The sequence below is a fragment of the Lytechinus pictus genome, chromosome 12 (genome assembly GCF_037042905.1).
Source record: "Lytechinus pictus isolate F3 Inbred chromosome 12, Lp3.0, whole genome shotgun sequence".
NCBI lineage: Eukaryota > Metazoa > Echinodermata > Echinoidea > Temnopleuroida > Toxopneustidae > Lytechinus > Lytechinus pictus.
This window is the reverse complement of record NC_087256.1, coordinates 18,506,168-18,578,256: the sequence shown is the minus strand read 5'-3', so window position 1 is coordinate 18,578,256 and position 72,089 is coordinate 18,506,168. Positions and strand designations below refer to the sequence as shown.

The 72,089-nt window shown below is 37.3% G+C and overlaps 1 protein-coding gene and 1 long non-coding RNA gene across 2 annotated transcripts; both read left to right on the top strand.

Moving 5' to 3' along the window:
* Positions 1 to 20,807: 20,807 nt before the first annotated feature.
* LOC129272503 (acid-sensing ion channel 1-like) lies at positions 20,808 to 36,973 on the top strand. The gene is made up of 11 exons (XM_054909643.2): positions 20,808 to 20,958; positions 22,109 to 22,429; positions 24,362 to 24,529; positions 24,909 to 25,070; positions 25,403 to 25,527; positions 29,021 to 29,208; positions 29,719 to 29,863; positions 31,024 to 31,080; positions 32,149 to 32,305; positions 34,318 to 34,409; positions 35,002 to 36,973. Exons 2-11 carry the CDS (start codon positions 22,182 to 22,184, stop codon positions 35,118 to 35,120), a joined length of 1,461 nt encoding a protein of 486 aa, XP_054765618.2. The 5' UTR covers positions 20,808 to 20,958; positions 22,109 to 22,181; the 3' UTR covers positions 35,121 to 36,973.
* Positions 36,974 to 40,739: 3,766 nt separating this feature from the next.
* On the top strand, positions 40,740 to 66,603 carry LOC129272999 (uncharacterized). The gene is made up of 6 exons (XR_010295285.1): positions 40,740 to 40,827; positions 50,444 to 50,578; positions 54,314 to 54,633; positions 56,221 to 56,402; positions 59,368 to 59,506; positions 60,729 to 66,603. It is a non-coding gene; the product is annotated as an uncharacterized LOC129272999 (long non-coding RNA).
* Positions 66,604 to 72,089: the final 5,486 nt, after the last annotated feature.

The following is a 72,089-nucleotide window of genomic DNA, read 5'->3' as shown; positions in this document are numbered from 1 at the left end:
ATCCGATCAACCTAAACTCATCAAAAATTGCCATCACATGTTACTCCGTAGAGATATGCTGTTGACATTTTTCGTTCATGTTCAACACAGCGAACGAATATCCAGAGACGGTATCAGAATAATTTGATTGGGAGAAAGAGTCCAAATGTCCCCAAAGTCAAGATTTTTTATTCATAAAAAGTTTTTGTTAAACAACCGGTCCTCATTTCAAACCTTATTTTTTTGTTCAGTCTCAATTGTTTACTTGTTACCTGTTTTACTACTCCCTTTAAATACCAACAAAAGTGGTCCTTTACCCCCCCCCCACCTCCCCATCGTGCAGACCCTGCCCCTATCCGATGAACAAAACATCATCAAGTATCGTATTCATCCATCAGAAAAAGAACAGGTGTCACAAATACAACCCTCGTGTTTCCATGGCTATGATGAAGTATATATATACACATTTACGTACAGCGGCCACAGAAAAAAAGAAAATAATGAAACTGAGAATTAGCAATGATTCATTTAAACTTCATCACTTCAACACGTCCAGTTATTCTACAAAGATTCGTTACAATTTGTATTCAAAAGGCAAAAGAAAAGCGAAGCAAAATAATAAAAAATTGTCTAAAGGGGTACTCCATGTTGAAAATAATATGGTTTTAACAGATAGAGTAAAATAAGACAAACAAAATAACAATTTTTTTTTCGATGAAACAGATCTATTAATGTCCTCATGAAAATGCAATGAGTAAACAAGTGATGTCATATCTTCATTTATTTATTTTTTGTATTTTATTGCATAAAATTATATTTTGTTCTCTTCAAATTTTGACCACCAAGAATAAACATGAATTGATTGACAACCGATTTAATGGCAGGACAGAATACGAGATAATGAATCGTTAGAAACGTCTAACCCATTCTTCTCTGTTTCTATTTACATTTAAATTCTTCCTTCCGTTACAACATCCACTCTCTCTTTTCATAGGGTATCACCCTCAATATGTATTTTAGTCAGCTCTCATCATTTCCGCGCAACCACATTGCTTGGTCAAGTGAACGGTGAACCTTCAAGACCTTCTGTAGCCTCTTGTCGAGGCCCTGACGGCTGCTTCCCGAGCGAAGCGAGGGATTTCCTAATTCGCGAAGCGAATTAGGCCTGGCGCGAGTCAGGGCCTCTTGACATCTGAGCTGAATTATATATTCATGAGGATCGTCTTCCTAATGAATATACATGGGTCATGATATTACCGGTCACCTAGTAAACCAATGAAATGTCAAAGCTGTTTCGTCCGGGGTTCGGAATACTATAGTAGTCCACTATTCTACAGGGGATTCATTTAATTGCGGGACACTAAAGGGGATATAAACAGCAAAATGCTACAAGTAGTGGTACTACTACTACTAGTAGTAGTACTGGCCGTAACAGACCCATCACCGCCCCCAAACTCCCGGGAGATACTGGTCAGCCGCTGGTCAGACTCAAGTCAAGGGGAAGCAACTCCACTCCAGAACTCAATCACTGCACAGCGGAGATCGATAATCGACGCATAGTGGAATCGCATGAAATATTAAATTTTTTTTCATATCCTGTGGGTAGATTTACAAAAAAATCTCGTCCTTTCATTAATTTCATCGACTTGCAAATCCTTAAGTCGGTCAATATTCAGCATTTTAGAGGCATATTCAATACTTCGTCGTCACTCTTCGCCAAGAATCCACGGGTCGCCATTCAAGATGAGCTCATGAATATTCAATATGACGTCATAGCAGCCCGCGCTCTCATTGGATGATTTTCACCGACCTGTTTTTGGTCGGAATATTGGTAAAAACAATAAAAAACTAGATTTTAATTCGTCATGCGGACGAATTAGGTGGTCTGTCATGATTCTTCATTCATTGTCGGCTAATGTTCTATAAAATGAATCCTGGGAATAAATCATTCAGATATGATTGATAATCTTGATCATAGATATCAAAGGAATACATTTTGACAATTGCTAAATTTGATTATAAATGTACTGATGATTATAATGATGGTGGTGATAATGCAATATGTTAAATACAAAATAAAGTTAGGAGCACGTAAAATGCCTTAAAAACTCAAAAATCTCCAGACGATTTTACTGAAATTGGATTTCCAAAATTGCGCAATGAAAGGCGCTTTAATTTTCACAGCAGCTAATTTTTAATCGACAGTTTGATATTTTTTATGCAAAATCTTTGTAAAAATTCTTTGTTTTTTGAGCATTTTTTTTTTTTAAGATTTCACCCACTGACATTTCACAATGTCAGTGGGTATTAATTTCACAGAATACTTGAAAATTTATTGGTGATACTTTTTGAAAACTAAAATATCTTAAATATTATTTTTTGTTCAAATTTTCTGCTACATTTTAATAGATTTTAATGAGAAGTTTCACTATGCTATAATTTCACAGCATTCACATCAAAACTCATCAGTGATGTATTTGATAAAAGAACCAAGTAGAATTTTTTTTGTAAATGTTTGCCAAATTTCTGCAAATTTCTAAACATTTCAAATAATATTTTCCGTCAAGAATTTTCAATATCTTTTTATTCATTGTGTATGACTTTGACATTTACTTGAAAATTCTTTCTTGATGATTTTTACTGAAAAAAGTCAGGTAAAAGATTCAAATACTGGCGATTTTCCCGCAAAATTTCGGGAACATGTGTAATTAACTAAATTGCACAATTTTTTTCATTTCACAGAAGGTACCTGGAAATTTGTTATACGTTATATTTAGTAAAAATGAACAAACAGAAAAAAAATCCAGGAATTTCCGCAAAATGTTCGGAATAAAAATTTTCAACCCAATAGCGTTTAAATATTGCAGCGTTTACTACAAAAATACATAAATGATGTTTTACAATGTTAAAATTGCCCCTCAAAAAGTTCCGGCAAAATTACAAAATATGTCCTACATAAGTAACCGCAAAGCAGGTGGGCTTAAAATTTTCAGCAAGACCGTACAATTGATTAATGAAGCATTTTCTTAAACAAATTCTCAAAAATAAGGTCCAGAAAAAAATAGCAAAAACTTAAACAAGTCATAACACACTGATGCTGTGGTCAAAAGTGAAAATTAGTCCACGTTATTTGTAGAGAATTGTCTTCAATACATCATATCAAAATTTGGGAGAAAATCGACCACTAATAACGAAGATACAGCCAAATATAAATAAATACTAAATAAATAAAAAATTGATGAATTGCCGAAAAAATGTTTTTTTACTTCGAATGGGATTTTGATGTCATCACAAAATCTCCAAACGAGATATTGACTATATCCAAGAGTGAGGAAAAATTGGGGGTTCCCGTTCGTTCTGAAGAGCTACAGTGAATTTTTAATAGGCATGTTTTTGCCCATATATGGCCTATAGTAAGAGCTCGCGCGCACACGTGCTGCAAACTTTAACGGGTGTTAATTTCGTTATTTATGGTCGTAGAAGGTTGATCAAGGTATCAAATTGCTCAGAATTATATTACCAATGCAATGATATAAAAAACGGCGTTTCTGCGTTGCGTTGAAGGCGTTACGCGCGGAAACGCGCGCGCATACGTGTGCGCGCGCAAATTTTTGAAATGCTTGAAATGACCTGATTCGTACTTTACTTTGGTCAAAAAGTGATTTTGAGCATTTTAAAATTTTGACGCGCGCGTACGCGCACGTCGTGACCTTTTATGTGACCTTTGATGACATGACCTGTTGACCCTTGATTTGAAGTATATGTGATATGAATATGAATGACCTTTGATTGCACATCATGAAGATATGATTGATAATGTGATTTCACAAAATGGCGCCTGGATGACGTCACGATGACCTGATGACCTTGAAAAAGTGGATTTTACTTGAAATCATAGGGCTTGATGACTGACAGAAATTTGAAGGAAATTGACCATGTCGATTTCGAGTGAACGTGTGTACAAAAAAGTGTACGGAAGAAATAAAAATTCTGGCGAAATCAATAGGTGATCTGTCGTTGACAGACCACCTAATAAAGAAGAAAGAATTGAGCTAGAATATTTCCCATAGACTTTACACGTAAGGAAAATACGAGAATATCCAATCCAATTTTGCAAGTGAAATCCGGGCATGATCCCGGCATCTGATCGAAAAAATAGGTTGACCATTTCGACAGCTTAGAATCTCAGCTACAATATACTAAAAGCTCAGGAAAAACTGACAAGAAGAAATGGAGATATGGCTCACGAAATAGAGGAATGTCGAATCTAGTTTTGAGAAAAAGTCATGTCCCATAGAGATTACACGCAAAATGAGGAAAAATGACATGTCTTTATTATTTGCAATTTTTGAGGATGATCCGTTTATTAAAATGAAAATTAAAGGCAATAATTCAGAAAGAGTAAGACTTGAGCTACAACATATCAAAAAATGGGCGAAAATTGACCAATATTCAGGGAGTTAGAGCCTAATTTGCATAATTGTTATGACGTCATAACAAGGAAAATGGATATTTTAACTTCCGACGCCATTTTGATGATGTCATGATCGAATTGAGGGACAATGGTGACATGAAATCAAATCTACAACTCATACTCTATCGATATATGAAAAAAAAATGGGGGTCAACGGACTATTTAAAGAACTACAGTGAATTTTTAATAGGCATGTTTTTGCCCATATATGGCCTATAGTAAGAGCTCGCGCGCACACGTGCTGCAAACTTTAACGGGTGTTAATTTCGTTATTAATGGTCGTAGAAGGTTGATCAAGGTATCAAATTGCTCAGAATTATATTACCAATGCAATGATATAAAAAAACGGCGTTTCTGCGTTGCGTTGAAGGCGTTACGCGCGGAAACGCGCGCGCATACGTGTGCGCGCGCAAATTTTTGAAATGCTTGAAATGACCTGATTCGTACTTTACTTTGGTCAAAAAGTGATTTTGAGCATTTTAAAATTTTGACGCGCGCGTACGCGCACGTCGTGACCTTTTATGTGACCTTTGATGACATGACCTGTTGACCCTTGATTTGAAGTATATGCGATATGAATATGAATGACCTTTGATTGCACATCATGAAGATATGATTGATAATGTGATTTCACAAAATGGCGCCTGGATGACGTCACGATGACCTGATGACCTTGAAAAAGTGGATTTTACTTGAAATCATAGGGCTTGATGACTGACAGAAATTTGAAGGAAATTGACCATGTCGATTTCGAGTGAACGTGTGTACAAAAAAGTGTACGGAAGAAATAAAAATTCTGGCGAAATCAATAGGTTATCTGTCGTTGACAGACCACCTAAAAACTGAAGAAAGTCGGTGAAATTCGGCTCAGATGTCAAGAGGCCCTGTCTCGCGGTGCTCTGCTTCGCTATATCCCTTGCTTCGCCATGTTCGCTCGGAAAGCAGCCGACAGGGCCTCGACAAGAGGCTAGACCTTCCGTTGTGCTATGACATGCAACATACGACCATTATTAATATCTTATCACTCCACACTTGAATATGTCAATCATTAGTGTTTGTTATCAAACATGTCTGATGTCATTCAAATTCGAAAGAAAAAATAAAACGGAGTCAACATGGTTAAAGTTACAAATACCAAGGCTGCTAAGGAAAATGTTAATTTTAAAGGTACATTTATGATGTGACTTTAATTAAAAAATAGAATCATATATGGTATAAAAATTGCAGAAATTTACACGTAATGCAATTCAAAATATATTATCGTTTGCACTTTATTTCGATCGAATGATCTACTCTTTACTTCGCATTTGTTTTATTTGTTGTTTGCACAATTACCTTTAATTTCGCATCCATCGGTTGTTTCATGCAATGACTTTCTATGTCGTTGTTCCTGTATCCAAATATTCTGTCCCCTTTTCCTGTTCTCAAATTCTGACGAGCCCATAAAATGCAAGCCTTTGCTTTTCAGTGGGCCTTTCCTTTTCACAAAATATGAATCTATTTATTTAGTGTCATACTTCTTTGGTTTAAACTGATCGAATATTCGTATAATACGATTAATTTCAAGTGTAAATTGAAATAAATTGAATGAAATGGATGAAATGATATTATAAAGACAGGCAACATCTAAAGAAACTCCATCTTCCATCCCTATACATTGTATGAGATGAAGGCCATAAATGAATTTATTTTAACACATAAGAATTAAGGTAAAACTACCTCAATTTTTGCAGGATTCTCTTTGGTCACGTTTGGCTTGTCGTAGTTAATAGGAGGAAAATCGCACTCCATAATGAAAGTTTAAGTTCATTCCTGCTGGAAAGAACACCCTTTTTACAGAGTGTGTTTGCAGTGTGTTAACAAAATATTCATAGTGTATCCATCCACAGTGTGTACACAGTGTGTTCACAGTGCGTTTGCAGTGTGTTCACAGTGCGTTTGCAATGTGTTTGCAGTGTGTTTGCAGTGTGTTCACAATGTATCCACAGTGTGTTTGCAGTGTGTTCACAGTGCGTTTGCAGTGTGTTTGCAGTGTATTTGCAGTGTGTGCACACCGTGTTTGCAGCGTGTGCACAGTGTGTTTGCAGTGTGTTCACAGTGTGTTTGCAGTGTGTTTGCCGTGTGTTTGCAGTGTGTTTTATTAGAACGCCAAGTTTTTTATAATTTTGTAAATGGTTTAACTTCTAACACTTTCCTTCATGTTCACACTGTGGCACACTGTGGAACACACTGTGTAAAACTGTGTTATTTCCAGTTGGGATATAGGCCTAAAACAAGTTAGCTTGTAAAGCAGTCTGTGTCATGATGAGACTATGGTAAAATAGAATGAATAAATAAGAAGAGAACAATAAATATTCAGGAATTTGAAGTTAGGCAAAATAGCAATGTTCCAGTATTTTGAAGTATTGCGCTATTACAGGGGATTTGCAGTTGGTTTGCTGGGGATAATGTCGTCTGAAGAAAGTTCAAATCATAAACATATAGTTGAGTAGATATTAATGAAGAATCAAAATACAGCAGGCGATAGAAACAAATATTCAGAAATATAATAGTTGATGTTTGTTTGTTTGTTTGTTTTTATTTCCGAATCAGATAAAAAAATACACAATATACAAGAGAGATACATACAATAACGGAGGATCACCCAATTCAGCTGTATTTTCAAAATACTGCTGTTCTTCCTTGGGGTCCTAATGTTTAAACTTAAAGTCTTGAAGTCAGTCAGTCTATCTGGATGAGTGTGGGTCTAGTATATACAGTGAATGAGCATCTAGTCTGTCTCTAATAATCAAGAAGTCTTATTTAAGACTAACTTCAAGGAACAAATATTCAGAAGTATAATAGGTGATGTTAGTTCTGTAAATTTAAACGTAAACTTAGTTCTGAAGTCAGTCAGTCTATCTGGATGAGTGTGGGTCGTTTTATTTATATCATTAGTTTTGGGGGTGTAACAATTTAAGGTGGGAGCGATCTAAACTTGCTCTGATTAGTGTACATGTAACTGTCTATCAAGCCTTCTCTGGTATAAGGGGTGTGGTGATGCTCTGTACAGAGGCTGGGGCTGGTAATGTGAGTTATAATTCTTCTTAGAACCTTTTGTTCCTTGAAGTTAGCTTACGTCACTGAGGGTTGGTCTTTTATGGTCAGGGTTTGGGAGTTAAATGGTATTGGGGGTTTTGGAATTTTCAGATGACATTGGGAGAATTTGTAAACAAGGGAAGGTGAATGACTGAAAGGATTACAGGAAATTAATCTACATACTACATAACAATAACATAAGCTTGCTTTAAATGATTACTCATAAGTTTACATATATGTTTGGAAAGAATTTCCTTTTGTAACAATATTGAGGATCATTAACAATCCCACATGATTCTTGTGGAAATGTCTGGGAATCTACAATACAGACCCAAAATTGGCCAGTAACCAATACCTTACCTATTTTATACAGGATCCAGGACTGATTGTACCTACAAGCTATGAGAAACTGCAGTAATCAATTTCTTCGATTTCGCGCGGGAAAACCTAGATATGGTAGATTAATTTCTCAAATTACATTGGCCGCAAGATTCCCTAAAGGTTTCATGCCAACAGATTGTGAGATAACGCGTGACTATCCTGGACTATTAAAGATTAAATTCATCGGAAATAGCACGTGCCCATGATTAATTTTGATGATTTTTGTTTTATTCTTACGAAATGACTTTAATTTCGGAATCATTTTATTTTCTTCCAGTGGGCAGTCGTATCGTTAGAATGGTGTGATGTTTGATGGTGGTGGTATCATATTGGTAGTGTTTTGGATTGGCGATGTGGACATCGATTTGGACGATGATTAATAATGAAAATAATGATGAAAACAATGACCAAGCCTTGACGTACTTGTTACCTGTTAAAAAATCATTCTCATCGACAAAATGGTCGACCAAGAAAGTAGAACGGGTTGTCATTACCTTCATAGAAAAAAGGAGAGATAGAGAGAAGAATGTTATAAACCCCCAAATCGATCGACAGTTTCCTATTTTTGGGTTGGGGTGTGTAGGGGGGTGGTGGTTAGCGCTCATCCCGCGAACCCCTATTCGAATCTTAAACTTTATGCGAGAGCCACACTAGGAAACCCGTCTCTTAACAGACAAAAAGCTTTACATTATTTACCCATGATGACGAAACATCGGCCTATTTTGCGCGGGTTTCGTCTCGTGGTATGAATGTAGCATAATAATGGTTGATGGCTATGGCAAGCCATTTGTGTCATAAAGGCGATAAACTCAGTTTATCGCCGAAAAACCTAGTTTTTCGCCGATAAACTAAGTTTATCACTTGAAAAACTAAGTTTATCGAGAAAAACTAAGTTTATCGCCGAAAAACTTAGTTTTTCGATTGGTTTTTCTTGATAAACTTAGTTTATCAATTGAAAAACTAAGTTTTTCAATGAAAAACTAGGTTTTTCAAAGAACGCCATTTGTCCCATAGAGGCGACAAACTAGGTTTTTCGATTTCGATAAACTAGGTTTTTCGATTCGATAAACTAGGTTTTTCGAAATTGAAAAACTAAGTTTATCACTTGAAAAACTTAGTTTATCGAATAACTCTGTTTATCAAATGAAAAACTCAGTTTATCGCTTGAAAAACTAAGTTTATCAAGAAAAACTAAGTTTATCACTCGAAAAACCTAGTTTTTCATTGAAAAACTTAGTTTTTCGTTGATAAACTCAGTTTTTCGCCGATAAACTTAGTTTTCAATTGAAAAACTAAGTTTATAAAAAAAAACTATTTATCAAATGAAAAACTTAGTTATTCGGCGATAAACTTAGTTTTTCTTGATAAACTTAGTTTTTCAAGTGATAAACTTAGTTTATCGGCGAAAAAACTAAGTTTATCGGCGAAAAACTTAGTTTTTCGATTGAAAAACTAGGTTTTTCGATAGATAAACTAGGTTTTTCGGCGATAAACTGAGTTTATCGCCTTTATGACACAAATGGCTTGCCATAGATGGCAGTGAGCAGAATGATCTGGCTGGGAAACTAGGTCTATTGGACGATCAATCCTGACTTCATCGTCTACTATGACACTTCTTCACATTTAGGACGTGCCATCTTCTCTAAATTATTCGTTCACTGTTTACCAATTGGGCTATAGTGTTTCATTGCCCAGGAACCGGACTAGTCCCACTGCCGGGCTTTTTTTTTTGCATTGAAAGATATCGGCAACGCAACCGCACCATCTTTCTGATGCAGAAACGCAAAAGTGAGACGCAAAGAGACAGACAAAGACTAACGGCCCTTACACACGGTAAAAGAAAAATCGTAATTTGAATGATAATTCCAGTGAAAAATAAGGCTAATGACGAATTCTTAGCACGTGTGAAACGAAACTAGAACATGATTAGAATCACGAACGCCTGCAATCATCATTACAATTTAGGGAGGCGCGATAGCTCAGTCGGTAGAGCAAGGGTTTCGGATTCCGGTGACCCGGGTTCGATTCCCAAGTGGTGCGCTAGTGCCCTTTGGTAAGGCATTTATCCTAATTACCAGGTCCTCGGAGAGGACCTTAAGCCGTTGGTCCCCTGGTTGCTTGCTCACAGGTATTCGTGCTTTCTTAACAGTCAGGTAAAAAACCTCGGTATAACAATGATTCAATATTCACGTGTGAAAAGGCCCGAAGTGTGAACATTACTATCCGAATAATAAGATAATATTGACGCAGGTTCGTTAGCCGTTGTCACCGTTAACAATTCGCTAATAATTACTTCGACATTAAGAAGTGCATGATCAATCTCGATAGAAAGAAATACAAAAGGGAGGAATTTGGGGGGAAGAATATAGGACACTCTTTTGTTTATATAATGAAAGCGTGATTTTCTTTTTCAGGCGTCCGTCGTTGTTTGCAGACAGCAACACTGGACCGAAGAAAGAGAGAGAGAGAGAGAGAGAGGACATGGGGTGAAAGAGAGAGGGGGAGAAAGGGGGGGGGGGGTGGTAGATGATCTATATTACGTAATCTATCGGACATTTTAGTTGCCCCGTTGCAATTAATTATTTTTGATTTTCTTTTTTCTGAAAGCAAAGAAGGGGTGCAGCGTAACTATACTCCTGGGGAGCGTTCGTAAAAGTAGCCAGTAATGTTGTAATTTTTTTATTGTCAATTGTGTTAAGCAACTGAAATCCTGCCATCTGATTGGCTTTGAACAAATTATTCAGTGGAAATTGCTCCCATAGTCTGTGTTTCTTCAAAATCTCAGAATAAAAAAACAAGTAAATTATAAGGGTATTTTTGCACACGGCTGGTAAATAACTTACAGACTCGAAAGTCGTTTTACATGACATGATAAAGTAAAAGCTCAGTATTGAGAGACACATATATGTTCCATCCAAACTTGGACTTCGGTAATGTCAGCTTTTCCTCTTCCAATATTGACCAACAATTCACCGTGATGCTGCATGAGACTCACAGACATTAATGTCGTACTCAAATTTCGATTAGACACTCAATCAATCTCCCTTCTTTTCTGAACATGAAGGTGGTTCTGCCAAAATACGAATGATAAATGTACCCGACTTCTTTCAAAACGAAAGGAAAGAATGAAGGAAATGCTTTCGTCTAAACATACCGCCCTTTCATACGGTAAATAAAATCGTTATTTGAATGACGATTCCAGTGAAAAATAAGGTTAATGAGGAATATTTAGCACGTGTGAAACCAAACTAGAACATGATTAGAATTACGAACGGTATCACAGTCATTATTACAATAGCAATCATCATTACGAAGGGCCTCTTCACACGTGAATCTTGAATCATCATTGTAATGCTGATTGCTTTTGTAATCGTGAGTGTGATTAGCGTACGTGATTCTAATCATGTTCTAGTTTGGTTTCACACGTGCTAAATATTCATCATAAGCCTTATTTTTCACTGGCGTCATCATTCAAATTACGATTTTTTTTTAACCGTGTGAAAGGGCGGAATTTTTACTAGTATTCAAGATTCACGTGTGAAAAGGCCCATATTCAATCAAAACGCATTTCCACCCTTTTGGCATTGTTTTCTAATTTTAAGGAACGCGAGAAGATTAAAAATAGAAATAGCAAAACAAATAAAACGATTTTTGTAATTGCGAAGAACTGTCAGATTAGCGACTGTGGACATACGTCTACCTGGTATTCTATTTTCGTTTTTTTTTTAAATCTGACATGTCTTATGGTACAGTCACACCAATGAAGCAAACTCCAAACCGATCGATGGTATGTCATCGGTAATAACGTAATATCTTTGATCGTTCTGGAATCGAATTTGTCGGTGTGACTGGTCCTATCTGCTTCTATAATGTGTTGGAGAAATTAGGCCTCTCAACATTTTTAAAGGACATGCGAACAAACAGCCTTAATAGCTCCACCTCAAGTCTTCAACTAATCATATCTGACCAGGTTCATTAGGCTACCCATAATGCAACATTCTGAGTAGTGTAATGTAGACTTATTTGAATGATAACACACTAATTGACTGCTCAAAACAATGACCTCGCGCAATTATGCTACCAAGTTGCAAAACAGTTATCCTTCCTCTCAAAATTATTCTATTTTCTCTACAAAAATAAAATTTTTGGCTAATCTATTCTCTGATTCATAAAAAGTTATCTCAAAGGGTATATTTTAAGACTAGCCATTCATAACACACAGTCAATGACAATATTTCTCAGTTCCCATTTTTACTAAAAGATAAGTACGCCTCTGTCTATCCCGTCTAAATACGAACCAGTATAATGAATCGACGACGATACGATGTCACAAATGAACAGCGGGTCGATCTCACAATCGACAAAATACAATGTAGCAACATGACCAGGATGCTTTCAGTGGCACGTAATCAAACGCAATTTCCATCTCCAGTACAGCATGGCGCCTCATTAATGAGAAATACTGTACCCTTGATTCAGTTCAGCTCCCGATATCACGATTACGATGATAAGTTTGCCTAGTGGCTTAAAATAGTCGTAATTTAAGGTCGACACCCAGGGGCAAGTGCCCCAATGTCTCGCCAAAAATCCAAAACTGAGATTCTGCGCAGCCTTTGATAATAAACACCCGTTTGAAGTGATGACCCTCTCATTTTTGTTCTTACCTTGGATCCGCCCTTGATAGAACTTATAATTAGCCGCAGTGATCTTCCAAACGATTTGTCATGACTTTTTAAAGAAACATTAATTCATTCCTCAATAATGATATTTTAATTTGATTCTTTGTTTGATGACAAGTTCACAGATTAATTTTGTCAAACACGTTTCATGTTCTCTGGCAAAATATTGGATTTTGGGGGGTATATTTTCTGGGATTCGTCATTTGCTTGATTTATGAGACAATGTGTTGAGAGCTACCGGTTGGTTTACTCTAAGGGGTCAAAAAGTTTCAAACCATAACCCCATTACTGCAAAATTCCTACTCTGAAAAATCCAGCAATTTTACACAACTACGGCACGTGCCTTTTTAAGTATTGTGTGCTGTGTCGACTGAAATATTTAGAGCGAGAATAAACAAATAATACTGGTTTGAAAGTGAATAGGCATTGGGTAAAAAATTATGGAATGTCATGGAATTTGTAATGAACTTGTTTATTTAGTCGTTGTCCTATGCGTGTAAAGTGAGAGGAGGTGCAATCTGTAACGTATCTAGGGGCGAGGGGATATGTGCCCTTGGCGCCACTGATGGGTACAAAATGGGCAAAGGATTTTTTTTTCGTTAAAAAGGAAAACTGAAGGAAAAGGGCGTCATTAATTGGAAGTCCAACTCCTATATTAGACGCTGGGCGCTATGGCGCGCGCCTGTAATCCCAGCTATGTGGGGGAAGTTACGAGGTTTGAGCCCAGGGTCCCGTTTTACAAAGAGTTACGATTAATACAATCAATCGTAACTCTATGGAAATCTATCAGTGTCATAATTTTTTTTACAGGAAAATTGTCCTTTGTAAACAAAGGAGAACACACCAAATTGTTAAGAAATCAATGAATTCATGGATATACATTCATTTCTAGAAAATCTTTTGAACAAACATGCCATAGTTGCGATTGATCGGATCAATCGCAACTCTTTTTAAGATGGAACCATGGTCACGTCTTTCGGATGGTGACGTTAAAGGTCGGTCTCATACGTAAATAATCAAATTTGTTTGATACACGTCTGAAAGCTCCAATTTCACACACAAACCCACACACACACACACACACTGGACGAGGTCTGTCATTATACCCATGTCCCCTTAGCTGAATAGGCTTATAACGATTAGGACAACGGAATGATTGTTTAAAAACACTATCGATACGAAAATCTATATGACCAATGATCATGATGATTAGTACATTATTCTGACACGTAACTTTTTTCACATCACTTTAATGTTAACCCTCAAACATATAAACCATTCTTTACTTCATGATCTGCAGTTTATGCATTACATATGAAATAAATTAGCATACACAGCTGAGTACTAGTAATCGTGTCTACTTCAAAACTATAAACACAACATAATAGATTAATAGACTCGTTTGAAACATATAGTCGAATAGTATAATATTCATGTTATGTAGTCTTATATTTAATAAAATATTGTATATGATGCAGAATGCCATTTTTCACTGACATAATGAGCCAAAAATGTTGAGGGTGCACATTTTATTGTAATTGGGGAAAAAGTCTTTCTATTATTTTTTGGGGATGTCGAACTTTTTTTGAAAGGGCAGAGCCCTCAAGTCTCCCAAATGAAATAATTTTTATTAATCAAGGGGGGATTTAACCAATTTAATTTTTTTTAATTGTCGATTGATATAGCTATACTATAAATGAAATTATGAAAATAATTTGCAAGAATGTGAATGTTCCACTTGCTATCACAATTGTTCATGTGGGACGAATATTTATCTTGTTGACTTGATCTACTTGACTGTATACCGGAATTGTTTTTTGGGTGAAAATGAAAATGAAAATGATGAAATGAAATAAAATGTTATTAATACCATAGACCATACCATAGGTTTCCAAATAATGTGAACAGAATTAAAATTGATATTTTCACATAAAGTTCTGTATTTTCCTAATATTTGGCTCGTGCTTCGCGCTCGCATCGCTCATTGTTTAGTAAGGTACTCATCCTGTTCCTGGCTACAAAAAATGCTTTGAATATTCAGTTTTCAGGCTGGAATATTACAATTTTTGGCTCGCGTTTCGCACTCGCATTAATAAAGGTACTCATTTTGTTCTTAGTCACGAAAACTGCTTAGAATGTCTAGTTTTCAGGTTGGAATGTCACAAATTTTCAGCTCGCGCTTCGCGCTCGCATTATCCGATTAGTGAGATATGTATCCTATTCTCTAGTCGCTAAATTTTTCTGAACCTCTCGCTTAATACGCTCTGTCGAGTAATAGAAATATAAAGCCTAAATATATATCTTATTAATCAGAAATCACCTAAAAAAAGGCTTTGTTAAACTTAATTACTGCAAAACACCCACTACTTCAATCTCATATTGAAAATATTCGTTTTCACCAAAATGCCCATTTTTACATATAAGTGCCATTTTTGGGCTAAGCCCCCCAAACGAAAATACATTCCGCCGCCCCTGCTCTGTCATAAAAATGTATTAATGAGGACCATTATATTTTAGCCTCTTAACAAGTCAGTGTCTTAAAAAAACAAAAGAAGCTAAGAACTGACAATGATGAACAGAAACATTATGATTTTAAGTAATAGTTTACCACATCCTCTAACATGTCTAAAACAACGAGATTATTCATTGCCAATGTAAAAACACCATTACAAGTGTTTTAGGCAAAACATTCGCTTCTATAATAAGGAGGGAGATAAATATAATAAATGGGTGTGGTTGTTGGCAGTGGCGGATCAAGGGGGGGGGGGCACATCCTGCCCGTGCACCCCCCTTTAGAGCCATAATCAAATTTTTAAATGTAAATATGCCGTTCTTACACAAGTGTGCCCCCCTTTCAAATTTGTCGTTCATACATTCACAAACGAGGACCCCTTTTTTGCTTGTCAAATTTTACGTGGACGAAATGACCTTCATTTTTTGGTGACAACACTTTTTTTTTGCTTGTCAAATTTTCCTCGGCAAAAATTAATGTCCCCCTGGAAAATCTTGGATCCGCCCCTGGTTGTTGGGGGCGGGAGAATGTTGGTAACGTAATCTTGGTGATATTCGCTCTTTATTCTCTTATATTAAGTCAATTTGGTATCGGTATAATAGCCTTGATGAGTTTAAGAGAACTGCCTCATTGCAACCGTTTTTGTACACTGCAAAAACTCTGGTGTTGATTTAACACCAGCCCGGAATCTATATATGTCCACACCAGAGAAGTATTGAAACAACACCAGTTTGGAATCAAACCGATGCTGTTTTAATACTAATCGGTGTTGTATCAACACCTATCTGGTGTTAGACCAAAACGAAACTGGTGTTGTTTAACACTTCTCTGGTGTGGACAAATATAGATTCCGGGCTAGTGTTAAATAAACACCAGAGTTTTTGCAGTGTAGATTATAAATCATAAACTTCGTGCTGAAGACAAATTTCCATGTTGCGAACACTATGAAATAAGAAAGTCGACGAGTAGGGCCTATAATGAACTGGTTTTGAGATAAAAATAGAAAAGAACCTGTACAAATGATTGTATTACAGAAAAAATATATTTCCGCTACACCCAAATGAAAAAAAATATATCCTTGTTATACAAAATGATTAATATATGCGTAATGCGCTTACCTTAAAAATATCTCGTTGAAAAAAAAACGGATTGAAGATCACGGCTTTACGAACCCCATCGCACTATCTTTCAAACAAAATCAGTAAAAAAAACCCAGCATGATAACGAAGATCTTTCTTTCCTCGAAAACTCCTGTTCCGAGAATAGGACCTATTAATTCAATCAGCAAATATTCTCGATTTTTCCACTTTCAAAATCATTAATTGGTATATAGTTTGACGTTCCTGCATGGAAGATGAACGATGTTGACCCGACAACAACACAGAGACTGATGCTGGTTTAGTTCATAACGCTTGCTCATTTGCCCGAGAGTGCTGCGGTGGTCCGCAAATGGATTGAGGCGCGCCAGAAATAAAGCCAAGAAAATCCACGGATTCCATATCCATTAGTTTTTCAATCGAAACAGTTCTCGGACAAATTTTGGTCGCACGGAAGCGTGTGAGTAAACTGAAATTGGTGAATCTGGAATCAGATTGATATTCATTTATTCTAAACGCATAGTAGAAAATTCATAATTCAGTAGTTTACAGGAATACAAATTAGGACCTTGGCTTGCATCAACAGAGGGGATAACAGTAAAATGGAGACTGGGGTGGACGTGTATTTTCAGTTATTATTATTATTATTATTATTACTTATTATTTGTACTGCGCTTTTCCCATTAGGCCCAAAGCGCTTACAATGAATTAATTAAATGTAATATTTTAAAAACTACAAAGTACGAAAGAGATGAGTTTTTAATGACTTTTTGAAAATTGCTAATGTTGGAGACTGTCTAATTATTAGTGGCAGGTCGTTCCAGGATTTTGAAGCCGACACTGTAAAAGTTCTGTCACCAGCTAATGTACGAGTTAATGAATATGTGAGGCGAAGGTGATCACTGGCCGACCTAAGTGCTCTAGTTGGTGTATACAGATTCAAGCAGTTACTTAAATACTGTGGAGCCTGTTTATTCAGTGTTTTGTAGACAATCAAGAGTAATTTGAACGTAATTCTCTGTTTAAAAGGAAGCCAGTGAAGAGAATTAAAGAGTGGTTGGGAAGGAAGTTAATCAATATATTACAAGTTTAAATGGAACCGAAAATGAATATAAATTACTCAATGTCATAGTAGCGCAATATTTTGTAGTTGTTGTTTGTTTTTGGTAGGTTTTAATTTTTAGGCCAGTATATCTGTTTCCCCCATTTTCATTTTTTTTATTCAATGCACTTTGTATCTTATGAAAAGGTGCTATATGAATAAATGAAATATTATTATATTCAAATTAGACATTTAGATTATGTATAATCATTCTAATCTGAAATAAGGGAAATAGGACAACATGGGCACCAGCGATATTCAAAACAAATTATATTTCAAGAAGAGGGATTAAAAGAAGGGCAAAAAGAAGAAAGAATAGGAGTAGGAAGACGGAGAAGAAGAAGAGGAAGAAGAAGAAGAAGAAGAAGGAGAAGAAAGAGGGAAAGAAGAAGAGAAGGAGAGTTTTTCATATTAAAATTGATCTAAAGATAATTTTTATTGAAAGATTTTATATTTGTATTCTAGCGAATGGTAAATAGCCCGTCAATTCCAATCGGATATTTCTCTTTCAAATAGTTTTTATGTAATAACCCTGTACCTTTTACAACACACACGCTTTGAATTACTCTACACAAATACATATTTGTGTTTACTCTGTTGGTGGCAAAACGAAACATGAAAATGGAAATGGGTACAAAACCTTACCCCCAAAGGACCAGGACGGGGGGCAAAGGGTGACATGAATGGGTTCACGACAGGTGCCTTTCTTACCCCCCTATGAAATAAGTTTGACCCCGCGAATACAGTGTCACTTTGCATCTGGTTACAAAAAGTGGAAAGGCAAAGAGAAGGGGGAAATACTGATGTTTTGTTCCGAATAAAAGAAAATTTCATTATCATCTTGATCAAATGAGGTTCAGACGGTGAGTGTTATGGTACGGTCACACTGGCGAAACCGACTCCAGACCGATCAAGGCTACTGTGTTATTTTTCAATGACATGTTATCGGCCTGTTTGGAATCGGTTCCGTTGGTGTGACATGGTGTGAGGTTGACACCTAAGTATTCAAATTGTCTCATCCTACGAAAGGAAAAAAATGAAATGCCAAATTTGTTCTTATCCCCCACCAAAATAAATACAGAAATTGCGTTATCGGAGGGCAGCCTACAGCCTGAAGCCGAATAACGAATGGAAATAAAGGGATGTATAGCTGTATACAAAAACTGGGGACCATTATTTTCATCCACATCTATCTTTCCTTGAATTTGATTGGCTGAGAAGCACTGTTACTATGGTTATTGTCTGAATAAAACTCGACTTGTCGGATAAAACGTCCGACAAGTCTTTTCATGAAACTCTCCCCTGGTATGTGGGTGAACATTCGTGGTATTGGAAGATAAAAATGACTCCGCATACATTCTAGGACTAAAGGGAAACCCGGCGGGCCACTAAACTGATTGAAATCATGAAAACATGATCAGGTATCCTGATACCATCCATACCTTTCTTTATTTACCCTCAAACACACCTCATATAGGGCAGACATGGCCGCTTGTCAACAGATATTCTTGGCTTAGTTCGAGGTATTGATCCCCATTTTAGGTGGTTCAAGAGGTCGCTATGACAGTTGAAAGAGTCGTGCCTTTCCGGGGGAGGATGGTTGCCACAAGGACAGCGTCCTCCGTCGCTAGGGTAACGGGAAGCGTGTACAGGCATTTTTGCACCGCTACGCAGAACGGATACAGGAACGTAGTAAATGCCTGTCAATGCCGCTATTTCATCTACACATTTAAGCAAAAATAATAATAATGAAATAAAATGAATAAAAATAAATAAATAAGCACCTTTGCTTGGATTAAAGCAAAATGGTTTGTATTCGAAGCAGAGTGGTGATTTACTAATTGATAAGCAATTTTCTCAGATATTTGACTTATTTAAAACAAATTTGCACGTTTTAAAACAATTTTCGAGTAATTATAAGGAATGTCTGCCGTGGTTGCTATAGGGACTCAAATATAACCTGTAAAATTATTACAGCAAAGTTTTGTGAAAACCTGGTTTCAGTTGCATCTGGGATGAGAATTAGGTGCGACATCTCTTTCAAACAAATCGTATTTTGCATATAAGCCGATTCATGTTTCTCGAAATGTTTTTAAAGTGGAGTCTGAGATATTCTTTTTATTTGTTCATTCATACTTGTAAGTAAAAATTAGTATTGTTGAGTGTTTATGTTGTATGGGTGAATTCTCTCTCTTTCAAAAAGAAAAGCTGGATTGTCTCAAATCCGTGTCAGCCAGCAAGATCTTGCAAAAATCCTTATAGTCAAGCAAAAAGCAAATAGAATATCACAACCAATGGTGGATAAAGGAATTTTTGACAAACTGGGCCCAGAAAATTCTCTTTAGTGTCATCTGATTCTCCCAAATAATATTTGTTTTCAACGCATTGTGTAATCATGACGTGCACTCTAAAAAATATTGGGTGAAAATGCTCCATGGGGGTAATTATGTGTCGAACCAACATTGAGCATTTCTATTGGGCATTTTTATTTATCCAGTGTGATGAAAATTTTGCCCATTCTAAAGTAATTGCTGCTTATTTGTTTACAATATGCTTCCCGCATAGGAAAAAATACTGCCCAAATTGGTTGGACACATAATTACCCTTGTGCTGGTTACAATTTTACCCAATATTTTTTACAGTGTGGCCAATTTGCCCGGGAGTTGTTGGTTCACATATTTAGGCTCTATTTACATTCACTTTGACAAGACTAATACCGGTGCGATAAAAATTATTCTTTAAAACAATCAATTATCACACGCCATTAGTTATAGGAGTACAGCATGTAATTTTCTAATTGGCGCTAAAATCATTTCATGGATAATTACATTTGACGTGTCATTTTATATTGACTTACGTAACGTCGGAAAAGCTAACAAAATTTAGGATGGGTGCAGGATTTGCTAATACAAGTGGGGACATAAGGGCATAATCAAATGCTAAAAGCGATGAATTAAAAAAGAAGGGGAATGAAAGAGAGAGAAAGAGAGATGTAAAGAGGAAGAGAGAATAATAAGAGGATGCAGAAGAGGAAGAAGAAGAAGAATGAAAAAAGAAGAAATAGTAGAATAAGGAGAAGAAGAAGATGAAAAAGAAGATGATGATGAAAAAGAAGATGAAGGAAAAAAGGAAGAAATGGTAGACTGAGAAGAAAGAGGAGGAGAAAAAGAAAAAGAAGAAGATGAAGAAGAACCAACGTATTAACTATACAAGAAAAGTCACTGAACCGTAATGACAACTATAATATTTTAAGAAGACAATATCGATCGTTTTCTTGTTACATGGTGGACTGCTTTTTATCGGGTCCCCTTTCTGGGCCGGCCCCGTTATTTATGAATTACTGGAACCACAACTGCTATACCGACGATATCGCTCCATTAAAATCCTTAAAAGCCAGTGTACATATTCTTACGTCATAATCCCGTCTCAGTACTGCCTTCGTTTTCATTTGTCTTGGGAGAAAGGGATGACATTAATTTCGTAACTGTCTTGTGACCAACTACTCGGAGAAACTATTTATCAGTGTTGCTATCTGGAATGCAAGAGGAGGCTCGTGCTGCATTGGTTGAGAACTTTTGAAATCCAAATCTTTGGAATTTTTGTGCATCTTTACTGGTATATATTACACGGGAGGAATAGACACAAGGACATCTAAGGTTTGCATTCTTATTAAAAACCGTTTTTTCTGGATTTTCTGTGCCATCGCTGTTTTCGTAATTGTTTTAAAAAAATCCTCTTCTTCACTTAGAATCTGTTCCATACCACCTTTAGAAATAGAAAAATGACTTCTAAGGCCAGTCTTACAAAGAGTTGCAAGTTATCTGATCAATCGCAACTATGGACGGCCAGCAACATCAACATCTGTTAGGCATGTTTGTTCAAAATATTTTATAACTATGATTTACATTCATGCGTTTATTATTTTCTTGAAAATTCACTGTGCTTCTCTTAGTTTACCAAGGACTTGTGCAAATTTCCTGTAGAAAAATTATGACACTGATGGATTTCCATAGAGTTACGATTGATTGGATCAAACGTAACTCTTTGTAAGACGAGGCCCTGTTGTGTTTTTACATATTATAGGTTTGCTGACAAACATGAAAAAAAAAACAGGATGACGTAAACATGAATTTCCGATGTCATATCGTGAATGAGACTAAATATTTACAGCACAATTTTGCCGATTTGGAAAGGGGTTATAGAAGTGCCTGAAAGCAGTGCCTTTTCATTTATCTCATAGTATCTTGTAATAATAATAAATAGTAACCAGGGGCCCGTCTCACAAAGAGTTGCAATTGATCCGATCAATCGCAACTATGGAAAACCAGCAAAGTCAACATATGAAATGCATGTTTGTTCAAAAATTGTTCTAGATATGAATGTATATCCATAAAGTCATTGATTTCTTGACAATTAGGTGTGTTTTCCTTTGTTTACAAAGGACATTTTGCAAATTTCCTGTAGAAAAAATTATGACACTGATGGATTTCCATAGAGTTACGATTGAATGGATGAATCGTAACTCTTTGTAAGACCCAGCCCAGATGTTTGATTCCTATTTCCTTCACAGTTTGCAAGATGCCGTCTTGTTTTATAAGGTGCAGACTGAGCATCCAATCTTCTTAGATTCGTGATTGATACATTTCATTTTCATTGCTCTTTTTTAAAGCTCTGGCAACGATTTCACAATGTAATCATTGTAATTTATTTCAAGTGGCTGATGATCCACTACCAATTCAGATTCGAGGCGACACTGACACTCTGAATAAACACTATTTAATGTAATTCTTGTCATTTATTCCACAGTGGCTGATGGCCTAACCACTACTGGTGCAGCCTCGATGAATGAATCATCTATTTTCTTTTTGTTTCATCTTCGATGCCGTCCTTCGACATCATGCCGCTTCAGAAAATAAAGGTGGAACCGATAAAAGCGACGTCGACCACTGAGAAAACCACAATACCTTCCATCGACCAGGAAATGATCGCCATGAAACGGAAGGGGGATCTACCGTCGTACAACGACCGGATGTCTTGGCTCGCCGTTTTTTACAAGTTCATTCCCGACGGGATAGGAGTGGCTGGTTTACGCTACGCCTTCAATCCACGGGAGATCAGAATTAGAAGGTCAGTAGGTCTGAAGGCCCCGAAATAAAACTGGATGTATTTGCAACAAACATTAATTCAAGGTTATTATGGTACCTAATGACAATAAATATAAATTGTGGTTTATCATATCCATGATAACGGATTAACAAATTAAATTAGGGTCTACCTAGAATCTATTCATAGAAAACAATATCGTTGTACCCATTTTGAAGGTCAGTTGTCTCATTGGCCCCAAAGAAACTTAAAATTGGATGGATTCTCGACATTCAATTCAAGTTGAACATGGTCCCTCAAAAAATGACACAATTTGCTCTTTATCACAACCATGCCAACGATTTTTCTTACGAAAGTACCTAGACACAGTAGCGTACCTAGGATTTTCCACAGGGGGGGGGGGGGCAAAACCGTCCGCCAAAAAATTTGACAAGCAAAAAATAAAAGTCTTCAACCACAAATATAGGATTTCGAACCAGAAAAAAAAAATGACAAGCAAAAAAAAAAAAAAAAAAAAAAAGGTTTTCAAGCCCGTCAGGGGGGGGGGGGGGGGAAGGTCTTCAAGCTCATCGGGGGGCAAAAAAGTCTTCAAGCTCGTCAGCGGGGACAGAGATACGTCCTTTGCATGGGATGTGACTCGGGGGCAGACTGCCCCCCGTAGGTACGCTAGTGCCTATACATTAAACAGTATATCATTTTTGCGAAATGTTTGTGCGGCAAGGGTGTTTAGTCACGTTTGTCGGATAGCTATAAGACGGCCAATTGGTGAAAGTCGGTTCGAGTCGTACCTGTAGGCCCTATATTCATATCTGACTAAGATATGAATTTTTAGCACATACTGATCCTATTTTTGGGAACCTGAAAACATTAAAAATTCATCACATTCATACTTTCCAAACTGCCATTTTCATGTTCAAGTTCTCAACTAAATCTATACCTAGGCTACACCCTTTCAAGATATTTTTGATTACAACAGCAACATTCATTCATATCCTACACGCCACTCATCCAACATCCACCTCACAAACCCGATAACAATATTAGCACATAAAACGATCATCACGGCCCAGACATCTGGAATGATTTGCCCAATGATATTAAACTCACTGCATCTATATTTTCCTTTATAGCTTCATTGAAAAAATATCTTTTATCGAAGTATTCTTAAATATCACACATGCACGTTCACCCACTTGCACACACACGCACACTTCATTTCTTCATTTTTCTTCTTTCTCCTTTTCTTATGATTTGTGACGTAAGATTTTCTTCCAGACCTAGACCTATAGAATAATTGGTTTCCATGTAGCCCCTTTCCCCCTTTGGCTGCTATTACTCAAGCATTTATTTTGCTTATATAGTTTGCAACTGCATTTGTTTTTCACTACTTTGTCTTATCCTTAAATTGTATTCATGTCTAAATTTTGTTATGACACTACTATAAATTTGTCACATTACAATGTACTTTCATACTACGATTATGTTTATGTATTGTAAATTTATTTTGACTTTACAATAAATGCAGAAACTCCTGAAAAAAAAAGAAGAAAAAAAATGTCATCTATGTAGGACCTATTTTGATAAGTAACAAGTACACATATTCAGACACACTCACGTACTCTATCAAACGATCACCCATTACTAAAATCCTTACACAAGCCACCGTTTCTATCAGTACACATTTATGTGTCATTGAGAAAGTGTGGGTGTGTGTGTTTTGGAGTGGGTGTGAGTTATGTATATTACTCGATTAGGGTATGCGAGCTTATGTGGGTAAAATGATCTGTGTGTGTCGGGGGGGGGGGGGTGGTGCTGCGTGGGGGAATGACGAGAAAAACGCGTCCTAGCTCATCGTACTTCATCACTAAACGATTCGCAATCTAACACTCAACCCGTCAAACTTTGAAACCACTACTGAAGACCTAATTAATTCGATTTTTAATTTGCTATTTACAGATCAATATGGCTTCTTCTCGTGCTCATCGCTTTCTGTTTCACCTGCTACCAGATCGTAGATAGGATCTTGTATTTTGCATCCAATCCGAAGGACGTTGACATCAGCATCGACTACAGAGAGGAGGTTCCTTTTCCTTCCGTCGCTATCTGCAACATCAACATATTCAGGTAGGCCTATCTAGGAACACGCCTAGACACTCCTTAGATAATTAGAATACATCTCTGTAAAGGACACTTCAATTAATTATCAGTCAGATACTGAAGGATATCATAGTCCATATTTTGGCCTCGTTTAGTGAAAGCAAGCCATAGATTTATCCCCGGATGTAACTGTGCAAAAAAATTGTGCCTTTCACGGACGCCCTCACTCGATCGCAGTTCCCACAGTTCTTAATCTTTCATGGTGGCATTTCCGTTAGTCATTGCGTCTTTGTGACGTACATTTGCAGAGATTGGTTAAGATGTCTGGGATTAATCTGATTCTGGAATTTATTTGAATCCAATTTTACAATTTCTTTCCTTTGTGACACGGTGACTAAATGTTCAGGAGAGGGGCAGTCAATGGAACAGTCTTTGAGGAGTTTCTAGCCGATCTGTTCTTCAACGGTACATCTGTAAACCTGACAAAATACCGAGATGAGTTAGAGCAGTACGAAATGACTGAGGCGTTTCGAGAAATGGGGCATGACATCGAAATGACAATAAAAAAGTATGTATAATATTGGCCTATAGTATACAATTTGGTCGGTTCCCCTCCCCTCTCTCTCTCAAACACACCCACTCACACACACACACTAACGCACACACTCTATAAAAAGTTGTATTTAAAAATAATATAATTTGGTAGGTATCTTACTGTTTCTTTTTTACATTTAAATGGTTAGTAAATACATTTCATTGTTTTAAATCTAAATCACTTTTTTTTTCCGGTAATTTAGTTGATAGGCAGAAAACTGAGCGCTTAGAAACACCTGTATTAAGCGCCCTACAAATGTTATAATTATTATTATTAATTTGCCACCTTCTCCTTTTCATGTCTAGTTTTTACTGGAGCGGCTTGGAATTGTCCCTTGACAATTTTACCATGAGAAACACGGAAACGGGTGTGTGCATCGTTTTCAACGACATTGACAATGGATTCCCACAGTTGATGGCCAGTGGTAACGGTACGTTAGTAAACGTAATGTCTGGTATTGCTGATTAGTTTTTAATCAAGAGAGCTACTGAGCATAACTACGCCAAAGTTACTTGGTTTCCGGGAAACTGAGATCGAAGACGGGGACCGCAAAAACGCCGGTGTTAATTTAACACCAACCTGGTATCTATATCAGTCCACACCAGAGAGGTTGAAACAACACTGGTTTGGCGTTAGGCTAACACCAATTTGGCGCAACACCAATTTGTGATAAACCAATATCGGTTTATTAACTGGTGTTGTTTCAACGCTTCCGATATAATATCACACATGTAAATAGGTAGAAACCGGGATAGTGTTAGACCAACACCGGTGTTTTTGCAGTGTACGTACCGGTACGTACACGCACGCGTGCGCTTTGATCCCGGGCCCAGTCTTCATATTCCAAAATATCAGGCTATTTTGGAAAAGGAATACGGAAGACTGGTAATCAAATACACACTGAGTGCGCATACATAGATCACCGGTCTTCATGTTCCAAACTCGGCGATACTCCACATACCAACATATATGTTACACTGTTCTTTGGTGCGTATCATTTTGTCAGACAAGTTGTCAGAACAGGGGGCCGATGCTGAAAGAGTTGCAATCAATCGCAACTCTAAAAATCACGCGCAACTTGATTTTCAACCAATCAACAGCGCGCATTTGGGCCTTGTGATTGATTTTTGAGTGACTTACGTTTAAACGCAACTCTTTCTGCAACGGACCCCTGATTCCGATTGGCTGAGGTGCACTATTACTATGGTAATTGTCGGATAAAACGTGCGACAAGCCCTTTCATGGAACTCCCTGGTCTTCATAAAGACAATTATTAGCAGATCATTTACAAAACCGTATTGCCCTAGAATTTATGAATATCGGGAAATGATAGGTATATTATTTGTATTTTCCCCGGTCTTTCAGCGCATATTGGGTGATTTCAAGTACGGTGTTGAAATCTGGTGTTGGTGTTGTGACAACACCAACACCAGCCACAACACCGTACTTGAAATCAGGCTGGTGTTGGGATTGACCTCGGAAAATATGACGTATTTCCGGCAGTTCGTGTTGAATGCTGGTGTTGAATGTCGTCTGCTGAACCCAGCACTGCGGCTGGTGTTGACGATCTACGTGCAATTTCCCCATTCACCAACACCAACCCCCAGGGATTGGGAAAATCATGATTTCAAGTTCGGTGTTGGTGTTGGTGTTGGCAATCTCAAGCTCGTGAACGGGCGGCGAACACGATGAAACATCCCCGTAAAATTAGCTTTTACAGTTAAGATGAGTACAAATCATTTGAGCTGTATATATTTTGATGAAGAATAATGTTCACTCTTTCGAATTCTTGAATTAATTAAAACATTGGTATTCTGTACGATGAGAATTTAATGCATTTCTCTCCGATTTCATTTTCGTCGTCGAGACTTCTCGCGTGAAGTTGAGATGATTTAGCAGCGCAGCGCAGAGGCGTGACGTCATGTGTTATCGATATAGCAATCGGTATCATTCATCTGAACCCAGCTCGGTGTTGGAGCTCGGTTCAGGGGCCTTTTTACGCTCTCAACACCAACACCAACACCGAACACATGGAGACGACGAAAAATACACTTTTGTATTTTCCCTGGTCTCACATATGGACCCCATGGAAGAACAGTATAGTCATGTCGACTAAACTGATAATGGGCTATCCATCCGTTTTGCTTTTTGTGTTTTTATACGGAAAATAAATACTATACTATACTATACTATACATCCGGGCATCTGAGGATGCGTAAAGAAAGAGATAAGCGTCGTGATCCGCGCAGCACAAAATACGGTTTTTAATTTTACAAGTGCACACCTAGTTACCAATAATGCATGTAGCATTTCCATTTATTTGAAAGCAGGATAAAAGAGCATTGTAGATGAAATGCCTTGCTCACGGGCATAGCTGCCGCGGCCGGAGATCGAACCCCGGACTTTTTCATGTACAGCTAGGTGCCTTAAGCTACTCGGCTACGGCACCTCCACGTATGTCAATCAAGATCGATACTGCAAGATTTCAAATACGATGGTTTAGCTTAGAAGCACAGTGTGATCAAAATGAAAAAAAAATGGAGTCACGTTCTTAAAATGTTAAATATATAAATTTTCACGATTTTGCTCTAGATGTCTGATTTGAAAAATATATATATATATATCTGGCTCTTATACAGTGCGTATCAAAAAAAAGTTTACACTTTGAAAAAGCCCTGGGAATTAAAAAATATACAACATGTGGGTAATTTTTCACATATAATCTTGGGTTTGGGTCTCATCTATCCAGTGAAAGTGAAAGTTTTGACAGAATGTTACACTTGAGTAAGCACTGTCCATTTTTGTGAAGCTCGCAGAAATCTGTTTGCGCAGAAATGCTCCTTTTCACGCTATGTCAAGGGGAAAGGGCGAAATCAAACTTATCCTGCGATACATTTCTCATACATTTTCCTTGCACTTTCAGTCAATTGAAATAAAACGGATACATTCAAGCATTTTGTAACAATTTTGCCACCCAAATTGAAATTTCAACACTTAGTAAGCACAACTTTTACCTTTTTGTGCAAGCTGGATCTGAGGACATACCTGAATCTGAACAAAAGTTTATCTCAGACATCTCCAGCATTTTTTCACTAAGTTTTTATCATTTAAAGTGGGTTTACATTTCATTTTTCATTTAATACTTGTTTCTCCACACTTTTTTAAAGCTTGACAATGATTAACAAAATGAAAATCAAGCCTAAGCCATTTCATGTAAATCACAGCTCAGTGTAAAGCAAATATCGTCACAATGGCCTTGGTGTGTAGGGGAGTGGGGTGGGGCGCATTGCACTCTTCGAAGTGTTTTGGGCAAGGAAACAAGTTTAAAAAGGTAAAATATATCTTCAAATCAAATTTACTAGCTAAATTCCACGTGTTCTTCATGATTATGGTCTACTTTTATTCGCATAACTATTTCAAGGTTCTGCGCAAATCATTTTTCACCAACTTTTCAAAAGTAAGTGGTGCTCACTCAAGCGGAAATATTTTTCGACATTTATATCGTCATTTGCTTAAATGGATCTGTACCAATGTTAAAATGTGGAAAAGTCTTGAGAATATTACAAATGTATAATTTTACAGGATTTTTTCTAAGTGTAATTTTTTTTTTGATACGCACTCTATAGGGAAGCATCAAATATATTGCCTTTAAAAGAACCATATTGCCAGCGTCTAAAGACTCGGGCTTATTATGATTTTATTGCGGGCAATATACTTTGTGTCCCCCTCAAGGTCAGTCAATGTTATATAATTATTGTTGTTAAATTATTGGCACAAAAAAACCCACCAAGTTAGGGAACTGTCGAGTCCGTTATGCCTGCTACGCAGAAGGCGCGCGGCTGAATATCTAAATAACACTCCATCTGCCGGCAAGACAGTTTTTAGACCGTTTACACATGGCTGTTTTATTCCTTATTCCCTAGGACCAAGAAAAGGTTTGTATCTGAAGTTGCAAGCCTCTCAGGATGACTACTACTTTCATCCCTTTCAAGCGATTAGCGCTGGATTTCAGGTCCTACTCTACGACTACGGCACTGAACCTGTGGTTGAGAGGGGTTCTTTCGGCATCGCCGTTGGGATGGAAACACACGTTGCTGTCGATATAACAGAAGTGAGACATTTTATACAATTATATTGGAAAGTTTCATTCTAACTTATAGCGGAAGGCAGTTGTCCAGCTCAACAAATCAATGAATGGCATATTAAAAAATTCGATGATGGGCAAACGTTTTCAGTCACAGTTTTAACCCTTAATATTCCAAAGTCACATGTTTGCGTTGTATAATGATAGGAGTAGAAGTGGATCATTATGTCAATTAGCTGGGGGTATGGAAATTTGTTTAACAGGCAATGGCAATAAGGTCTCCTTTAAACAAAGAGGACCTATTGTCAACCTCACTTCTGAAAGGGGAAGAACAAGAGGGAGCTCAACATAACCGCAAGGTATTTTTATACGTACGAAGTTTGGTATACGCGTGAAAAACTTCCCCCTTTACCGGGATGAGTTCCGATTTTTCCCACATGTTAAGAGTTTGAAAAAATGAACACGTATCCTTTTGTGTTTGTTAAGGGTCGTCTCGACAAGACTATTACCAATCCTCGTTCTTTTACATCTTTGCAGTACTATAACCTACCGAGACCTCATGGACTATGTGAAAACAAAACCCTGAAGTACTTTGACACCTACGGATATTCGGAATGCGCTCTGGAATGCGCATCGGAGTTCGTCCTCGAGCGGTGCAACTGCAATATTCTATCCATGAACAGTAAGCATTAGGGGGTATCAATCTTTGCTACCTTTTTGTGACATTATAAGAAATGTCATAAGGTGCCGACGCTTTTTAGGACATTTTTCCCCTGCAACTTTCATATACCTTTCTTACACACTTCATACACCTTTCCAACATCTTTTCTACACCTTTCAGAAGCCTTTAATACACCTTTACCGTTAATATATCTGCCAGACTCCTGCAGTTTACAATTTGCAGGTTTCATCTATATCTATTAATTGCATCTGTCCTAGATGGACCTCTCTCGGGCATGTTTCAGCAAACATCGGGGAGTCCTGCTTCCTCGACCCACGACGGATTCGAAAACATAGAAAATGTATTGTAAAATGCCCTTAATTACAATGAACAACAAGAAGTAGGGCCGAGAAATCTTTGTCGAAAATTGGTAAATGAAAACAGCAGTTTCGTCTTGGACAATGGACCAACGACATATTTGCAATTTTTCGTCAGCTCCGAAACATGAGGACAAAACTGCTGTGTCAGTTCACCAATTTTCGACAAAGACCTCCCAGTTGTTGCATTGTCATTTGACGGGTATTTTCAATGTACAGTGGCGGACCGTGACCCGGAGGAGACAAAGCATTGGAGGGGCACTGTATTGTTTGTGAACAATGTTGTGCCCCTCCAATGCTTTGTCTCCTCCGGGTCACGGTCCGCCACTGTCAATGTATTTACTTTGTTCTAGAATCCGTCGTGCATCGATCGTGGAAGCGAAAACTACCTGGTATGATCATTGTGGCAAACATGCCGAAGGACGATGAAATGGGGGTATTTCGTGACGGCGTCAGCTTATTTTGGTACTTTCGGTCCTATGCAGAATATTTGTGTGGGATGTGCATTACATATTCCTGACGAATGTCGCAGTCATACATGAATCCAAACCGACGAATCCAATGACTTACTATCGATCGATTCGTATCGGTTTCGTTGGTGTGACAGTAGAACCCAGAAGGCATCGCGATCGGTTGTCCATCTTGGAAAATGCATTTGTTAATAACTGTCCAAGTACTGTAGAATACTGTAGAGATAAATTTCTTCATCGTATAGTATGACTGAATGGATGTACATCTATTATGTCTGTTGGGAAAAAATTCCGCTTTTGAATGATTTCCACCCTGCTCTTTCCTCCGATACAGCCCCCGCACGAGAATGTAACGCGTATGAATTCTTCAACTGCGTTAACCCTGCTGTTGGTGAGTACCTGTACCGGGACCTGTACTACTGACAGAGGTTTGTACAAATAATCAGCATTTTGAGTACCGTTCTCAAACACTGATCTTCCTGAAAGAGGGCAGAGTTATTTTCCAGTGTCTGGGTTCTGATGCCAATTTCTTTTCAAACTTTGGTCCGCCCTTTACATATAATGACTTTTCGATTTGCGTGTTCCCTGGTGAAAAAAAAAACCGTACGTCGCAAGAGACCGACTTATATAGCTGTGTTCAAGCTATTCAAAGTCAGTGATGAAACTCTGCGATGGAGGTTCGATTTATCAGCTCATCTAGCTGTTTTACTCAGATCATTCGTAAATGTCGGGGAATGATAACTGAGTGAAATTTCTTCTCATTATTGGACACAAAGGTGTACTGTGTAAACATAAGAAACGTCCAGGTTTAACTTAATTTTAGCGAAGAGTTGGACCCCGGGGCCACTTCCATTGACGAGTGGATACCATGCGTGGCCATGGGGTTTCGAAAATGAAAATTGAAAACTACCATAACCAAGTATTTTCCATGTTCTGAAAATGCACCCCTTAACAAGTATTGGCGTGTGAAACCCTACCCTTAACAAGTATTTAATTGGAAAACGGTACCCTTGGCTTGACAAGTGAATTGCCTCCTAAACAAGTACAACGATATCTTAAATGTTATGTCACGGACGTCAGCTTTACCTTTATTTTTCATTGGGTATAGTACCACCACAACTCGCTCAAATCGGACACTAAACACAGTGTTGGGGCAGAAAGTACATCCTTTATAAGTATTTTAGTATGTTTATACCCTCGCAAATTGGACCGTAAGCACGTTTAGATTTCATAGCGAAATACCCCTTTTCATTATTTTAGAGTTTTTCACACCCTTATTATGTTACGTACGTAACGTGCCCTATCTTGAAAAAGAGATCCTTTCTACGTTTTTTTTTTGGTCACGCATGGTATCCACTCGTCAATGGAAGTGACCCCCGGGGTTGGACCACGGCCTAAGTAAAACCGAACATTGCGGGCCATAGTAATTCGCCTTTTTGTCCTTTTATTTATTGGAAAGAGGCCTATGTCGACGAACGGCATGAAGTATCCTGTCATTGTCCGGTCCCATGCTTCATTCGTGAATATACCTCGTCCGTATCAATCTTGACTTCCCCGTCTCAGCATTGGTCTACCTACTCGGCCCCTAAGTTTGGCGTGTCTCCAGAATTTTTCAGGTACGTGCAATGGACTTTTCAATTTTCAAATTTTCCCGAGGAAAAATTTGACAAGCAAAAAAAAATGTCTTCACTTTCAAGGGGGGGGGGGGAGGCACACTTGTCTTTTACATTTTATTTGTGCCTCTCAAAGGGGGGGGGGCACGGGCCGGCTGTGCCCCCCCCCCTCTGGATCCGCCATTGATGTACGTCAATTATAGCCTGTTTTGTGTTTTGAGTGAAGCAACGAGTGGCAATGTGCATGCTCGAACTATACTATTAGTGGACGATATCAACTTTTCGTGACAACGACGTACGTGCGGTTTGTGTGGTTCCACGGAACATTACCCGGTCACAAAAAGTCTAGTGTGACGTACCGGCCTAGTCACGTCTATATAAGTGGACGTGCAAAAGCATACATTTCCCTTGTATTTGACCATTGCTCAAGGCGGCGCCATTTCACTCTGATACTAGGCCTACTAACACTGCGCCAAACCATACCATGCGTCATTACTTACATACACTTTCAGCTTGCTGCAACGTTTAGAATCTCTTGAAATTTCCCGTCAAATCACAATGAACAGATTAGAGGTCATTGTCGAAAGTTGGAGGACCGGGAGGGCACAAAAATTGCAAATGTGTCGTTTGTCCAGAGCCCGGGTCGACGCTGCAATTTTGATTCACCGATTTCGGCTGCTTTTTTATGAAGGGCTTTTGACAAAAGACTATAAGCGTTATAGACATGATAGAAGGCGTCTGCGAAATGATTGCGACAATGCCCTACTATTCAATTCAATTCAATTCAATTCAATTCAATATAATACATAGGCGGCGATTTCGTGATCAGTTTGGTCCATCGGGGAGGGGGGGGGCGTCCCCCTTACCCCAGGATTGCCGCCAATGCTGTAACATGACAAGTCAGGATGATAGCATGAAAATACTACAAACTCTGTAACCATCAGACAAGTTTCGAGTAGTAACCGAATTGAAAAAAAAATAGAATTTTAGAACAAGAACAACACCATCAGCTATTACAAGAACTGACAATAAGTAGAATTTTGTGAAGTATTGCCTCCAATTTCATTATTTGAAAATATTTCTGTTAATATTTTTTTGTCTCATTTTGATGAGACCACTCTTAATTAGGCCTATGAAAAAAAAAAAATCGAGATTAAGATTCACCAAATTTTTTAATTTGACACACTGTATTAACTGATCACTCTAAATGCAAAAAGAGCAAATCTGATCCCCAATCACACTCTTCCCAGAGTGAGACGATGGACCAGTCGTTTTGGAGTGGGATTTACATCTTTTGAGAGTGCATTTATAGCTCCTGTAGTGAAAATGTCTAAAATACACACTGTTCACTCCAAAAGGAGCTATAGTGCTTTCTCAAAAGGTGCAAATCCCACTCCAAAATGAGTGGTCCTCGGCTCACTCTGAGATTAGCTGTTTTGCATCACGCTGTTCAGTGCCAACAACCAGAAGAAAGTTTCAACAAAAATTTTGTCCGACAAGTTGTCATATCTGACATCTTTCCTTGATTCCGGTTGGCTGAGAAGCACTGTTACTATAGTAACTTTCGGATAAAATGGGACTTGTCGGACAAAATTTCTGGCAGGTTCTTTCACGAAATTCTCTCCTGTCCTTTGCACATAATTATTGCGTCGTTCAGCCGAAAAAATATGCACAAAAAATGACCAATGGCTCATGTAATACAATGTGCGTCCCAGAAAAAACCCCGAAACCGAATCAGTGATTATTTGACAGTAAATTATAGTTTCCATTACTCCCAATATTAGATTGATTTAAAGTAATAAAAAAAATGCCTTTACGTTTCAGCATTATGTTGATTAACAGTTATTGCATTCACACGACCAGTTAGTTAAATTGATAACATTTGCCAGAAATTCAAGCCAAATTATTAAACATACAGCCACATATTGGTTACATATCAGAAAAAAAATGTCAATGCATTTTGTCATTTTACTTTCGAACGGCTTCTACACATAATATCTCTTTGTACGTTTCAGGAATAATGTCTGTTCACTTGTGATATTCATGAAAGATCTGAGCGTCGAAACTATCTCGCAACAGGTTAAATACCCGTTCTTCAGTTTGTTATGTGAGTACCGGGATGTCGGGAGACGAGAGTAAAGTAGCTTAGCGGAGGGGGTAGGAGGAAGGGAGGGGCCCGGAAGTAAGGGGGGCGGCGGGCGAGGAATATGAGCATGGGGTGGTCTTCCTCTGCTGTTCTGCATCTGCAGTGATTGAATGTTTAAGTTGTTATAATAGAATCAATGGCAAAATAGATAAAGTTTTAGTATTTCGGCCTTTCTTTTGACCTCTTTTTCATTTTATCATTTTTATCTAAAGGGGAATTGACCTCAGAACACGGCTAATCTGCTGTATTAGGTTATTATTTTACACTAGGGTAGCCTTGATATAATTATGAACATTTGATTTAAATATCCTTGAAAATCAATGTGTTAAAATGTCTTGAACTATAAAGCACGACAAATGTTTTGGCAAATATTGAGGTAAGAATGCTATAAATTATTTTCCATATCAGTCAGTATTTGCATAAGACCAAATAATGAAATGTTGCATCTTGGATAAGAATGCAGGTCCGTTTCATTACTATGATGCCTTGAGATGGCGTTCCTCAGAGAGGCTAGCGACTTTAACATTATGATCCATTTGTTTATAATTGGCAGGTGATATCGGCGGTTCCCTTGGTCTCTGGCTCGGTGGAAGCGTTCTGACCGTGTTTGAAGTATTCGATCTGTTCAGCATGTCAACATACATCTACTCAAAGATGAACCATCGGAGATAATAGGATATACTGAGACAATATGAGCTGAAAACACTCAAACTGTCCGGAAAAGAACCCCGTTTGAAGCACTGCTTAGCATGGAAGAGAGTTATTGAGAGGATACGTTTGTCAGTAATTAATAATGCGAGCGCGATTTGGGGGACTAACGGCGACCGCACACCTTACGATTGGTCTGCGACCCGATTTAAGAATAAAATGTAGTAGAATTTGATGCTAATATTGAGACTTGAAATATCTTACTGTGTAATGTTCTAAATGATCGTACGAATACCTATGTTCAAATCTGTGACTATGCTATCATCCTTCTTAGAATAAAAACGAATTTAATATATAGTCGTAATGACGTCACAGCAGTCGTACGATTGGCTACGATTTGAAACTAATTTGGCCTTTACTCCAAAATAAAAGCTTGCAATCTTTCAAAATGGTTATATTAGTATTCTTTCAATTAATTTTAACCTCAAATAAAATGATATGTTCCATTCACATTTTCAGAAAATGAGCAAAATGCGATTAGTTCCAAAATCGGATCGCGAACAGTGGTAAGGTGTGCGGTGGCCTTAAGACCTGAAAACTGTATTCAGTTTTATATCAGACCATAGGTCTAACTCTGCACTAGCTGTAAAGTTGTTACAACCTCGAAAGTAATTTTATGTCCAACCAATTTGGAGCAGCATTTTACCCAATGCGGGAAGCATATTATCCAGTAAGGTTAAAAAAAATAAGCAGCAATGACTTTAGAATGGGCAAAATTTTCATCACACTGGATCAATTGAAATGCCCAAAAGAAATGCCCAATGTTGGTTGGACACATAATTACCCTCATTGAGCACTTTTACCCAATATTTTTTTAGAGTGTGTGCTAAAATTATGGGGAGCCAAAAACTCAAAAATTCTGCAGTTCTGCTTATATAGTGTTTATTTCTTAGATACATTTGCTATTTTGTTTCCCTTTGCTTTCATAACGAATAAAATATTTCAATTATCATTATGAGAGAGTTATAAATGACTTTAGTGTCATAAGACTAGTTAAAAATTGAACATCTTCTAAATAGAGATAACATATTTTTTAATGTTCATAATAAGTTAAAGATCATTCTTCCTTCTAAAACTTTATTCTTATACAATTCGTTAGTCCTCCCTTATAACATATTGTAATGTCGTCTGGTCAAATTGATTTTCTTGAAACTACACAAGAGAGCAATTCGTATGTGCACAGGGTCACATTACTTGGCTCACATTGACTCAAAACGTTAGCTTTAATATTTTAATTATCAACTTCTATAGTTAGCTCCATCCTTTAATAATAATTATGTTTAGGTTTAACAGGTCTGTTCATTCCTACCCAGCCCGCACATCTGGAAACCTCCGTCTCACCAACCCCAAGTTATTAATAACTCAATCAATTCCTGATATTTAGAACAATTTCTAGACATTGTTAAGTCGTGTTCAATAATATTCTAACTGAAAGCTACTATTAAAAGAATAATCATACATATTTTTAATCATATGAATTCCTTCTATAGATTAATAATTCAACTGCCCTGTACTGTAACTGTACCTGCATTGCACCCACTTGATCAATAAAGGAAGACTTTGAATGTACAATTTTTACGAGGCCGCCATCTTTTAAAGCTTCATCGATCACGATGGCGGTCTCCTGCATGCATTATTTTAAACTATGATTATTTTCTTTCAAGTGAATAATGCATCTTGTTAATATTTTTGTCATTGCTTATATTATGACTATTGTATTATTGGTTTGTAAAATATGTATTACCTTTGTATATGTTATGTTGCATATTCATCATGAATGCAGAAATAAAATAAAATCAAATCAAATTCGTGCCCCTATATCGGCTCTCCATAGTCAACTTTAAACTTTAAACCAGGGTTTAATTTAAACCCTGGTTCAGAATACGGACCATCGTATTTAATCATGGACACGATGCATATGTCACTAAACAAAAATAATGGAAGCTGAAGCATACTTTTGTTGTATATTAACTTATTATTAACTTACCCTTACTGAATGGGAGGGGGGGGGGGAGGCGGGCGTCGATCCATTTTTCAGATGGGGGCATGATTCCTCCAAAGTACTTCATGGAGTGCCATTTTCGCCCCCTTCAAACATTTATATGATTGATTGCATTGACTAGGCCTTTGTACATGATCAATCGTACAAATTAGTTCTACAATCATTCACCAAGCTTTTTGTTACGGATCCCAGATAGGTTGTCGAAGTTCCTAGAATCCTAAGTCCTAGTTAGACTATTTGCATGTCTCATCTTAATGAATAGAGTAAAATTCACCAAGAAAAATACGGAAAATTTCATCAAAATCTGATTTCAATGAATCTTAAAGTTTTATTTTGTGAAAAAAAACCCCGTAATATGCACGTCGTCATGACTACTCATTAGGTGGGCTGATGATCTCACATCCCCACTTTCCTTTTTTATGTAGGCCTATTACATGAAATCATAATCATTTCATTTTTGTCTCGCCTGCATAGCAGAGCGAGACTATAGGCGCCGCTTTTCCGACGGCGGCGGCGGCGGCGGCGTCAACATCAAATCTTAACCTAAGGTTAAGTTTTTGAAATGACATCATAACTTAGAAAGTATATGGACCTAGTTCATGAAACTTGGACATAAGGTTAATCAAGTATTACTGAACATCCTGCCTGAGTTTCAGGTCACATGACCAAGGTCAAAGGTCATTTAGGGTCAATGAACTTAGACCATGTTGGGAAAATTATTTTCAAAATCTTAACCGAAGGTTAAGTTTTTGAAATGACATCATAACTTAGAAAGTATATGGACCTAGTTCATGAAACTTGGACATAAGGTTAATCAAGTATTAGTGAACATCCTGTCTGAGTTTCAGGTCACATGACCAAGGTCAAAGGTCATTTAGGGTCAATGAACTTTGGCCAAGTTGGGGGTATTTGTTGAATTACCATCATAACTTTGAAAATTTATGGATTTAGTTCATGAAACTTGGACATTAGGTTAATCAAGTACCACTGAATATCCTGTGCGAGTTTCAGGTCATATGGCCATGGTCAATGGTCATTTAAGGTCAATGAACTTTGGCCGTGTTGGGGGTAAATGTTAAATTACCATCCTAACTCTGAAAGTTTATGGATCTAGTTCATAAAACTTGGGATATAAGAGTAATCAAGCATCACTGAACATCCCCTGTGAGTTTCAGGTCACAAAACCAAGTCAAAGGTCAGTTAAGGTCAATAAACTTAGGCCATGTTGGGGTAATTGTTGAAGTGCCATCATAACTTTGAAAGTTTATGGATAGAGTGAATGAAATGTGGACATGGGTGTAGTTGACAGTCTTAAGTCTCCGTTCAAATGTCATTTATGGTCAATGAACGTGGTATTATGTCATTATCTGAATGATGTTTTTGTGAATGATTATTTCATAGTAGTTTTTAAAGTTTGCACTGCTGCTATATTAAATTGCGTAATGCAGGCGAGACTGCCAGAGGCGTTCCACTTGTTGTTATATGTTTCCCTAGCTTATATATTATTGAATAAAAAGTTGCGAAACGGAATATTTATATATTAACTCCGTTTTAATCCATTTTTTTTTATTGCAGGACCGTGAATAAATATTATTTCATGTAATAAAATACAAAAGAACAAGTGGGTATATTATGACATCATCAGTTCGCTAATGGACTATTCGTGAAGACATGCACAAAACTGTTTCACCAAAATAATGCATATCGATCTTTACTGTTTCATTCCTTGACTTTGATTTTGATCAAATTCGCAGTGTTTTGTTTTTCTTATTTTTCTGTATCTATTAAAATCATAATATTTTCAGCCTAGAGTACCCCTTTAAAAGAATACAAGTTTTATAGTCGTATATGCTACAACCAGTGGCGTACCGTGGGTCACGGCATTGGGGGGGGGGGGGGGCGGGCACCATCAAATATTTTGAGTCACTTAGCGCGCTCAGTGCCAGGTATACTGACCTAATAGAGACATTTAAGGACAATGTCATATGTACCTCACTGATCAAATAATGCGAGCGCGAAGCCCGAGCTAAAATTTGCTTAAATTCAGACCTAAAAAGGGACATTATAATCAAATTTTTGTAGTCATGATAGGTACCTGTCTTGCTTAACAATGCGAGCGCGAAACGCGAGCTGAAATTTTTGTATATATAATTGACCTCAAACAGGGATATTTTAAGGACTATATTTTAATAATCCATTAAGAGTATACATATCTCACCATAGTCATCTAATGCGAGTGCCAAGCGCTTGCTGATTTTGTTAATATTACATCTGAATACATGAAGCACTTTCTGTAGTCATTGTAATCATGATTATCATACGCATCTCACTAATCAAATATTGCGAGCGCGAAGCGCGAGCTGAAAATTTAGATAATTCAGACCTGAAGTGGGGCATTCTAAGGCTTGTTTGTAGGAATTAACTAGGACCATGCGTATTTCATTAACCAAATGATGCGAGCGCGAGCTGAAAATTTTTGATATTCAGATCAGAAAAAGGGACATTTTAAGGACTGATTTTAGGAATTCATGGAGAGCAGACGTATCTCACCAATCCACTAATGCGAACGTAATCACGGACAGGAAATGTTTCATATATATTAAGACCTTAACATGGGGCAATCACTTTAAGTAGTCATGGAAAAGAAGCATATGTCACTACATAAAACAATGATAACTCGAAGTGCGAGGAAATATATTTGGTGTATATTGACTTGAAAACGGGAGGTTTTTGTACAACAGGATTATAAATCTCGTTAAACAGACAATGCGAGCACCTGGAACAATAAAGACATAGGCCCTGCATGAGCAAATTATGTTTCATAAAGTTATGATAAAAATGTTTCTTATGTAATGTACAATTATGATATAATTTAACATTATAGTGAATAACATTTTCTTCTTTCCCACTACGTTTCTCTTCCTTTCTCCCTCTTTTTTCCCTTTCCCCGTTTTTTTGTCAGCAGATGGGAGGGGGCACGTGCCCCCCATGCCCCCCCCCCCGTAGTTACGCCACTGGCTACAACCCCGATACTCGTATATGTCGTTTTTTTCTGTAACTGCAAAAAACCCCAACATATATAGGTCTATGCCTATTTTTTTTTTGTACATTGCATTTGTATTGATATTTTCTCTTACCTACCGTTTGATAATGTTTGACGTTAATAGCTTGAAAAAAAGTGAAATCTTATATGTCTTTAATTGTCCCATGGAGCTATTAAACACATAGCTCCATGATTGTCCTGTATCTGGGTGTGAATTTATACAGTACATTCATGGAGCTATTAATAGCTCCATGGTACATTATAATCAAAATGTATTTATTATTTAAAAAAACTTATTCAAGTTTTGTCAGTCGCAGTATCTTTAAGTCATGAACAAGTAAATGACATATAATGTTACCGTTCTTTCCCTTTGATTTTGAGTCTGTTAAGTCTGTTAAAATAGGTTGATGAATATAATGAAAGAAAGAGATAAAAAGTGGATTTGAAATAATTTTATCATTAGCAGGCATATATAATGGCAGCAATTGTCAAATAAGACTAATTGCCGATACCATAGAATTAAAGAGCGGCGCCATATTCAAGCCATATGCAACTTTGCAAGAGCGAGCTGAGAGTGGATTATGAAAGTTGTTTTCTTTCTTGTATTAAGCCAGGATAATTTAGAGGTGAGTATACCAGACTAATTACTAGGAATAAATATTGGGGCGTTATTGTGAAATTGGGAACCACCTGTCGATTTGTGTGTGTGTGTTTTTTTTTACCTCGACTCAATGATGTTCGTGCAAGGAGATATCATTATCAGTTGTTATCACTCTCCTTGACTTGAGTCCTTGGTTCGTGCAGGTTCCGCTTGTCTAAATAGCCTCTTGTCGAGGCCCTGTCGGCTGCTTCCCCCGGGGGGCCACTTACATTGCGCGACCAAAAAAACATGTAAAAAGGATGTCTTTTTCAAGATAGGGAACGTTACGTACGTAACGCGATAAGGGTGTCAAAAACACAAAAATATTGAAAAAAGGGTATCTATTTCGCTATTTCGGGGGTGAGCATTATTTTCTGCCCGTTCCCGTTTTGAGATTTATAGTAAACATTTTGGAATTAAATATTTTGTTAATACTAGTTATGTGCCCCCCCCTCCCTTATGAGAATCACAGCATTATTTGTAATGGGGATATTTCGTTCATATTCTTTTCTCTTTTTTGCCTTTTTTTTGCTTGTCAAATTTTACTGGGAACAAATTAACAATATGACTTTCTATACATCACTTTTAGGGACAAACTTTTTATGGGGGTGGGGGCTTGCCAAATATAACGGTGGAAAAAGTGACCTTCTTTTTTAGTGACAACTTTAAAAAAAATTGTCAAATTTTACGCGAGACAAAATGACCTTCGATCACTATTAGTTAAAAACCATTTTCCTTTTTTTTTTTGGGGGGGGGGGGCTTGCCAAATTTTACGTGGGACAAAATGACCTTCATTTTTAGCCCAGCTAAAGCTTGGGTAATAATAGCAGGGCCCGCTGGGAGAACAGTTTTCGGAACTGAATTGGTTACTCTGGGTAATAAATATACATCTATTTGTTATTATTATTATTATTTTTCAGTGACAACCTTTTTTTATTTGCCAAATTTTATGCTAGACAAAATGACCTGCGAGCCTTATAATAGTTAGAAACTTTTTTTTTTAAATTTTGGGGGGCTTGCCAAATTTTACGCGGGACAAAATGAAATTCATTTTTTTAGTGACAACCTTTTTTTCATTTGTCAAATTCTACACGAGACAAAATTACCTTTGATCATTACTTTAGCCCGATACTATAGTTAAAACCTTTTTTTTGGGGGGGGGCGGGGGGTGCCAAATATCACGTGGACAAAATGACTTTCCCTTTTCTTATTTTATTTTTTTGTGGGGGGCCGAATATTACGCGGACAAAATGACTTTCATTTTGAGTGACCATTTTTTTTTTAACTTGTCAAACTTTACGCGAGACAAAATGACCGGGTTTTTTTGGTAAGAACCTTTTTTTAGAATTGTCAAATTTTACTTGAGAAAATTCATTTAAATATCCAGAGGTATCGAGACCCACCTGCTGATATTGCACTGGGGGTACACGATGGAAGGGTTAGGCCCAGTGATGGCCCCCGAATGTTCTCCAACCAAGATAAAAGAGAAATGCATGAAGGGAATTAATGAAAAGAAAAGGAAAAATGTAAGGTAAGATATCTATCTCAAATTTAGATTTGCACGAAAAGGTTTTTTCTCGCTTGCTTCACTCGCTTGGAACATATAAAGCAACTTTATTCCCACCCTCCATGTAGGCCTACATTGGCCCTCTTTCTTTCTTTTACTCATCACGCTATAGGGTCAAAACCACTATCTCGGCGCAATTGGAAACTCAACAAATCAGAAAAATAAACTTTGTTCAACACATATCATTTTATTATGAAAAGAATGCATGTATTGTCAAGTTAATATCCGTTGATTATTGGCTTTTGAATTTTGCTGATTGACTAAATTTTCACGTTTTCGTAATGACATGTATAATTCAGTGTGAAACCTACGTTACAGAGCATTACACCTTTAATAGTCGTGGTGAAATCTATTTCTATTGAGTAGAACTAATTTGCCACTTCTGAAATAATCAATTTGGTGCCAAAAATTGTACGATAATGGTCTATTACTTCCCTTGAGTTTGATTGCGAAAACCACTGAGGGGAATTGAAGTTTGAAAACATTAATTTCTATAAAGAAATTTGACTGTCAAAATCACGAATCGTATCTTTTTACTTCGAACAATAAATCTGAAAGATAAAGGTAAGATTTAAACATTTATAAAGTCATGTAATGATTAAGTTTACAGGATGTTCATCAAATTCAACGAACGGGCAGCATGTAATATGTAATTGTCTCATTAAATATGGTAACGTAGGTTTCATGAAAGGTAACGTAAATTACATGTTCTAAAAATCTGAAAATAACTACGAAGGTTTAGAATTGTATGCACAAAAATAACTGAAAGTTGATTGGTTACATTCTCAAATAATATCATGAAACAAAATGGACCCAACTATTATCACAAAATGGTTTTAATCCACGGGAAATTTAGATTACACGGTGCTCAGAATATGGGCATTTTACATTCAAATGTAAAGTGCCAGACGTGTGGAAGTGTGAGTGATAATCAAAACGCGGGGTCAGTTGTGTTTTCAGATAATGGTATTTATATCAACTCCCTCGTTCTGTTTGCAATTTTGATTAAATGTAAAGAGTGAAAAGTAGAAATAAAGTTACTTTGAAAATAGTAACGTATGTTACTTTAATATCTGACAATGCTAAACAATTGTCCTACCACAACTAACATTAAAAATCTGCTAGCTTGGATGAAATATAACACCAATGTGCCAAGAAATTGCAACTTTAAAATTTAACAATTTGTCTTTTTGAACTTTACCAAGGTATGAAATACTGAAAGTGTGAAAGAACTATAACACCAATTTGAAATTGTGAATAAACTATAACACTTATAGATCAACTATACGTCAAACATATGGAAATGTGATTGATCATCAAAACGTGGTTACCTTTATTTTCCCGATGACTTTTATATCAATTCCCCATTTTCTGTTAGCAAATTTTGATTACGTTTACATAGCGAAAATTTGTAATAAAATTATTTTAAAAAGAGTAACGTATTTTAACTTCAATATCTGACAATGTAAAATAATTATTTTAACTCAGCTAACATTTAAGATTTGAAATTGTGGATGAACCATAAAACCTAATGTTGAAAGAGAGAGAGAGATGAAATGAGGAAAAGGGAGATTGCAGTAAGTAGACACAAGATGAAAAACAAGAAGAAATGAACCCCCCATGATATGATGAGGAACATAATAGGGAGTTGAAGATAACTCACATATCAATTATTTATGCTTGAATATTAATTCCCTAAGACTGGAAGCAGATCAATCTGATATCCCTACAACTTAATCACATAGGCCTAACTCTAGTTTTGCATGTATGATATTAATTTCTTATAGCTCTTACAATAAACATATGGCCAATGATTTATATGGAAATCAATTAATCAATTAACCCATAAAAATTAAAACCCCTTTTGAATCATTCCAGTAAAGATCTATGAAGTCAGACAACGGCCTTGAAGGCTTCTTCGATCAGAGCTTTCTGCTCTGGAGATAAAGTGACAATTCTTTGAGAAGTATCACAAAAGCATGGTGTAATGTGACACAACACTTTGTCCCATGCCACCCATATTGCATCTTTTTTTACAGGCCATTTGTATTTCCCCCCTGTATGGGTACCAGAACATTTTGCCATGAAGTCAATATGAATATCAGAAGAGTCAAATTTGAGGACTTTGCCAATGTACCACTGCTTATCATAAACTGCAGCAACCCAGTCGTCAACACCATATGTACCCGAGGACGCTTCGTTGGTTGTTGGTGAGGACTCATCATTTTCAGACATGCTTGTGTTGCTTGGACTCTGTGGTGTAACAGAAGCACCTGTTGTTGACATGGTAGTCGGTCGATAAAGGAGACGATTGTGTTTCCACCCTTCGCACATCGTTTCAACTTGGCCTTCTTCCCGACTGCCATAGCAGCTTTGACAGTAGCAGGACAACTTTCTGAGAAGAACTCCATTGTCATGGCCAATCACTGCGTGCATCTGCATTGTCCCAGGAAAGGTTTTCACACTGGACCACCTCTCCGCAATGAGAAGACTTCCTGCAGCACAGTCTCCCTTGGCTACAAAGAAGAAGTTGATCTTTGAACCTGAGCATTCGTGGCGTTCTTGTGAGGCCCAGGCGAAAAAGTCGTAGGCATCTTGGATAACTGCTGCCCGTCTCTTCACTGCAGTGTCTGCAAGACGTTTGATGGTACCCCCGATCCCATCGCACGGACCCTTCCCGTGGCCACTCTCGAAATAGTTCCATTGAGCATGTATGCCGTCGAAGATATCAGCATGCTCACTCACCAACGAAAACATTGTTTTGTTCCTATATTGCGATGTAGGACTGTCGGTCCAGTAGTGAACCTTGTGGAGATGGGGTATCAGCTCTTTGAGCTTTGGCATGTGCTTGGTGAGTATTGCCAGTATTGTGGAAGTGTTGTGATTTCTGTCATCAGACACAGCTGCAAAACTTTGATGAACTAGTTCATTCCCGTCGTTGCGGAAGTACACGACAATTGGGTGAAGTGTCACCCCATCCTGACACCAGTAGGCGCTTTGGACCTCTTCAAGTGGAACACAGACATAGTTTTCGGCAAAATCCATCTGGATAATGCACTCATCTGGCTTCAAAGAATTATTGCAATCTAGCAAAGCTCTGAATTGGTTTTTGATTCTGACAACATGTTGCCTGAATTCTTGGATCTCCTTCTGAAAGCGCTTGATAAAGTCAGGTTTACTTTGAGATATGCGGATGATTTGGATTTTCTTTCTCCCATCTACCTCAACCCTTGACCACTCATCAAATTGGATCTGCTCTGACTGCAAGTTGTTGAGGAGAATATCTACCTGAGCTTCATTATGTTCTTTAATGAACTCATCTGGGTTGTCATTTACAGTTCCCCCTAGTGATTGTAGTGCTTTGAGCTTCAATGCAACATTCTGATGCTTTTGACAAAGGCAAAGATCTCTCGAGGCGAACTGGACAGGCTTAATGTGAGGACATAGGGTTCGTCGCACGCGGTTGAATGCTGACAATGATATCTTTCTTTTCCCATCGGTCTCTGCCAGATACCTTTCATGAAGATTAGACAGATAATCAGTCAAATACCTCTTCTGACACTTGGTTCCGTCTTTGCCCTTGCTTGAATCCTTTTTTCCCGGACACATACGTGATACATCATCTCTGTGCAGAAATTCTACTACTTCCAGATGGAGAGAAGTCCAGGTTGGTCGTGATTGTTGAGTTGATTTGGTATGTTTGTTTGCCTTCGAAAGGTTACGTCTCCCCAATCCAGTTTCCGTCCGGAGCAACTTTAATAGGCGGTATTTCTTCAGAACCTTTGATCCAGCTACCAGCTGGTGAAGAATCCGGCGATCAGACATCTTTCTGCTTGTGTTAGAAGAACCTTGAATCTCTTCCATCATTGCATTGGAGAATAACAATCGTTTTCTGATTGAAGGAACACGGCTTGGATCTATTCCTTCATCTTCTAGCTGAGAGTTTGTACGGGATCGCGGTGTATTCTTAACTTCTTTTCTTGTTGGCATTGAAGTCATGACTTTATTCTGCAGCCTCTCACACCTTTTCTTTAGTCTTGTCTTGTCTTTCTTTGCCGCCTGTAGTTTCAGTGTGAGCTGTTCAATGTTTCTATGAGCCTTGCTCAAACACCTACTCACTCGTTTTCTTCTTGGCTTTTGGAATGGCATTTTGATAGTAAGGCCTAACTGGTTAGATATGTCAGGGGATATGTCCGAGATAGCAGAATCGTCATCCGCAGTGTATCCGACGTCATCTATGTTCATGTTTCTTCTTTGTTCCATTTCCTGTCTTACCCGACGAACTCGATCTCTATGCTTTCGTACTCTTCTATTTACTTGCGTTCTTCTCTCTTGGACCTTCTTCTTTGTGAGCGTATCCACCGGTTTGTAGTATTTTTTCACCCTCTGCCTCTCCGCTTGTAAGTAAGCATTTTCCCCCATCTTTTGCCACTTCCTTTGCCTGTAAGCAGCCTGAATTTCAGCCCTGCTCCTAGCCATTCCTTTAGGGAAAATAAAAAGAGAAAGGTTATATTGTATGTTATGTTTTCAATTATGAAATCTTGAAACATACGTTACCATTTTGGGCAGGGGAAATGCCATTATTATATTCCAAATCTTATTAAAAGGTGTCGCGTTTATCAATTGATATCAACAACTTCTTTACACAAATATGCCTTATACTGCTATTTATAGTTTTTTTCTCTTTCATTACAAAAATATTAAGGTATATATATATATTTATTTTTTTAAGAAGGCAATTATATAAAATTGATATATATAAAAGAAATTTGAGGGAAGGAAATCAACAATAATACATTCGATAAACCGATATACGCCCCTCCTTTATATTGCGAAAAATAAAATTTGATCATGGGCTTGGGAAAAATCTTAACTAGTATTCAAAACTCGGTACCAAATCCTGAAACCTACGTTATTATAATTTGAAACCTACGTTACTATAATGAGGTGGATAAAATATTAGCATATGAACTTTGTTATATACCTTAATTCAACCAATTGAGAGAGATCTTATTTATGAAGAATATTGGCAAGTATTAATGTAAGAAAGGTATAGACAGTGTAACAAAATACCGAATCTTTTAAAGGGCTAGTTTTATCTTTAAATATTTCATGAAAATAAAAGTTGAACGGAACATAAACACTGCTTGAAGTGATAGTAATTGTACTTTTTTCTTTTTTTTTTGTTCCCGAAATTCCACTGGTAATGAAATTGAATGTAGTACTAGCTTATTATAAACATAAAGTTACGATTAGCAAGATTAAATCCCCTTATATCATCTATGTATGGGACAACTTCTATTTTGAAACATACGTTACTAGAGTTGAAACGTACGTTACATTATTATTACTAGCTATCAAGGTATAAAAAATTGATTGAAGAGTAATTTCACATTCTTAAACTTTTGTTTGATTTTCTAGCACTTCTTAAGAAGCCCTTGACTAATGGTTGCACCTAAACTACACTCAAATATTTAGGGGAGTAGAACCTTTAAAAAATTTGATGAAATTGAATACTTACTAGTCAGCCTCTGATGCAAGGGATTAGAAAAATGGGACGAGATCCACCATAGACTTGAAAAAGTTGTTGCTAGGCTTTCTGAGAATGATCGTAGATGGCTCATCTTTGTTATATATCGAGAAAAATTCTTTTAACGCCAAAAAGGCCGAGGTCTGCATATACGGTAACGTAAGTTTCATAACGTAAATTACATGATGGGGTAAATAAATAGTTGCTGATCCAAAATTGCTCTTTGCAAGTATGATTTTGTTGGCCCTCTGACTTTCCTTTTATCAATGCTAACTGCTGATATACATATCAGCATCTAAGGTCTATACACATTACCCCAAAACGGTAACGTAAGTTTCATCTCTTAACGCTACGTTTCTATAAATTGCATTTAGTTTGGTTTTGATAAGATTATTCTTACTTAGGAATGGGAGTACATAAGTATCATTTCTTATCATATACCCGAGGTGTCAAATAAATAAAAATAAACATATTTACGATGACAAAAAGTAATTAATTATTGATCTAAAATACGCTAACGTAAGTTTCACTACATTTGGCGACACATTTGGTTTTATCCGCATGTGAAAACAAAACATTTTTATCAAAAACTTTTGATTGTATTTTGTGGAGGGATCACTTATATGCATATTAATTTAGTTTTAGGGCAGTTGCTTTTTACTTTATTTTGGCAAGATACAGAAATTTAGAAAATATATGACCGGCGACACGCTGTTTTTCACTATTACAACGGATGGGTTTGCTAATTTCTCATTATATACCAAAAGAAGGTCAATAATATGACTTTCTTTTTAAAGAATGGATCTCATATAATAAATAGAATAGCTTAACTCGACCATTCTATATCGATTTTATTTTTAATTGGACCCATAACATGCGGGACACGAATTTGACGCAATTGCGCCGAGATAGTGGTTTTGACCCTATACTGCCACACAGGGGTTTGCCCTAATGATCGTGGACAATCATAAAAGATATCATTTTCATACCATGTGACTGGGAAATTTTTGGCTCCACCCCCCCCCCCCCCTCTCGATCCCTGCTTTCGATTTTGACATCATTCACGTTATGAAGCGATGTTAACGACAACTCTAAAATCCACTACAAAAACACGTTGGTTGTGCGAGGTTGGTATAGCATATACTAACCTCGCAATAGTGTGAGTGATGACGACATATTGAATATCATCATCATCTAGTACAGGAAGAAGGCGGAGGCCTGTAATTCCCGGTCACTCCATCTATGGTTTTAGTCTGAATTTAATATTCATGAGCTCATCTTGAATGGCGACCCGTGGATTCTTGGCGAAGAGTGACAACGAAATATCAAAGAGCATTTGAATATGCCTCTAAAATGCTAAATATTGACCGATTTAAGGATTTGCAAGTCGTTGAAATTAAATCTGCTCTGAAAGGACTACCTCGAGCGATGTTCGTGCAGGCTCCACTCTACTTCACTACCGCTACACTACATGTACGTCTACGTTCCACCTGCCCGAACATCGGGACGGTGAACCAGTTCGGATATACCGAGTGACAAAAGGTGGGATCAAATGGTGGTTTATTAAAAAAATTATAGAAAAAAAATATAACGAGAAAGAAAAATAGCTTTATTTCTTACTCTTCACCCTTATTTCACTCCTTGTCCATCCTCCGGTTATCCTCAAAATTGGTGATTTTGGGCCATCTAATTCCTCACACGTAATTATTCACGGCCGATTTCAAAAGATCGCGTCGCTGGTCAAACAGCATGAATATTTATATTATATTGGATCGCTCAGAAAATACCAGAAATATTCCAAGAGTTTGGGAAAATATGGGAAAATATTCCACTGATTCGTAAAATATTTTCCCAAACTCTTGGAATATTTCTGGTATTTTCTGAGCCATCCAATATAATATAAATATTCATGCTGTTTGACCAGTGACACGATGTTTTGAAATCTAAGCTACACTGACTGCCTCCTTCAATCCTGAAGATTCTTGCAGTATTGTAGTACCGGGGACTGGCAGGTGCAATACACTAGGTAAACACCCTACTCTTGTATTGGGGTTTTAACGTGCATTGGTTGTGACTCTCCTATACACAAGACCAACATTTGCGTCCTTTCCGATGGACAGAGTGTTTTCCAACTGCATTCACACCTGCACTGAATACAGCGGTGAGGCACGCTAACACAACGCTAGCATCAGATTTTTTTTTTTTTTAGACGTCTTCCGGCATGCTGCGGGACTTGAACCCATGCACGTTGAGATCTACGATCTTATCCGGAACAGGCGCTCTAACCGACTGAGCTACGCTGCCTCCCAATTGACCAAGATATTATTGAAGCTCTATACAGTTTCTGGTATTGTCAGATTAAGAACTCTTTCATAGATTTATAAGTGTAGTTAATGCTTAATTCCATCTTTATGTTGAGGTGCAAATGGGAGTGCAGTATAGATGATAAATTATTTATTAATTTTTACTATCGATTCATAAATTAATTTTGCTTTTATAATTCAGATATACGGTCCAGATTTTAACTTGCTGTCTACGATACCCAATCTACGATACCCAACTGTGTCTCCTGCAGTAACTCTGTTAGATTAGCTTAGCTCACCGGTGACCTAATACTAAACAGGCAATCAAGAATTCAAGGTGAGAAATTTTTTTGAAAAAATAGCATATGAAATACTGTCTATTCTTTAACTTTGATATGTTCTGATTGGCAAAGAAATTGTTGGGCCATCATAAATTGATATTCAGCTGAGAGTTGGCCTAGTCAAAAACTTCTTTATTGATACTAGGGGTGGGCAATGCCTATGCAGTGGTCAAAATAGCCTTTTTCATCATTTTCAGAGAGAACAGTTTTTATGTGTTCATTTACACCATCTCAACATAAAATGACATTTTTATTTTCTCGGGTCTGACAAAAAAAAGTGCTTGCCCAAAATCTTAGATGGCCACCACTTTCCCCAAATCACAATTTACCATAACTTTGTCAATTTGTGGCACTTTCACAGGCCTTTAGTGTCTTTACCCATGTTTTAGGGGTCAGTGGATCAATTTATGCATAAAAGAAGAGTCACCGATAAATGGAATTTCAACTTGATACATTAAAAAAAAAAATAGAAAATAGAATAACCGATAAAAACACACAAAATATTGGGATATGTATTATGTTGATTGATTTCAATGTAAATTGAGGGGAAAAAACTTATGTAAATTATGAAATAGGAGGTGAAGGGTGAAGGGAAGAAAACAGTTTAATCCTTTTACACACAAATTATATACAAATATGAACAAGGGTTGACATGGAGTTCAATGGCATACAGAGGCACATACATAGCAATATCCAATTTCGACATATCACAGAGCAGCATTCAATAATGCTGTGACATGAGGGATCGTTGAGTTCTTGTATCTCTGGGTTCTGCAGCGCGATAAGTCCAGAAGATACGCATTACGCAGGGGCCGAACTGTGTTGCGAAATAGATTGACGTGTGGGGGATAACATGTCTCGATGGCGGTGAGACTTGAGAAGACCAAGTCCAAAACTCAAGATGAGATCCTTTCTGCGTTCACATAATGCAGGGAGGCCAAAAAGAGTGACCTGTTGTGAGTATGAAAGAGATGACGGATACAAAATCATACGAAGAGCTTGTTTTTGGAGTCTTTCGATTTCGTCACTTTGTGTTTTAGTGATTGCAGGTCCCCAGACCGGGACACCAAACTCCAACAGTGGACGAATGTACACTTTGTAGATGTTTACGAGATCATGCTTATCAACACCAAATTTCTTTGATTACACTTCTGTGAACCCCAGTCAAGTTTTCATAATATATTCAAATTTATGCAAAACTTTAAATTTGAATATATATAAAGCAAACGTTGTTTCTGATAGACTGAAATCTCATCAGAGGATTTTCAGACTTAACAACAAATAATATATGTAAACTTAACCTGTCAATCGGACAGTCAGCCTGCCTGACACGTCAAGTCTTCTCTCCCCGCTCCTGCTCTACACCCCCACTAGCCAACTCAATCAAGCCTTCTCTCATTCACTGAAACTTCTCTCACCCCTCCAACTCAACCAGCCTTCCACCTAAGCATCTCATCCTGCCTACTGCTCAAGGCTACACGGGCCTAATTACAACTGGCAGGCAAAAGATATTCATTCAAGCCAACCCATTCTCAATTTAAAAGTTGATATTGCTGATTGACAAAAATGAATGAATATGGGCCTAATTACAACTGGCAGGCAAAAGATATTCATTCAAGCCAACCCATTCTCAATTTAAAAGTTGAGATTGCTGATTGACAAAAATGAATGAATATGATTTACAATCTAACACTGATTCTAGGGAGGGTAACTTCTGAACTTCCTTATTCCAAATTGGGAAGCTATATCACCACTTTGGAACCATTTTTTTTACTTGTGGAAGAAGTAGGGCCATTTTACTGTTTAAAGTGATGAATTTGATCCTGGCAGTTGTAGTCTTCATAAATGCCGATTTATTTTTCAAATGAGCCGGTCAAGGTACCCTTTTCTCGTCAGATATGGAATGTCAGATATATATCCTATCCATTGATAGTAAACATTCAACCCTTAAATTTCATCCTTATTTTTTATGAATTTTTTTAAAACGCCACTTTAACACACTAGTCTATGGGTAATGTTTTAGGCCCGTGATACCTCAAGCTTTCCTCTCTTTCTGGTTTACAATGATGATAATGATGATGGGTTCTTGTATAGCGCCGGTATCCGCCTCAGCTGGGCGCTCATGGCGCTTGCTCAAAAATAGGAAATATGTCACAAATTTCAATGTCTTCAAACAGTGCTTTAGGATCATCATTCAGTTCAAGCACTGTCCTAGTAATGCTACAATTGAGTTATTCTTGCAATAATGTTGGAGTGGGGAACAGAAAAGTCTTCAGGTAAGACTCAAAAGTTGATTGGGTCTCTGCTCTCCTGATGAATTGGGGAAGGCTATTCCACAGCTTTGGTCCAGAGATGTAGAAGGCTCTGTCACCCCAAGTTGTGTGGCTGAGAGATTCTGTCAGCAATGCTTTATCTGCTGATCTGAGAATGCTTGTTGGTCTATGCTGAGATAAGAGCTCTGATATGTAGGGTGGAGATTAATCGTTAAGCGCTTTAAATACGAGGACCCCAAGTTTATAGGCTATTCTCTGGTTGACAGGCAGCCATTGTAGGTCACGCAGAATTGGAGTAATGTGGACTCTCTTTGAAGGGACACAAGACGTGCGGCCATGTTCTGCAGACGCTGAAGTCTGTGCAGTTGATGTTGAGTCAAACTAGTCAAAATTGAGTTGCAAATGTCCAGTCGGGTTGTTACAAAGGCATGAACAAGGAGTTCAGCAACTTTTTTAGTTACATGCTTGCGGATCCTTCCAAGATTACTGATAGAGATACAGGCAGCCTTGAAAGTGCCTGTGACATGCTGCTCCATTGTAAGTGAGGAATCAAACACTACTCCAAGGTTTCTCACTTGATCAAAAGGCTTGATTAAAGAGTTGCCAATTCTTAGATGGTTTATTGTAACTTTGGCTCGTTGACGAGATCCCACAACAAGGAATTCCATCTTGTCCTCATTCATCTTAAGATAGTTATTAAACAGCCATTCCTGGAGGTCAGCTACACAGGATTCAATGTGCTGAAGTCCTAATTTGACCTCAGTTTGAGATGAGTTGACGGTACAGTAAATCTGTGTATCATCTGCATATCGGTGATACTGGAGTCAGTGCCTCTTGATGATGTGAGATATAGGCGAAGTGTACATGCTGAACAACTGCGGGCCGAGGACATAGCCTTGAGAAACGCCATACTTCAGCGTTGATGAGTCAGATCTGGCACTGTCGACGGAAACATAGCTCGTCCTTCCTGTCAATCCTCTTTAAGACTACACTCTTTTTTCCAAAAGATGCTCTGCTTTCTAACCTCTACATTTCTTTTCTACCTCTATCCAATTTTATCTCAGTCCTTTCCAGGAATACATGTACGGTACCGTACAAACGATGATACACCAAACACCAAAATCATGTGAAAATTCCCACAAAATAACAAAGTTATGGGCCAAAATGTAATTTTCTGGGGAAATTGCGGCCATCTTGGATTTGGGGTTTGCACACTTTTTTTCTCGGACCCGAGACCAAAATATTGCTACATGTATTTCATGTTGAGATAGGGTTAAAGGAACACACAAAAAAACTGTTCCTTCAGCGAAATGAAAATTCACCCATTTATAGCCCTCTCCTATGTATGTACAAATTCCTACATTATTTCATCTAAAAGTGAAGTAGAATGGATATGCAATAAACAATCAATTTGAACCATTTTGTAATTAATTTATGAATTTGTTTTGTTCACTTCAGCCTGACGCCCACAGATCTGAACCGCTGTGAAGCCCCTACCACCAAGACCAATCACACTGACCCATGGCCCTGACGACTAGACGGCGGCAGCTCCGGACATCAGATCAGGGGCCTGTTTCATAAAGAGTTACAAGTAACATTGCCGTTATGGCAACTACCATGATAATAAGGCTCAGCAGCCAATCATAATCAAGATTTCCATGGAAGTTACAATAATGACAAAGTTACGATAGTTGTAAGTCTTTATGAAATGGGCCCCTGAGCATCAGCTCACCTGCAAAGCTCGGACGCAAAGCAATCAGATCGATCAGAATGTCAAGGTAAGCAAATATAAGTGTAAAAATATCACATCACATCTGTGTTAAATGGGAGCTATACATGTTACTATTCAAGTTAGGAATTGAGTTGAACTATTGAACTGAACATGATATATTCCAATACATGGCTTTGTTCCAGTTATGACTCTGCCTTGTCAACTAACTTAGCCAGAATGGTCGCGAAAAGTGTAAGGGGGGTCATAAATTCAATCCCATCCCCCCCCATCCTGGCCATTTTAAAGTTAAAATATATAATGTGTATTACAGATTTTAAAGATATACGCTGCATTTATACATAGGCCTCATTATTAAGCAAAATTTCTCAATTTTCTTGCTTCAGTTTTATATTTGCCTGTGAGTAACAGTATTATATTGTTGCATTATGTATCGATTGGGCCTAATTAGTCATTTTGTTTGCAACTTGTATTTTAATCAGCTGGAGTTATAGCACCATCTTGGTTCAAGAAGCAAAAAAACCTGAGTAGTCTTAAATCAAATACATGTATGACAGTTCATTATATAGATTAATGCACATACAATGGGCTCATGATAATGCAGGAATCACAACTCTGCATGTGGATTAATAGAGTCCTGTTATGAAAGAGTGCATTAATTATTTAATTAATCAAATCAATTAATGAATGAAATCTGCATACACTATGATTTCAGACTACCACCTATTATGATCTCTCTTGTTATGTGTAGCCTACATGTAAATAGAAACCCATTAAGCTATTCCAAGGTAGCAGGGTAAATTTAATTGACAATTGATTTTTTTTTTTTTCTATGTTTATAAATTCCACATAAAGAACCTTTCTTAGAATTGGTCTATACTACATGTATAGTTAATAACACGATTAAATGTTATTCCGTAGCAATCATCACTTGCGAGTTGCAATATAGGAACTTTTTTGCATATTTTCATCTGAACTGTTTTATTCCAATAATTTTCCTATATTTATGTGCACAACCTTGTTCTGGAATTACCAGATAATACTACCATTTTAGCAGAATAAAAATGTTTAAAAAAAATCAGGAATATGTAATTTAGATATTGACAATCAAAAATGGATAAATAATCTATTTTTAGTGTACTATACTTATTGCAATTCTGATGCATTTGACTATTTAGGTCTATCAACATTTCACTTTTTTACCTCAAATCAGTAGAAACGGTATATCTCTAAACGTATTGTATTGTATAATTCTCCCTTCAATTCTAGCAGTAAGAGCTAATGAAATTTTTGTGAAAGTTGGAATAATCATTGTTACATTTTTTTTTATATTTGGGAAAAATTATCAACTGCAAATGATTGCTTGTCTGCCAATTATAAAAAATAGCATCTGAAACTGTTGGGTTGACAATATGTCTGTAGTCCCATACATACATATACAGGCTCATCTGTGTGCAATGCATGTGACCCTCAAACTGAAGAATTTTTGTTACATCATTTTAATAATTCTAACTTAGAGAAAACTACACCAAATCTTAGGTGCATTTTGAGCATAATTTCACAATCACTTTGATACATTTTTCACATTTATTACCAAGAAATAAATATTATCTTAAATTCATTTTTCTCTCTGCAGCAAGCAGAGTGCTATCCATGAAAATATAACCCTAAAGGGGTCATCCGGTAGAAGTGCCTGAAAAGGAAGCATGGAATATGGAGATAGATTGTAAAGAAGTCATCGTCATGATGGAGGATGAACTCAACAAACTCGGGTCAGAGGTCAAGAAAGTACCTGTAAATATGCCACCAGAACCAGTGGTAAGTTGAGCAGCTAGTGTTTATGATTATTTACTTAGACAATTTTAGCAGTGCATTAAACCTTACTAAATTGGGGGGGGGGTCAATTTGACTCCCCTAAACAAATTTTGTCACTTTGCCGCCGTGCAAAATTTCTTTACCGCGCTGCTCGCTGACCTTTTACTGTAAAGTCTTGCGCATCTTTTTAGGCCAAATTTGTGATGCCCGTGTACGCGGTTCTAAAATTACGTAATATTTGTTAAGCGCATGTCAGATCCAAATTGCTCAAAAATGTGATTCCATGTACAAAGTCAATGCAAATTGTGTTTTTAAACCAAAAATCATAAATGTATGACGATTTTACTTTTGTTGGTTTAAATGGATTTATTTTATGCTATTTATGATCACAAAAGGGTCCCCAACTAAGTACATAAAAAAATTTAAAAAAATTCACTGAAGGCTCTAAGTTGCAATCATGAAGAAGTACTGAGTAGATTTTGGCGAGTTGTGTAAAGGTTGCGTAAGAATTATAGAATAAGCGTATGTAATTGGGCTTTTGTGTTGTTGCTGATACGCCCAGGAGGTAGAGAAAGGACCAACAAAAAGAGCAGGGGTAGATTCAAAGCATGGTCCAAACTGCGTGGTGTTGGTATTAGCCTTAACCCGCTGGATGAGATCCTGTCGGACAGGTGCTAGGGCTTGACACGTAGCAACCAGATGCTACACATCTTCGCAGGCTGACATGCACAGACGACAGCAATCATCAGGTGCTTTGCCCATCTTGGCGAGCCTGGCTTGAGTCAGATAGACTTGGCAAGAAATCTGAGCACGAATGGTGATGGCTGACCTCAGACTTGGATTGGCAATGTGCCCAGGGTGCAGATCCTTCGCCTTTGGTTTAGGAGTTCTAGTCCATAAGGACAAGGATTTCTTGTTGGTAAGGGCGTTATGCTGTCTGGCCTCGGACACCTGAATCACTGCCAACTGAACCATTCGCTTCCATAGACGGTAGTTAGGGGGCTTCCTTACAAGCTCATCAAGTGAGGGAAGGCTGAGTTGTTGAAGAGCAGCATGCCATTCTTGTATGGATTTGGTGTTGGCACAGATACCATGAAGAAGCATCCTTCGTTCTATCCTGTCCATGTCAGTGCTCAAGATCTGTCCCAGGAGTAGGAGCTTTTCCTGGGTGACCAACAGGCTAATTGGGATAATGTCAGTAAGAAGATGTACTGCTTCGTCGGCTGATGCAGCGTAGTCATACTGAAGATTGTCAGTCCTGACGATGCCAAGGTGCTTGTTGGAGGTGACCTGTACAATCGGTTCACCATTGATCTGCCAAGAGTTACCACTGCTCTGAAGATGTTAAGCACAATGATGGCACTCTTGGAGGGGTTGATCTTGTACTTCCACTCCTGGGTATACTGAAATGTGATGTTCAACATCTGTTGCAGTTTCATGGGCTCATTACTAGGGAGTGCAATGTCATCAGCAAAGGCTACGACCCCAACATACATGTATATGTTGCTGACTGAGCAGCCAAGATGACACTCCCTCAGATGCTTGATAAGGTCATTGATGTAGAGAGTGTACAGCATGGGGGAAAGCACTCCCCCCTGCCTAACTTCTTGAAGAACAGGAAAGGAGGGACCAACTTCATCCTTCCAGAATACCTTGCTTGAGCAGCTGTTGTAAAATTCAGTAATGGTATGAAGTAGCACTGGAGATGGATGATTTGCTGCTATCTTCGAAAGGAGAACATCTTGCCAGACCCTGTCAAATGCTTTCTGGGCATCCAACATAGCTATGCACAGAGGTTGGTTGAGGGACTTGTACGATTCGATGACAAGGTCTAGTGCTTTACCTGTAAGAGTACAGGACCTCTCTCGTTGAGAACCAAATTGCAGCGGGTCTGGAATTTGATGTTCTTGTATAAAGTGTTGAGCAAGTTTGGGCTTTACCAACAACTCCAACAGCTTTCCTAAGATTGGAGTCAAAGTGATACCCCTGTAATTTCCTGTGTCTGTTGGATTCTTGTTCCCACCTTTGAAGTCCATCTTTAAGGCTGAGAGGAATGTGCTTCAGATGTATCATCCAGTTCATCACGACGAGGATAAGGATTATAGTGGTGCAACCAGTGTACATTAGGTGCTCAGAAGAGATGTTGTCCGGTCCAATAGCTTTGCCAGGCCTTAAGGAAGAAATGGCCAAGGACAGCTTCTTTGAAGTGAAGAGATGGTCAAGCCCTTGTGGATGATGTATAACAAGGGAGTCCATATTCTCAGGATAAGTTGGATTCAGAGCCTGTGTAGAACTGGAGTCAGATGGGGTGGCAAGATCCTGGAAATGACGAGTCCACCCCTGGATGATGTTGGACCCAGAGTAGGTGAGACTTCCAAGGTTGAGTTGGTGCACATCAGAGCTAGGGCCTCGTTCTTTCACTAGTGTATAGAACAGCCTGTCATTATGTTTGTCGGCTTCCTCAATTCTTGACAGAAGACCATTCCTGCAAGCAGCTCTTGCCTATCTAAGCTTAGCACGGAAGGCTTTTTTCAAATTGGCAGATAACACACCAACTGGACTGTTCTTGTCCTCTCCAGATCTTTTCCAGTCTTTCTACATGTTGATGTGCCTTTGATAACTCTCCTCCACTTCTGGACTCCACTCAGTCTTCCCTTTCCCTCTACCTCTACCACCTTTAAGAACTTTTGATCATATCTCTTTCTTACAAGGTCTCATTTCTCTGCAACATCAGTTTTGTATTTTGACAAATACTCAGAACGTGTGCATGCTTTGGAAACAACCAGCCTTTCAGTTGATCATGTATTAATTATACAAGTTCAATTTAGATGGCAGCAGATCTAAGAGGCATTCTTGCTGTTATGGTTTAATTAGTAAGAAAATTTTGCGAAAGCGTTTTGTATAAAATCATGCAGTATTATCATCATTTCAATAATACTCTTTGATTTTTGTGTCATTTTGGCTTTAGCCATTATAACAAGGGAGAGAATGCTAGTAGAGGGACAAATGGATTTCGAAACAACTTGTCATCTTGCCAAACATGAAGGACCAGTCAACTTCCCCCAAGGCTGAGAAGACGGTGAAGGCTGTGAAAGCACTGGTTGAACGTAAGTCAAAAAGCATACATTTTATTTGTGCTATACAGCCAGTAGACTTGATCACCCTGCATTAATCTTAACTCTTTGAGCAACTATTGTTCTATTTCTCTTTATATGCAATATTTTCACCATTAACTGTCTTTTATGTTATCTTTGTTATGATATGATAAAGCTGAGGTCCCATTTTTGGATATTTGAAGGATTTTAACCCTACTTTAACTGGGCTATTTCATACCAATTTCATATACTTGAGTAGGGGGTCAATTTGACCCCCAACCCCCCTTTTAGATCTCGACCGCTATTTGACAATTGCCACAAAAATTTGCACGCCCATAGAGCCAAATGTAAACTACAAAGTAAAAATAATCATATATTTACAATTTTTTTTGTTGAAATCACAATTTGCAATGACTGTGTACATTTCTCATGAAATCATATTTTTGAGCAATTTTCGGTCCGACATTCACTTACAGAATGTTGCATAATTTCGGAACCACATACAAATTTTGTCTCAAAAGATGCGGAAGACTTTAAAGTAAAAAGTCAGCAAGCGGCGCGGTCAAAAAAATATGCGCGGTGGTAAAGTGACGAAATGCGTCGAGGCGGGGGTCAATTCAACCCCCTCCCAGTTAATCTATTCTAAAAGGTACCCCTTTCAAAGTTTTTTTTAATGATTTCGCTGTGTAGTGGTCCTAATGTTTCAGATACATACATTTTTATACTTTTTGTCCAATATTTATTTAAAAGCAAAGCTGAAATGCGATATACCACAACAACGTATCTAGATAATTTTTTGATTCCATTATTCATTGCATTTAACACGCACATAACACATTTATAGCACAAAGACAAAGATCCACTAACTTTCTTTGTGTACAATAAAGAAGAAGGATCATTTCAAATCATTTGTGGAAAATAGCCAAAGCACATCACTGTTATCCACTCCTACTATGAATAACAAAAATCATATCTACTTCTAAACTGATGTGGAAGCACAATGAATTATATATCTGAAGAGAGCTTTTGGACTCATATCGAGGTTGCATGTGTAAAAGATTGTAAATACCACAAACTGAAAAGGGACAGGCATCTACTGGTAGTACATTTGTCTCAATACAGACTTAAATAGATAAATATTTACATGTACATGTGTCAGAGTATGATGGATGCTTTAAAAAAAAGAAAATGTTGTTAGAATTATATTTTGTTTCTTTTCACTTTACACTTGCAGTCCTGTCACTCGGTGTACAATATGGATCCACCCCCTATCTGGTGCTAACCATCTTCGAAGCAGAAATCAGAGGGATAGTCTACCAGAGACAAGGACATGACAGCAATCTTCAAGTCTTTATTTACACAGAATGTCTGGTGTGAACAGTTACTGGTCTTTGCGTGAAGTGTAATCAACATTAGAATGGCTTCGACACCAAACACTTCATATAGCACCCATCTTGTGTTGATAATGCTCCTAGTATTCATGATAGAGATAGTAATACAGGGATTTGCACTTGACGCCAGTCATTATCTACACTCTAGTGTCTGGTGTTGGCCCTATTTTAACTGGGCTTTCTCCAGATCAAGTTTTTATTGATAGAGTGTAGATGATGTTTCCTGTTATGTGTAATGCTATGTGGATCATTACTCCCATGAATATCTAGAATAAGGTAAAACCTTAATAATGGGGAGGGGGGTTTGGGTTCATCAGACTGAATGACTAAATATCAGTTCAAATTTTAATTCAATTATTGAAAACAATTTTAGTATTAAATATGTGAATCGCATATATGCATTCACTACTGATGAACTGATGAACCCATTTGGATATTTGGATACATATTTACGATGACTTTTGTGTAGCTCTAAGGAGCAGGTCCAAGCTATCATTTCTTTACCTATAGTGTAGGAATATAATAGTTTTTGGAGATATTTGTGGGGTTAATAGTAACCAATTTGATCTTAATGAATTTGGTATTTGTGTTTATATTGTACTGACTTTTCTGCATGAGTGGATCCAAAGTTGTCCACAGTTTTTTGCCATAGAGTGTTATCTCTAGTGTTTCACTCTGGATCTACTTGTCGTAGAACTGGTCCGGGGGGGGGGGGGGGGGTGGGGAGAGTTGGGGGTTGGGCAGACTATTCTGCAAAAGTGGATCCAAAGGTTTTTCCAGAGTTTTTCCCTATTGAGTTTTATCTCTGGTTTTTTACCCTGGGTCTACTTGTCGTAGAACATGTCGGGGGGGGGGGGGATGGGGTGGGGGTAGGGGTAGGGGTAGGGGTAGGGTGTATGCATTTGTAAGAGGATGATCTTATCAGATTTCAGGATCAGGGGTCAAAGGTCACAAATGTCATTAATTAAAAATATTAGAAGTTGGGTGTGTAATATATTCTAGACCTGGCAATAGCAGAGGCATAAATTTTGATGGCGTGCAGTCAAGAATCCCATCTTTTTCTATCAAACTTTGCATGGTCCCATTTATGATTCCAGTCATGTGGGGTTTTTTGTAGTATATAGTCTATATTTGAAAATTACTTTTATAAATATGAAATCATTTGAAATTAATGAACAGATTATGAAACTAACAAAACATTTCTGGGAAGTGTTTCACAAAGAGTTATAAACTGACTAGATGTCATGCTTAATTAAACCTATAAAAGTATTTAGAGTCTCATTGATTGATACATGTACTTGTATGCAGTATAGTGTATCCTCTGATTCTGATCCAACCAATATGGTGATCTGTTATTTTCCACACACAAGTGGAAATTTAAGAGCAATTTTCAGTCACGCTTAAAATCTTTGTGAAACGCCTCTTTGATTTGACTTTTACGTCATACGTTCTAGGGACAGTGATATTCTGTTTACTGGTAATTCAAAATTTGTTTTGATTCTTTACTTTTCATGCTAAAATCCATTGAATTTACTTTTGAAAAACAAAATTAATGTATTTGCTTTGTACATTTTCTATGACAAAATGGAATTTCCATATTAGATCAAGTTTAAAACAGAGTTACAGGATTCCAGAAAGAAAAAACCCCATGAATTTGTAAAACTGAAAATCACTGTCCATATTGTCACATCAGATAGCTTGGACCTGCCCTATAAATGTAGTTTATGATTGTACCCTATACTTGCTTTGTATTCACAATCTTATTTCTCTTTCTTGAAAATAAAATGTTAAGACCGGCAGCCAAGAAGATTCATTCAAGTTGGAGGACCAGAGCAGCTGACCTCATTGATGGAGTAGGCCCTAGACCTCACAAACATGGTTTCCTGTCTGGTTTGAGCTGGGATCTTCCTGCCAGAATCACATAATATGTGATGTCACTGCCAAGAGATCTATTTTTAGTGTGCAGAGAAGGGCACTTGACACTACTATGCGTGGTATACAGCATCTATGATGTAAGTGCTTTATTGATGATTTCAGTGATATTTTGTGTAGCCTAGAGTATGTGAGACAATGCAATCATTTTTCCAGCAATTGTAACTGAGGGAAATAATTAGTTTGGAAATATTGGGCAGCAATTTTTATACAAATTGGGCTTTTTATCCACATTTGCCACAATTGCACCTTCATGACATTCTATCCAATCTTTGGAAAGATATTCTTTGTATGAAAATGTATCAAAACAATATAATTCGTGAACGCAATTAGAAAAACTTTTGGGGATTTAAAAAACAAACCTCCTCTACAGTACAATACTTGCGTTATCTGTTGATCCATTGATTGCTGTCTTTCTTTATATACCTTTCTGTACTATCTGCTCTAGCTGCTGCTCTAAATTCTTCTTTGTTTCACATTGTCGCAACATAATCTGCCATGACTGATATAATAATGTGCTAATAAGACATAAAGAAATCATTTTAAAGGAACTTGATATATATTTACAGACTTTGATCTCATTATTTTTAAAATTAACTGCAGAGCCATGATAGAGCAGTGTGAATTAATTGCAATAAATCTACCCCCTATTTCCGTACATATTAATTTTTCAGACAGACTAATTTTACTTTTTCAAACTGTTTGGTATGATCCCCATTCACCATGAACCTAATTTTTTTTTTGAAAATGCCGAGTGTGTATCCATCGTGTAAACACAGAATGAGAGAGATTTAGCCAGACCTGTGTTGGATGATAATGATATTGTGATGAAGGTGGCTTCTCAATATCGGTTTGTTTGCCAAAAACTATAAAAAAAAACTGTTTAATACTCAACTTTGGATAAAAAGTTGAACCCGTTTTTATGAGGATTGTGTGCTTCAATGGTTTCTCCACAATGTGTAAAGGTAAAGAATGTTCCTTCAATCACTGCAATACAAGTTAGTCTGGAATCTAGTTTTAGAAGTGCAATACCAAATTTTGATTTCTTGCCAGCAAGTGCTATTTACTTTTCAAGAGCCTTGCCCACTGTAGTGTTTCTAGTTGACCCTTATTGATATTTTGTAGTGTGCCTGTTTTGCACGTTTGTCAAATTTATTTGATGGAGCAGTTCAGCCAAAATGGCTTTTGGGCTTCCTGAGTGGCACTGATTAAGATTGATCAAGAACTGGTTTGCACTCCAAAGAAGAGAAGAGAGGAACTGTTGACCTATGTTTGAAGAGAGTGCTGCTCACTTCCGGAGTATTGTTTCAATTGCATGTGACATTTTTGCATTTGGTGTTGGAAAATCTGCAAGTTGAATATAATCCTTTAGAAGTTCAAGTGGTGATAGCTTATGAGGGATCTGTGCCTTGGATATATTTACTAATACATGGTGCCTTACAGGTGGTCTGAATGATAATCATAATTGTATTATATGGTAGACATTTCAGCACTGATCTGCATGGTTCTTGCTAGCTAAGCTTATTACCATCTGGATTCATCCACATTTCAGTCTGTGGGTGGGGCAGTGATCCACCAGATTATCAACCTTCCGAACTCTCCATCTTCCATTCTTTCCATGGTTAATTGATCATTGCATTATCTGGTAGTATTCCCTTGAGGAACATTCAAGTCATAGTCATATCCTGTGTGAATGAGAATGGCATTTATTCACTTGGCTGAATTTAAAAGGGTTGCTGTATTTGGGAAGGTTTGATCGAACTTGGCATATCTGATTTTGTTGTCCAGGTTGTCTTTCAGATTTACAATTTCTCTGTCCTGTGCTTTGAAAACTTTATTCAGTACAAACCAGAGCTGCTTTTTGGACCTGAAAAATGATCTTAAGTCAGGCTTAACCTACTGTGGTCGTAGAAGAATGTGACATACGGGAAGGAGCCAGACAGGGATGACTCTTTGACACCTGAAAGTCCTGACCATGATGATTACTGAAAGATGCTTGTAATTCCTTGAAGAGCCTCATCAGCATCCAAACATGGTGACATCACCCTCAAGGGGTCAGAGCAAATGATTCTTCGAGACTTGACCATGGCATGGTATTCAATTAAAGAGGATTGTTGTACCTTGAACAGCCTGAGCAGGATTTTTGCATGGATCAATAATTGTGGCAGGGACGAAGGGGCAAAATCCAGCCTATAAAGTATCCCAGTTTTGAAAGTTCATCCAGTAGTTTCTTGTATGAGTTTTGGAAGTTCTGTTTGTTGCCATCTGTGAAATGGACATTTCTTCTACGAGAAAATTGTAGCAGTTGTCATTGACCTTCTGCCTAAAGCATTGGATTCCTACATCTAGTCTGGAACGAGCTGTGGAAATTTTCATTTGGTGCTGTATCTGAAATTCCTTTGATTTTCCTTTTGTTGAAGAAAGTGTTTCATTCATTCGGAAAGTAGTTTTGGAAATTTTATGGGGTGCCGTCTCAGAAATTTGACATTGCACTTCACTACTAGGGAACATGCATTGTATTGTGGTGATTGATGGTGCATTGTGGGATGTAAGGTGCATTTCCTCAGGACGAGTCTATCTTGAGGGTTCGACCTGTTAGATCTAGATTCACAATATCTTGTCATTCTGAATGCAATAGCTTTGTCTCTCAAAATTCTGTGGAAAGAAGTGATGGATACATACGCAAACCAAATCATTTGGTTCCTCTATGACGGTGAATAAATGAAGGGGAATCAATAAAAACAAGAAAGAAATGAAAAGAAACCACAAAATTACTTTTTTTCCTTCTGGTTTATTGCTGAATGTTAACAATGCAGTGTTCATTGAAGTTCATAGAAACACTATTGTATATGTACAGAAAAACGGTGCATTTATTTGCAAAATTATTCCATTTACATCTGCTCAGGCTCCTGCTCATTTGAAAAGAATACCCCCCCCCAAAAAAAAAAAAAGTAATAATAAAAATGACGCAAAAATACAATGATAAAATGATGCAATAGGTTATTGATTAAAAAGAAAAAAATATAACATTAGTAATAATACTGTATAAATGAAATTATTAAGAACATTTTAATATCAGTCATGTTTTTGAATGTTGAAATGATGTGAAATGAAGGAAGATTGGCAGATTTGGGGAGCATTTCATGAGATTTGTCAGTGATTATCACCAACTAATTTGCATTGACGAATCGGATGCAGTGATTTACAATAGCTCATATCATCTGTTGGCGAAAAATTACTGACAAAAATCTTCATGAAATGCTTCCCTGGATGGATAGTACAGGGAGGTATGGAGAGAGACCACAATTAATGGATTAACTGGTAAACTTGTAGAAAGAAAAGGGGAAGAGGGGGGGGGGGGTAGTAATGAGGAAGGGGGCAGACTAAAGGAATTAAGGTGGTTTGGTTCCAGGATGAATGAGACTACAAAGGATAACAGACCAATTCATATGGCAAGATAGAGAAAAGGTGTGGGGGGTGGGTGGGAAAATCAGTGCATTGTCTCACATTCACTTGGCTACACAAAGTATTCATGGAACTTGTAAATAAAGCACTTACATTATGGATGTTGTATGTCATACATGGCAGTGTCCAGTGCCCCACCCTGTACACTTAAAAATAGGTTGATTGGTAGCGATGTCATGTATTGTATGATTTTGTCAAGGAGACCCCAGCTCAGGGCTGCTGGCCATTTTGTGAGGATTAGGGTTTGCTCCATTGAATCAAGAGGTCAGATGCTTTGGCAACCTCTATACTTGAATGAATCTTCTTGGCTGCCGGTCATTTTTTTTAAAATTTTTATTTATAACTATTCTATAAAAAAATAAATTCATCTAGAAATTTAAAATTGTTTTTCATGAGTACTTTATTTCCATACCTGTTCCTGTCTTGCCCCGCCCTTTTTTTATCCATTATGTTCCCCCCTTTATCTGTTATGATCTCCCCTACTCATTTTTTTTAAACACTTACTCCTGCGTTAATTGCTCCTCCACCTATTTCTCTCAACTTGTATGGTTAGGGTTTTGATGTTGATGAAAGGGTTAGGATTACAATTAGGGTTGATGGTGATATTAATGGGCTTGTTCTCGGTAGGAGCAATTTTCGCAGGAGCAAATCTGCCGTCCGATGACAATAGGAAGCAACCATGTTTTTTTTCCTTGATCAGGGATATTTTAAATGCTCTACATAAATGGATTGGAGTTACCCCCCCCTTCCTTTTTTAAATATAGACCTTTCAGAAGCATGTTACCATTTCCACATAACATGACACATTTTACTCATTTATTTAAATGTTATTCTCTACAGAGTTGCTTCCTTTTGTCATTGGGCGGCAGAAATGTCACAAAACCTGTTTTTGTGCAAGCCAAACTTAACATTGTTCCTGAAACCTCCAGGTTTCTCACGGGTACTGTACAATGTGTAGAATGTAACCCAAATTAAGAAGGCCCATGTTCATCATCATACAATTTTCATTTTTAAGAAATATTTCTATTTTTAAGCTTGAGGAGCAAGGCCAATGTGACATTTTAAATTTATATTCAGATATTTTCATGAGTGGCAAAATTGTAGACGATTGACTTGCAAACATTGTTGAAATGCAGACCCAATATATTTTCAGCTTTCTTATACCCTTTTTACACAGGGTTTTCTTAACCCCGTACTATCCTTAACCCCGTACTATTTTTTTTTCCTTTTTACACATGCCAAATTGTTATTGCTAACCCCGGATAAGGAATGCTTGCTTTTCACACACGAAACTCGCTAACCCCGGACTAGTGGTTTTTGTCGATCATTTGTAGTACAAGTACTTCACTCGTACCATTTTACACACGCTACAATTTCCTTAACCCCGTACTATAGGTGGGGCCAAATTGCCATTTAGCCCCACCTATGCTTAGCCCACTTTCGTTTTACACTAGCGATCTTAACCCCGTACTATCGCTCTTAGCACCGCAATTGCTGGGATAACCCTGCTTTTTTGCAGGGCCAAATAATCCCGTACTAAAGGTGGGGTTAGCCCACTTTGCAAAAATGCTGTGTAAAAAGAAAGTGGGCTAAGCTTAACCCCGTACTATAGGTGGGGCTAAATGGCAATTTAGCCCCACCTATAGTACGGGGTTAAGGAAATTTTAGCGTGTGTAAAAAGGGTATTAGTACTTCCAAGAACAATGTCATATTTTGGCTTGCAGCAGGTCAAGTTTAATTGCCTCCCCTTTGAGGTTTGCACATTTATCCACAAAGAACCATGTAAATTTCCACCGAGTTGGTGAGATTATTTATTGCAGCCTTTGCGGACGATGTGCAACCCTCAATTATCCATCCCCCTCCCAATTTTTTTTTGGTAAAATGTTGCAATATGGATTGATATTGATGGTTAAGTTTCCCTCCTTTCATGAAAATGTTATTTTATAATTTAGCATTATGATGGGTTTTTTTGGCAGATGAACTATTTCAATATCCAGCCAAATGAAAATAAGCGTGGTCAATCTTAAAGTTTTCCATAATCAAATAGAAAAAATCATCAATTTTTTTCATTTGTAACTCAATAACAATGCATTTTGCAACACAATAGGTATAATTTTATTTTTAAAAGGGGATGTTTCATCTTGTTTGATATTTTCAAGAGTGAACTTCACAAACTGAAAATAATTTTGTTGAACAGATTTTGATTTTAGATTTGTTCGAACAATATTTTCAAACGATGTGCTGTATGTATTGTCACACATTCGATTTGCACCATGGCATTTACAAAGCAAGAATAAATATCACTTTAAATTGGCAATGCCAAAGGTTGTTAATATATTGGATATAATTTTCAATTTTTTGGTACATTTATCATTAAGTGGGTTTTGGAATCGAGAACAATTTGAATATTTGTCTTTTTGCTGAAATGATTATATGTTTAATAATGTAAACACGCATTTAATGAAGTTCACTCTATTTACAAGGGTTGTATGTACAATGCGGCACACATAAAAGGAAACCGATTTTAGTCAGACATCACAATCAGTAAATATGTTTTGACCATAAATTCATATTTTGTTACTATGGGCAACCTAGCAGAGCTGGCCAAGTAGTAAGACTTTTAAGAGGATAATGATTATTTTCCCTAAATTAAAATGTGATTTTTCAAACTTGCAAGAATTATAGTTTTTTGTATGTTTTTCAAAATTTGAAACAGAAATAAGATTTTGGGCTTGAAATAGTGTAAAAAGAAATGAAAAAAAAATGATTTTTTTCCCATCCATTTGGGGTTGGCAGCTGTGGACTTAGTGATATTATAAGATGTACAATAAAACAACAACAAATTGATTTCATGATATCAATGAAAGATAATTTTTTGCCAATGTTGTAAAAAATATTCCAAATAAACTGTGAATCCAGGGGAGTGTTTCATCAACATTTTTGTCCGACAAGTTGTCAGATCTGACATCTTTCCTTGATGTTGATTGGCTAAGAAGCACTGTTACTATGGCAACTGTCGGATAAAATGGGACTTGTCGGATAAAACGTCTGACAAGTCCTTTCATGAAACGCCCACCCGGTTTCCTTTTCTGTGGGACACTCTGTACACATGTATATTGAAGGGGCTTTCAAAATTGGTTGTGCGACTGTTGCGAGCATTGCTATTTTGTGTAAAATATATTGTAACCAAAGATGATTGCACAACCAAATGTGAAAGTACCTTCAGAAGAGAGAATGGAGAAGGGGGGAAGGGGAGAGAAGAGGGGTAAGAAAGAAAAAAAAGGAAGAAAGAAAGAGAGAGAGAGGAAGGAAGGAAGGAAAGAAATAAAGAAAGAAAGGAAGAGAGAGAGGGAGGGAGAGAGAGGAAGGAAGGAAGGAAGGAAAGAAAGAATGGAAGAAAGAAAGAAAGAGGGGAGAGAGGTGGGTGATAAGGGGACAAGTTTTGTATGAAACCAGGTACAGAAATAAATACAAGTAGCCGAAAGGAGGTGTAACACAATCTTTTACTGTCCAGGGTTCGATCTTACAAAGAGTTGTGATTGATCCGATCAACCACAACCATATGCAAATCCATCAATGTCATAATTTTTCCTACTTTAAATCTGCACAATGTCCTTTTTTTAAACAAAAATGAGCATACCGAATTGTCAAGAAAGCGATAAATGTACATCATATCGAGAAAACATTTTTGAATAAACATGCATTTTATATGTTGATGTTGCTGGCTTTCCATAGTTGTAGTTGATCAAATCAAACGCAACTCTTTGTAAGACGGGGCCCTGGTGGGTATTTCATAAAGCTCTTCGTAAAATTACGCATGACTTTATGCATAGCTTCTTATGTGCTGCACAGGGATAGTTATAGCACAAGAAAGGGTCACCAGTCGAGTATAAAGTCAGTCGTAACTTACGAACGGATTTATGAATCACCCACTAGGCAATATAAGGGCGATTCCACACTAGAACTTCAAAAATATCATAAATTTGAACATGCATTCAATAAGTCACAAGTACAGTAATATTTTACTATGATACCTAAATTTTATGAAAATTATGAGTTTTAACCAAAAGTGTAGTCAGATATAGTTTTTTTTTTTGGGGGGGGGAACAATGGAATTTTCAATTTTCAATAATTTTGCTAATTAAATAGTCAAGTACAAACACTGCCTGAAACAATTATCGGCAAAGTGCAAGAAGATTGCAAATATTGCAGGTCAATGGAATAATGTATCATTGATGGTTCCAAATAATATCTACAACATTTTCATGATCCATAATAGGGGCAGCCCTGATTTTCCGAACCTATTTTTGGCAATGTCCCGTACGACACATGAAAATGCAAAAGTTTTTCCTACAATTTTATTTTTGATGATGCAATTTCACAATATCAGTTTCTCTTTCTTTGACCCATGGGTGATCGATTTATCCCATAAGGATCTAATTACTGCCCTTCATTTTTCAATAATTATCCTATTAAAAGTTGTCCCGTACGACACACACTGTGTCGTACGGGACATGTCCCGCACGACACACAATATATAATGCATTTAATTGCAGGATTTGGATTCAGAAACTATAAATAGTAGGCCTATTTTAATTCAAGTAATTGATTTGACATAAAGTGAACTGAAAAAGTACTATCTTATCTTCATAGAACATGAAATAGGTGATTCTAACCATTTTGATTGATTTCATGTAGGCGTATTCTTTTGTGAATCCCTTCAGCTAAACTGGTGATTTTCACTGGTCAGAGCGGGTTAATTTCTTTGTCATTGAGCATGAAAAGAAAACCTTTATAATTGATTCACCCTAGCCTGGAAGATGACTTCCTTTTGCATGCTAATGTGGAATTATTATAAGATGTAAAAAAAAAAATTACATATCAAGTATTGAAACTCCTTACTTTTTTCAAGTTGTAAAAAAAATCACAAACCATGTTGTTCAAAAAAAAATCTGGAAAATAAGACAAACCATATGGTTTCATGAAATGCAGAAAGTTTTGAAAAAGTAGAACCGCATTTCTTTAGAAAAAAAATATATTTTTTGGAATTACAAGTGACAGTTGTGACATATATCATGTACATATACATTTTAAATGAAAAATTATAACATTTTAGCCCCATAATTTACACAAACAGTTTCATTCATTCATCGTTTAAATAGTGTATTGGAAATCATCAATTAATTCACTAAGATATAACTTCACACAAAACCTCAAGTTTTTCAGCTCATAAAAATGCTGTGAACCCTTGTACATTTCCCATCATGAAAAAAAAATGATAACATATTGCTCCCGATTGTATATATTGAGGTTACTTAATTTTATTGTCCTGAATGACTACTTATTAAAAGACTTTGCATAAAAAGGAAGAATTTAGGGGCAATGCTCCACTTCTGATTGATAAAAAGTTCATTGTTTTATTCAGGCTGCCCAGTACAACACGCAAGTGCCTGTACAACCATAGACCTGGTACAACACACAAGTGTCCCGTACGACACACAAGTGTCCCGTACGACACATTATTTTGTTTATGATATATTGACAGAAATATTCAGCCAATAGCAGTTTCTAACATAATGAATGTCTTTAGTTTGATAGGATTATCATTATCATCAGCCAAATAAAGTGATTGAAGAAGTCAAAGAGACATAAAGTAAGTAAGTTTGGCTTCAATTTAGAGATGTCCCGTACGACACATTTTGAGTGTCCCGTACGCCACAATGTTCTCGAAAATTGTAATTTGCTTTATTTATTCATGAATGTTTATTTTGCTTTCTTTCATAGATGTGTTTGTTCTTGGGTAATTG

What these genes read in the sequence shown, in the direction of transcription:
- LOC129272503 (XM_054909643.2), top strand. Translation starts at nt 22,182, where the DNA reads ATGCCGTCCTTCGACATCATGCCGCTTCAGAAAATAAAGGTGGAACCG. An exon ending in ATCGAAATGACAATAAAAAA is followed by an intron (nt 25,071 to 25,402) that starts GTATGTATAATA and finishes TTTCATGTCTAG; the next exon opens with TTTTTACTGGAGCGGCTTGG. An exon ending in CTGCGTTAACCCTGCTGTTG is followed by an intron (nt 31,081 to 32,148) that starts GTGAGTACCTGT and finishes TTTATTGGAAAG; the next exon opens with AGGCCTATGTCGACGAACGG.